The 72089-nt window shown below is 38.1% G+C and overlaps 1 protein-coding gene and 1 long non-coding RNA gene across 2 annotated transcripts in view; one reads left to right on the top strand and one right to left on the bottom strand.

Moving 5' to 3' along the window:
• EIF3E (eukaryotic translation initiation factor 3 subunit E) overlaps nucleotides 1-18464 on the bottom strand; it is a 26994-nt gene extending 8530 nt beyond the window's left edge. Inside the window, exons 1-8 of the mRNA XM_033000146.2 lie at nucleotides 18328-18464; nucleotides 16448-16562; nucleotides 11268-11385; nucleotides 7547-7589; nucleotides 6980-7084; nucleotides 4792-4917; nucleotides 3183-3307; nucleotides 2081-2207 (exon numbers count right to left, since the gene is read on the bottom strand). Coding sequence (XP_032856037.2) covers nucleotides 2081-2207; nucleotides 3183-3307; nucleotides 4792-4917; nucleotides 6980-7084; nucleotides 7547-7589; nucleotides 11268-11385; nucleotides 16448-16562; nucleotides 18328-18417 — 849 coding nt within the window. The 5' untranslated portion in view covers nucleotides 18418-18464. The remainder of the gene's footprint in view (nucleotides 1-2080; nucleotides 2208-3182; nucleotides 3308-4791; nucleotides 4918-6979; nucleotides 7085-7546; nucleotides 7590-11267; nucleotides 11386-16447; nucleotides 16563-18327) is intronic.
• A 28950-nt stretch (nucleotides 18465-47414) lies between these two features.
• Nucleotides 47415-54644, top strand: LOC122152671. Its single transcript, XR_006164718.1, has 3 exons — nucleotides 47415-47478; nucleotides 54275-54402; nucleotides 54630-54644. It is a non-coding gene; the product is annotated as an uncharacterized LOC122152671 (long non-coding RNA).
• The last annotated feature ends 17445 nt before the right edge of the window (nucleotides 54645-72089 follow it).

Below are 72089 nucleotides of genomic sequence, written 5' to 3'. Positions count from 1 at the left end.
CAAGATCACTCTAGAATTCCAGTATTAAATTTTGTTTGAAGAATATAAGGAAACAAGTCCAGAGATCATCTTAAATAAAATATTACGTTAAACTTCCCAATTCGTGTTATAAAAACTGAGTAAATGTTTAACCATACTATTAGGGGAAAAAAGAACACAACCAGAAGTACAGTTTCACCTTCAGCATTTAGTGCTGCAATCTCTGGGTTAGAAAAATGCCAGAGACTAGAGCTGGTTCTGTACCAAACCTTCAAATTTCTTAAAATATGGTAGAACAGGTGTTCTTCCTAAATTCCGATTTTCAAGACTAGTCCAACACCAAATCCTTTATGCTTCAAACCGAATGATCATTTGATTTACACTGACAACATAGTTAACACAAATAATGCTATTTTCTATATACAAAATACTTGAATTTGTTTTGACATTACAGAAATTACTCAACTTACTTAACTACAAGGCATGAACGACACTAGATCTATATACATCTGTGTAAATGAAGACATAATTAAACATCCTCTGATATGTCTACAGCACATTTTACAACAGCTTAATTCACTACCTGTCAATATCTGCTTTAGTATATGAAAAGATCAGCAGATTAAGGGAACTACCAAGAGTTTCTTTTTCCCCGTGGATCAAAGCTATTTTTCCTTCCCCAAAGAACTGTATTTACAGTGTTATTATTTAGGTTTAAAATTGTTTTATATGTAATTTTTTTTTTTTTTTTTTTTTACGTCAGAATTGAACTTGTTAACCACATAATTAACATACACTGTGTAAAACAGTCTTGCATCGATTGCCTTTTAAATTTAATAGGTATGAACAACTGCTTACCTATCAGTTCAATACCTGCAAAAGTACTAGAAGTATTAGCAATCTCTAACTGCTAATAGGGCAATCAGCCTACCATATGACATTTGACAAATCACTTTGTTCAAGGCTTTATTCTTCCTATGTAGACAAGCTGCTAGTTATCCAGTCTGAACTGCTTTCAAATCTATAAAACCTCTGCCACTTCATGATTTCTTATAATGAATTATACAGAGTAGAAGACTACCAAGAAGTAAATCTCTTATCAGATATTTCAAAACCAAAGTCAGCAGAGTTGGTATTTTCAAAAGGAACATCCCAGTGATCCTTTTTATATTCACACCAATTGCACAAGATAAAACAAAACCAAAAGTTGTAAAACGATACTTAACTTCAAATATTAGAAGTTCACATTACATTAGAAGTTCAATGCTAAAAATCAAGTTTTAGTTTAAGATAAAAAACGAGTCTTAACACTTCAACTGGTTTATAGCTTCTTATGCTACCTCTTTTGTGAGCACTAATGCTTAAAAACAAATTAATATATGCTTAAAGTTTCATTTTTGTATTGACTGTGCTTTGCATAGGTAGTTACATCAATGCTCGAAGTGGATATAATCGATTACTAGCCTGCAACAACTGCACTGTCACATACATATCATGGTTTACTATTCACAATATATGCTATTACCATTAGAAGTGTTTGAGGCATGATGGCTTGTATACAGGTTCTATGCTGACTTCAGCTAAAAATCTTTGCCACAACTCCCTTGATTTCAATGAAGCAAAATTATTTTATTGCTCTTTTCCATGTCTATATTCTCTTATAGCTATGCCAACAGAAGCACTTTCAAGGAACTGCACATGGATACACAACAATGCACACAGTTCAGTGGTTCTGAAATGCAAACAAGAACCCCTATTCATGGAACAATTCATGGACAGCTGAAAAAGAAGAATCAGATCCAAAGCCATTTCACATAGCTCACTGAATTTTCTGCATTTACTCATAAAGAAAGAAAATCAAAATTAAGTGCATATTCTATTTTACTCATTGCTTGTTGACATGAAAGGAGGAAAAAAATTTTTCTGTCCTCCCACTGATCGACACGTATTTTGCATCACAGTGAAAAATTAGCTCAGTGAGAGAAAGTGAGCACCAATATGTAAGTAGAAGTCCTAGGCCAGTCGTGTCGTGCTATTGAAGAAAGTTATTATGAAGTCTTAGTAAAAAAGGACAGAAAAGATCAGATATTTTAGTCCTTACCTGCTGAATAACCTTGACTAGGTCTTTCAGCACTTGCCTACGCTTTCGAACATCCTTGTTTGTTATGACTGCAGTAGTCAGATATCTAAGGATATGCGGGCACATTGTCTGGATTGCATTGAGATATCTAGAAAGAAAAAAATATAGATAAAGCTCAGATCAAAACAGTGTTCATAAAAAATAGCTTAGGCATCTTTTATGCAATACAATACCAGGGTTTATGACTGACCACTTATTCAAATATAGAAGAATGATTTATTTTTGTTAACCTTATGATCACCTTTTTCAGCAGTGTGCGGGGAAGGGGGCACTGCAAAAGAACAGTCCATATGCTAAGATCAGGTCAACACAGATATTTTACAAGAGGGGCTTGCATGGGCACACAAAACCACTGGAAGCCCTTTTTCATATTGTAATCTGAGCCTGCAACTTTCCTGTTCAACTCTCCAATAAATTAACCTCATTTACAAGAGACAAGTATAAACAAATCAACACATACACTATGAAACAAAAAAGCAAAAGTGTGTACTACAAGTTACCAGTCTGAGTTCATCATGCTAAAAATTCAACTGATTTTCTTTAGTATTATTCTATTTTAAGACATTACCTCCAAACAGGTACTAGGAGAGCAAAACTTGTAACCAATTTCTCAGTGTTAAGCTGTTATAGACTCCTAGATCCACATGAGATGCCAGTCATCTCACAAATGGCTATAGTGTTTCAATTTTGATTTTTATTCTCAGATTTGCCTCAAGAACCCTTCTTAAATAGGTTTTGTAAAAATCAATAGAACAATACCTTCCCCTCCAGCCCTAAAAATGTGGTAAGAATTGGTGATCTAGCAAAACCAGTTATTCTGTTCCCCACAAAGCATCAGGAAAAAAAAGAGACAGATCCTCCTACTTCACCACTCCTTCTCCATGAAGAAAAGCAGATTATATACAAAAATTCAAAAGAAGGCTTGGAAAAAAAATAATATTCAAAGTGTCAATATTAGAACTTCTGAAACAGCCTCAGGCTCTGGGCTGAAAAATGTTTAACAAGCTTGTATATTCATCACCTGCCACATTTAAAGACCCCAACATAACACAGCACAACTTACTGTGGCTGATAGAGAAAAAGGTCAATGATATTGTCTCTCCCTTTAGGATGATTAAAAAACACAAACAGAGACCAGTGGATGAGCCATGTTCTTTGCTGTAGAGACTGCAGCGGAGAGCTGACAGACTAAAAGAAAACATAACATTGGTTTAAGTCATATAAAACACAGAATGTTTACATGAATACTAATGCATGGAAACCTGTAATTGTTCAAAAATTTATGATTTTCTACTGGCTCCTTTTACCTGTTATCACTCTCAGGCTGAGTTTGACCTCCAGCTCTTTAACCTGTCATCTGTTAAAGATGAATCTGCTGAAAGTTACAACCAATAAAAATTTTCCAATATTATATTCCAATTTGTTTGCCAGAATTTGTATTCTGTTATGGTAAGAGCATAGATTTTAGTTCTCCAAAGACCACCATACTAACATAAATTATTATTACCCTTTCTAGTCCTGAATTTTGTTTCTTGTATTCCCTCTTCAGATGTGATCTGAGGAACTACTTGGCTTCTCTATCTTTTCAGCTTTTCTTCCTCTCTAAAACCTCACAGGACCTTTTTTGCCATATAGTCTCAATGATGAAACACCATAATCACTTTCAGCCAAGAAATAAGAATGTAACTGTCTTCATTTAAACCAGCTGATAATGCACAAATAAGGATTCAGCTCTAAATATCTGTATTAGCTCCAAATTTCAGCAGTACTTCAAATAGATTACAAAGCAACATACTGAGAATGAACTGACGTAGCAAGTAATAATCATGCCAAAGAGCATGACAACTACTATGATTCTATCCTAAAAAAAAATAAATAAATCTCAGAGTCTAATGAATAAGTCAAATTTAATAATCTATTACCTACCATATAGGCTCAAAGATGGGAAAACTGGAGAAAATTTGTTAACATTACTTATCTACCACACAGATAAAGAATATATTGGGGAGGGGGGACCAATCCAAAAAATGACCAAACACCTATTCAAGATTCTGGCTCAGAAGAGTAAAACTCTCACATTTCAGATGTGGCCATTAAATCCCCATGAGTAGAAAGAAGTCTTTAATCACTGCAGTTGCTCTGAACTAGTACTGCAGCTCCACTCTTTCTCTTCAAGTTTTTGGTGTTCATCTGAATTCAGGAGCTGGTGAGGAAGCTGAATACTATTTACAGAAACAAGCTGTCTTGCATTTCCTGCTAAAAGTGTTATTTTCATGCGATAAGAGTATAGTTTAGTTTCATGCCTTTTATTCTTTACAGAATATGAGTAGAACAACTATCTGAAATTTAAGCAGCAAACAATTCCATGCAGTGATACCCTGTCCTCAAATTTAACCTTGAGACTAGTTTGGTTTTTTTGTTTATTGGTAATACTTTAAAAGTTCTCAGTTATATTTTCAAATGTGATGAGGGAAGCAAGTAATCTGAAAAAAGAAGCCTCAGTATTTCTTCATGGGCACCCTCTGACTCTCCCACTATTATTAAGAAAGTATCTAGTGAAAAAGTGGTTAACTACTCCTAAACAAGCCTGCAAGTGATTCATAATTAAACCTGAATACAAACAGCTTCAACATTTCACCTTACTCACGTCACACGATCAAGATTTTACTTACGTTATTATCTATTGTCTCCTTTAGTCTTGTGAGATCTTCCATGGCTGCATCCCAATTCTGCATCAGAATTTCAGATGCCAGTTTTCCCCACAGAGAACTCAAAGCATTTCTGTCTGTTGCTGGAACCTATTTTCAACAAAAGTAACAAAGTCATACTCCTAGGATTTTTTTTTTTATTATTATTACTTACTTCAAAAAATACTAAAAATATTTTCTGGCAGTATTTTTAATTTACAATATAAAAATTTGTACTGTCCTATCTTTCCAAATGAAGTATTTCTTTTTTAAATGCAATTTAGGTGCCAAAGAAAATACAGCAGCAAGGCTGCTGAAGTAGAAACTAGAAAATCTTGTCAAAGTAAGACAAAGCTCCATGCTGCTATGGTTTAAGAAGTAAAAAAAAAAAAAAAAAGAAAAAAAATGAAATGGCTAAGCACCAGATGACACACTAGTTCCAAATTTTTTTACACCATATAAAAATGCTTCTGAACTACTAAACCAAGGTTACTACAAAGCAGGTTCCCAAAGAACTCATGACAGTAGGTAACAGCCTTAAAAAAAGCTAGTATTTAAGGTTCTTTCTGCTAATGCTGTGCCAAAAAGCATACTTCTTACAGAAACATCCAGTAAAACTGCAACTTTGCAGTAGTGAATTTGTTTCCTGGAAGGGTAGTCCTGAGGTCAAGCTGTGTTGGTTTTATACAGGAGTGAATCACACTAGGTCATTCACAGTGTCAAATTCTGTTCTCAGATCAGTTACAATAGTTCTTTCATAGGTTATGTTTCATCATACAGAACTTTAAACAAATCTTCTCCCATCAGAATTAGTAACAAAAGTCTTATACCAAGCTGTTACCAACACAAAAAAACAGTACTTCACTTTTTGAAATTAGTTATTTGACATGTAAGAACATAATGCTAAGCCCAGAAATAAAGCATGAAGAATTAAGGACAGCTGCTCACAAACCTACATAAGTAACTTTTATTTCCCCTCAGCACATGGAATGTACTTAACACAGAGTCATACAGAAGTACTCAGCATTATCTTCAACATTTAAACTAAGAATTCACCTTATTCCTACTTTAAACCCTATTCTGATTAAAGATATATTTCCCAATTTTGCATCTTTAATTATAGTCAATACAGAACTACTGTTATTTCCTCTAGCAGTATTTCAGAAAGTTTAGGATCTTTTTAGATAGGACTAGAAACTAGACAACAAGAAACCAACCTCAACATACAAACCACTACACAGTTTCAGCAATCACTCCACATATCCACGATACACAGTTTAGAAGTCAAGATCTTCCAGGCAACCCAGGTACCAATTTAGTAGATATTTTTAGTTGAGGAAGTTCACATGCACTGTGCTGGTTCCAAGTCACATAATTACAGTTAGCTATTCACAATAACTGCTTTTAGATACTGCAGCTGTTCTAGCTACAGTATCTGGATTTTCAAGCAGTTACCTTAAATTTCCCTTTGTTAGTAAAATGGCACATTCACTGACCACCAACAATAAATTTACTGTGCTGAGATTCTTACAAGACACTAAATCTTCATTCTCAAAATTCACTCCTACCATTAACAAATGATATGAATTACAACAACATGAAAAAGAGTTGCTTCAGAGATGATGGATCTGGTTCTACAATTCTCATTTAAAGCTGTTTACATTTCCTAGGCAGATGACTTATACTCTTAAATCCAACACAAATGCAAGGGAAGACAGATGAGAGTTCAGATAAGAAGCTGGCAGTTCACTGTTACCACCAATTATGTTCAATCCACCTGCAAGATTTTCACTACTGTTGATAACATCTGTGCACAAAAACAAGAAAACAAGTATTCTTTTTTTTTTTTTTTTTAATATTTTTTCCAGGATACATTTACAGGGAGTAAAGTAGTATTCAGTAATTAAATATTACCATGAGACCTACAAATTTAAAAGACAGTTCTGAATTCAGCAATGACAACAATGGAATTACTGGAAAATAGTCGGTGATGTTTATTAACAATTATTTTCAGCTTTTCTTTGGTGCACAGTAATTGCCTCAAAAAAGCTCAAAAGTAGCATATTTCAAGAATTAACATAAAAAACTTACTGGCCTAAGTATTTAACTGAAAAACAAAACAAAAACAGAAAATCCACAAAATAAAACCCCAAATCAAACACCCCAAACTTACCAGAACCCTAAAGAAGTAAAGATATTCTGCAGCTCCTGAGTAATTACCACATTCGTACTGGAATTTTGCATACCTGTAGAGTGTATCTAGGTACTCCTGCCTAAACTGAAAAAGAACACAAAAAAAGCTCTTCTTCACTAGGAAAAATGCTGTTACACGCCAATTTTAATAGTAAAGTAACCTTTGAAGTTTTTAGCTTCTTTGAAAGACACTGTACACAGATAAGACAATAGAAAACTAATATACTCTTAATCCATGCCACTGAATTAAAGATTATACTAATACCGGAAAAAAGGTGAAATGTTGTGTTACAAAGTAAACCACACCTTAGTTGCAAGGATGCAGCTAACATTAAGCTCCAGTTTTATTTTTGTCTGGATAAAAATTAAAAGTTTCAAGTCAATCAAATAAAATACATTAGCATTAGAAATTCTGTCTATTAGCTACATTGGCATGAGACAGGACAAAACGCTAGTCCATTATTGCTCAGAGCTGTTGGCTGTGGGGAAAATTGGATGGAGATACTCAGAACTGAATTCAAACAGATATAAGAATTAAAACACTTACACCATGCTTCTCAGCTAAATAGTCAAACAGCATCCGACCATCCCTATAATAAAAAAAGATAAAAACTGCTGGTTTTGCAAAACAGACTGTCACCACACAACATGCTACATAACACAACCTTTAGCTATTAAAATACCCAACTAGAGTATAAATTTTAAAATTATACTCCTCTACTTGTTATAGAAAAGCAACTGCAGAAATAGTGAGCCAAGTATTCCTAAAGTGCCATGAGTAAGTTTCAAGATCTTAAAATGAATAGAATTTTAAATAAAGAATTGCAACAATAACTAGAGTTAAGAAGGGATTTGATGGCATCCTTAGCTTTCAGTATGAAAGTTGAATTCTGACTTAGAGCTCTTCCCACTCATATTCTAATTCCACAGCAGTTACTTCAGCCAAGCAGTATGAATTTAACAGGAGACAGGAAAAAAAAAATGCCAAAGACTGAAGTAAGATCAAATTAGAAAGGAAACTTATCCCACTGTTAGTACTGGGACACAGTGGTTAGCAAGAACACCTCTACCATTGCAAATGCCTGCAGAATGCACAACTATAAACAGTAATCACACTTAGTAAATTCTAAACATCTAATTCACACATGAACATATTTCTGAAGTTTTGGGGTTTTTTTAGTCAACAGGGATAATAAAAAGACAAGCAATATTATCTAGATCAAAGGAAAGTTCAAGGCTCCAGTAGGCAAGCATGAAATTATCTACTACCAGTCAGTCTCATATTAATGACCACAGGACTTCAGATAACTACTGTTTAAAGATACCACAGGTAAGTTAGTGAATAATTTTTTTTATCCAGTATCTGCAATGGATCTTGATCAGCTCTTAGAGCAAAATTTTAACACATCAGCTTTTCAACGCAATAAAAATTCCATTCAAAAACTCTGCTGCAATCACCTGGCAACAAGAACCACAGTTGTTCATCTAGATAGTTGAACTTATATTCATAAGTAAAAAGTATTTTCAATTTGGCACTTCAATTGTATGGACTACCTTTTTACAATAAAGAAAGAATTAACGATATTTTTCTATTTTCCATCCCCCCACCACCCTGCAGCTTCACTACCTGCAGCAACCCTCCACTTCATCTCCTCTGTGCATTCACAATCAATCATGTGGCTAAGATGACTTGGACAATTCATGAAATTATTATGTTTGATAGAACACATACTTGGGATTTAACTGAAGAGGAGAGCACCAAGCTATAAATTCCTCTTGGGACAAAGATACAGTACAAGTTTATGAAGGGGAAAATTTCCCAATTTACTGTGAAATCAACTGACTGCAAAGCTGTGAGTTTAACTGGAACTTATAGTATAAGATTATACAGTGAAATAGCACATTGCCAAGGTGGCCAGGAATGACAACACCCAGTAATACTTGTGGATTTCACGGGTTTCTTCCAGTGGAACATACTTCAAGGATGAGGAATATTGACTATTCCTCTATAAAGTCAATGTCCTCCAGATTGAAACCTTTGAGCCTGATTATCTCTATTACTGTATAACCCCAACAATCTGGGTTAGAACTTCTGTCAAACCAATAACCAAAATCAGTATTTCTGAGCTGCAAAGCTTTCAGATATTTTAACAGAAAAACCAAAATACTAGTTCTGAAACAAAACTTGCTACATAGGAGCAGTAGGACTAATATTTTATAGCATTAGGCAAATTATATTTAATGCATTTTTTGATTTATCTCTTGCTTCCAAACAGGGTGTTTCTGATTTGGAATAAGTACTATTGACCAACTTCTGTGGATCAAAGGTCAAGTAACAGAACACATTTCTCAAGGAACGGTAGTACACAGAATTGCAACTTGGTAAGTATTTTTCTAGGCCAAATATTATTATAAAAACTGGCTAAAGGTGAAGCAAGAACTGAACAAGATCTCTGTATATGGATCAGAAGTTCAATTAGATTTTAATAATTATGATAGTATCTCAAAGTCTTTTCTTTAAAGTTAAGATAGACCCAGTTAATAACGTCAAGGCAGTTAATTAAGAGCAATTGAGCCTTTCACTTTCAAAGCTATACTTCCAAAAGCTGTCAAGTGACTCCTGGCTTTGCATAACCACCCATGTCATAAGCATATGTAAATATCCATGCTGAAATCAGATATAAAGGTGGCTTACTTATCCTTACAATGCTTTTTGCAGCAGAAGCTAGAGTGCATTCTGGTGATATCAGAACAGAAAATAGAAACTTTTTCTGAAGTGCTGGAAAGCTGACAGATTTATGATTTCTACAGACATCTTGTTTCATGTGCACATTTGAGATCCAATGCATTGCACCTCGTCACTTCTGCACCAGGTTCTAAAGTAGACTATAGCAAATTGTGAAAACAACATGCCAAGTAAAGGAAGCAAGAACCAAATGGGTCCATTTGGTTTCTCAGAAGTTGGACAAAGATGGGAAAGGAAAAAAAGGATGATAATCTGCATTTGAAACAAGGACTAAATTCTAATGAAATTTCTTCCCCTTCAGGGACCCATTTTCTTCAGGGGGATTGCTTCCAAACAAAGGTACACCTCACCAAGATTTCTGCACACTAGAAAAAAGAGTTTGTGCATTCAGTGTTTTTCTACGAAAATTCCAGAAGCAGTGTTACAGTCTTCCATATCAGTAGATGCATAAAGCTTGCCAACAATAAATCCAAGTACAGGTTTCACCTTCAAATTCAAGTCACAGGTGCTCCATCTGATGTGGTATGCTCTATTTTAAATCTCAGAGCAGGAAAGGTTGAAGGGATCTAATTAATTTTCCAAAGTTAGACACATTTACAATAGCAATAACAGTGCTCCCTATGTAAAGGCAAGCAGTAACTTACACTAAATGAATATCTAGTCACCTCTCTAAGTTGCACAGTTTAAAATTTAAAGGAATAATTTTCCTCTAACTGATCAGGTTCTGAGAGAAAACTGACAGGAAGAATTTAAAGCAGCTCCACATGCATTACTTCCTCAATGGCTGCAGCTGAGCCCTTTCCTACCGATCCCAATTCAGGCTTAACCACAAGAACTTCCATAGTTCTTAGATAAAAAGTGCACACAAACTCATTCTACTTTAATTACTCCCATGAGTAAAGTGAGAAGAAATTAGATATATCCTAAAAAGATTATTATGAGCACTATCTCACTGGCCAGTAAGGTGGCCAATTTGGAGGGTGAGGGAGGGTAGTAAGGGTTGGGGGGTGGGGAAAGAGAAGATTCCTGAAGGAAATATATGCTACGAGGCTGAAAGGATGCTTATCTACCAGGCCCCTCTGAATAAGAAAGATAGCACTCCATAATCCTCTGTGGAAGGTAGAAGAGGGAGAGGGAGCAGATGGTCTCCTAGAAAAGAAAACTTGTTTCAGCCCACATTTCCCCTCAAAAACCCCCAAACAACACCTTTCAGAAAACAAAAGCAGCTCCCCAACCCCTGCAAAACCAATCTTGGCTGTGATTTGACTGCACTGAATGATGACTGTCACTTGTCCCAAGTTGATTCATGAAGAACAACAGAGATATCTTAGGCACAGCAGGTAAAAGCACTGAAAAAAAGAGCAAATTGTGTCCAGCAATTTCAATTATCTGGCCACAAGCACTACTTAATTATTGGCTAGAAATAAAAATGTCTGTCTCTGCAGCTGCTACATGGAGAGCTCTCCTATCATCAACTAAGAGGTACCAGCAAGCCATCCTGAGAAATTATGTTAGAAGTTACCTAGTGGACTGCATTTGCCTTGTAGTCTCTGGATCCTCAAACATCTTGACAATAGGTTCAGTCTCAGCTTGAAGCTGCTTCAGCTGTGCAACAACAGTGGTTCTCTTCTCACGCAAAGCTAAACACACAAAAAAGATTTTAATGTAATACTTTAAGTTTTTACAGAAACCAACCTACAATTGCATGGTGCTGACAGCACAGTTGAACATATCTCACAATTCATTAACTTAATAAAAAACTTCTAACATTTGGTTCCTTTCCTGCCATGTGAAGTTCTAATCAAACCAGGACAGGCATAGATGGATCAGTCTGTATTAGAGAGGTATCTTCAGGCTTCCACTAAAGCAGAAACAATCTTTTAAGTAAGTTCTCTTATTCCAAGTAAACTTAGAAAAAAGTCAACAGTGGTATCATACTAGTAAGATGAATTTTCCTCTAACTGACCAGGTTCTGAAAGCACATTTTTACAATACTTAACTGAAAACTGACAGGAAGAATTTAAAGCAGCTCCATATGCAAAATTATGATTTGAAACACTATGCATGTTTAATTAGAACATTAAACCTTTAATGACAAATAGTTAGGAAATAGAACTAAAAGCTTTACGGTGATTATTTTACACAGACCCAAACTTCTTCACCAACTGCTACCAGTGCAAGAAAATGAACGCTTAAATAAAATTGAGAAAAGCCTATATACTTAAAAAAAAAACAACCCCCCCCCCAAAACCTAAGAAAACCCAGTAGCATCCTGAGACTGACTATATGAGCCAGAAACATGAGATAAGAGAAACCAAGATCAAATCCCAGGAGAGAACAGTATGCAAGAAGCCGTGAAAAGTGAGCCACACACCAGGACACTCAATGCCATGGTGAACCTATTGGACATTTACCTCATGATTTGGTTACAGATATATTTGTAAAGGAGGTCCAAAGTGGGTAACACCATAGTGATGACCAAGCCTATATCTAAGAATGACTTGCCATATAGGAAGTGTTCCAATAAGGAGAAATTATCTCCAACTTCAGATGACTCTTGAGATTATAGAAGAGGAAAGCAAAACAGATGAAAGAAAAAACATTCAGTTGACTTCCTAAGAGTACAAAAATGTTTTCCTGTGACATCTCCTGGCTGTGTAATTGCAAACCGATCTCATGGAAGACAAGACAAAAGCAACTATACATTGTACAGACATTTCTAAGTATAGTGGAATAAGCGAACTTAGCTTTGAGTACTGTGCTGGGTTTGTGTGTATGGCAGTGCTTCTGGTAGCAGGGGAGGGGGCTACAGCTCTGGCCCCTTCTGAGAAGCTTCTCGAAGTTCCCCCAGCTCCAAGTTGGACCCATCTTTGCGCTAAGGCCAAGCCAGTTAGCTGCGCCTCTGCGATAACGTATTTAAGAAGGGGAACCTGGGAGGAGGAGTTCGAGTTGCGAGGAAGAATTGCAACATCTATGTGAACCCTAAGGTCTGTGGAAGACCAGAGGAGGAATGGCAGGGAGATGAGACAGTGCAGAGCCCTCTGTGTCCCATGGTGTGATGGCAGGGGCTGTGCCCCCCCTGCCACCCATGGAGGTCCACAGTGGAGAAGATGCCCACCTACATCTTGTGGAGGACCCCATTCGGAGCAGGGGTCTGTGCCTGAAGGAGGCTGGGACTCTGTGTGAAGAAGCAGCCTCCACTGTTGTAGTGTGGCACTGGGAGGATTGTAACACATGAGGGTGACCCTTGCCAGAGGAGCTCAGGAAGGGCTGTATCCCATGGGAGGGATTCATGTCATATAAAGTTTGTGGAGGACTGTCTCCTGTGAGAGGGGAACCATGAGAGAACAGGGGAAGATTGTGAGGAGTTCCACTCACCCTGAGGAAGAAGTGGCTAGACTGACTGAACCCCATGTCACTTTGGAGGAGGAGGCAGAGATATCGGAAGCAAAGCTGAGTCTGGGAAGGAGGGAGGGGTGGGGGGAAGGTATTTTTAAGGTGTGGTAATGCTCCTTACTGTCCTACTCTGTCTGTTAAGTGTTGTTGTTGTTGTTAGTGTCCGAATTCAATTTATGTACTTTTTTTCGTTCCCTAAGGAGTCTGCCTTTTTCCTGTGACCGTAATGGGTAAGCCATCCCCCTCTGTCCTTATCTCTATTCCTGAGCCTTTTGTTTTACTTCCTTTCTCAGCACTGGGGTTGGGGGGAGAAGGGGAGAGCCAGCAGCTGTGTGGTGCTCGGTTGCCCTCTAAGCTCAAGACATGACAAGTACTTAAAAACAGTGAGGTTTTCACAAAAAAAAAAAAAAAAAAAAAAATCAAACCCAAACAAAACAGTGTAAAAATCTAATAAAACCAGCAATTCCACAAATAAAAATAACTTGCTTGTACATACCTTTTGATAAGTGTTGATGCATGAATATGACATATAGCATATATATCTCAGATTAAGACCTTTTCATAGAAAGCTGTACAAGCAAGCACCCTGAACATCTGACTCTACATGAAAGTATCACCTGTACTTAAGTTAATTTTGTACTGTTGAATAAAAGCCACAGATCAAACAACAGTAAATCATAATATAAAAAAAAAATCCTGCCAAACTGGTAACAAAAATCTTTGAGGCATGTTTGAAAAAAGTATAAAAACACTGAAAGTGTGGAAATCGCTGGACTATATGAAGGCAGAGCTTTCCCAGTGACTAAATTAATTCAGCTTACTTGAAGCTATGACCTTATGAAATTATGCACTTAGCAACCTGCTTAAATAAGTGACTGTAATCAGAATATTAAAAACATTAAACTAAGCACACTTCTGCGAAGTACCAAGATTGCTATTTCTTGTGCTGTCTACTATGTTAACATTTTACTACTTATTTACTACTGACTCAGTAATATTCTTCTTCAACAGATTAGAAAGGCTGGAACAAAGAAAAAAAATAAGAAAACCTATTCAGCTTTGAGATTTTTACAGCCCTGAGATGCTCTGATATTTTTTAATCAGTAGAACAGATAAGTAACCTAAAGTTAAAGCTATCATTACAACTGTTTCTCAGATTACAAAAGTGAAAACCTCTGGTTCCCATTATTATCAGGCCAATGCATCATTGCATATGCACCCACAGACAACAACATCTAATGCTAGCGTATCAAAGATTTGGTCAAAACTGTCTTGGGTTTGAGTGAATGGTGGGGCTTCTTGGTAGCAGGGGAGGGGGCTGTAGGGGTTGCCCCCTGTGAGAAGCTTCTCAAAGCTCCCCCAGCTCCACCTCTGCTCAAAAACTGAGCCAATCAGCTGCACCTCTGCAATAATGTATTTAAGAAGGGACGTGGTGATGAGCAGTGGGACTTGTGAGGAGTTGTGGCAGCTGCGTGAACACCAAGGTCAGTGGAGGAACAGAGGAAGAAAGGAGGGGGGAGGTGTGCCGGAGCAGAGACCCCCCTGTATCCCGTGGTGAGACGTCAGGGTGGCCCCCCACTGCCACACATGAAGATCTACGGTGGAGCGAGCAGACATTGATTTATGGCCTGTGTTTTTTGCCTGGATGATCAAGTTGCTGTGCCCAAAGAAGGACAGGGTCTAGTGGGAAAAGGTAGCCCCCGCTGGTGTAATTCAGCACTGGGAGGATTGCAGCATGTGGGGGGTGTCCCATGCTGGAGCAGTGTGGGGAACGCTGTGGCCCGTGGGAGGGACTCACATTGGAGAAAGTTTGTGGAGGACTGTCTGCTGTGAGAGGGGGACCACGATGGAACAGGAGGAACAAGTTCCAGAAGCTCCCCCCCACCAAAGATGGAAGAAGCAGCAGCATTGACTGCACACCCCATTCCCTGCTCCTGCGCTGCTGGGGGGAGGTGGTAGAAATATTGGGAGCAGAGCTGAGCCCAGGAAGAAGGGAGGGGTAGGGGGAAGGTGTTCTCAAGCGGCAATGCTTCTCACTGTCCTACTCTGTTACATGTTGTTAGTGTCTATAATAAATGTATGTTCTTTTTTCTTCCCCTAACGAGTTTGCCTTTTGCTCATGACCATAAAGGGTGATTTTTTTCCCCATTCCAGTCCTATCTCGAACCCCAAGCCTGGCTCTCTGTCCCTTCTTATTGCTGGAAGAGAAGGGAGAGTGGCTACGTGATGATTGCCTGCCAACCAGGCTCAAACCACAACAAAAACGTTGAATCCAGCATCCATAAGTCTACCAGTTCTCATCATATATTTCCAAAGATGCTAACTGTGAAATCTGCCATTTAAGGAGCAAGACCCAGAGACAGAAAAAGAGTTGGATGTTGTGTTTGACTATGCAAAAGCACAGAAGACTCTTCCTCCTAAACTGAAGGCAAGACAGACTGAAGTTCCACTAGTTTAGAAAAAGGTGAGGATATTCCACAAAATTAAAAAATATGAAGAAATAAGAAGAAAGCATATATTCAAAGACTACAGTCAGGAAGGAAAAAAACACAACCACAAACCAACAAACAAAAAACCAACCCAAAAAAAAAGAAACAATAGGGAAACAAAAAACAACAGCAACAAAAAACATGAAAGACAAAAATTAGAGAAAACAAGATATTCTAATTTTCTCCCCCCTCCCCAAATGCTCCTCAAGAAGATAGAAAGTAAGTAGTAAACAGGAAAATTTTCAAAATCATGAAGAAGACTGTAAGAGATTAAATTTCATATTAATTACGGTATTAATTATTATTGAATTTCTTCTAGAGAAACAGCAATTTATATGCTGACTGAAGTGAGGGAAGCACGCATTTTCAAAAACATCTGTATCTCCTCAAAGTCTAGAAATCAGCCATGGACAGAGAGATTAACGGAATTACTTACGATGTAAAACTAGCCTTAATATACTGAATGTTTTAAAGAAAAAGTTTAGCGACCCCAAATCATGGAGCAGTAGTGTTTAATTTGACAGATGAAAAATAAGTGCAACTCTAATTGGCTATAACTTTAAAATGCTTGAAATGACCAAATCAGCGTTGAAATACTTCAGACTTCACTCAAAGACTAAATTTGTGATAGACAGACCAACAAACCTAAACTTCCCAGGATTAGGGGATTCTATTTGTTTCAGTATTGCACATCTTTTCTTTAAGGCCAGATAAACAGTATTCTAGTTTGAATGCAACAAGCAAATTACCACTAGCTACTTATTATTTTAGATACAAAGGTTGTAAAACAAATTTTATTTCTAAATGAGCAGCTTACCATGTGGAATTTCATCAGAATAAAGATTTTTGTACACATCCATAGCAAAATCCACCATGTTGGTATCACTAAGGAGATCCAGTTTTCCTTGGAGTAGCTCTTTTTCATTGTATATCTGAAACAGGAATTATTAACAGATTTATTTGAATACTATTAAATACTTTCCAATTCATATTATGTAGTTACTTTTATGGAATGGTTTATTTATGGATTTTTGTCTAATTAAATCATTTTAAACATCAAATCTCACAGCTTGGCATGATCTCACAGCTCTATCATTTAGTGTTCTTACTATATAGAATCTCCACATTTCCAGTCTTGGCAAGATACTGGCAACTTTCTACTGTTTATGAATGCAGGAACTCCAAAGGCTAGTTAGAAAACAAGTAACACTTTAGATTACTGTTACTTTAACAGGAATAGTAATTCCTATTACTATTCATGGGGGGAAAAAAAAATCTCACCTGAAATATCTCTGAAAACAATATATATATTTAAAAGTAAATAAAACCTTGGTCAGATTTTTCTTTCATAGTGAATACTTTTCACAAAATAACATGCTGAACAACGCAGGCTAGTCAGATAATTTAAAATGGATGTCAGAAGAGATGCTCAAGATCCAACTTACAATTATAGCACAGATTAATCTAGAATTCGTTGTTAGGTCTACAGCATAGCAAATTTGGTTTAGCTTGTGTAACTGGATGTTGTTCTTTTAAGCTCGCCAAATTGGCTTTTAAAGTTCCTACCCCATAATTTAGCTATGAGCTGTAAACTGCTATTAGATCTTTAAGATGCTGGTGAGGGCCTGAACTAGAGTTTAGGCTCAAAAATAGAATTGTGTGAAGACTGTATTACAATTCACCACACCACATCTATGGACATCTTGGATACAGAACCTGGAAAAGTTTAATTTGTCTCTGACTGTCCTGTTGTTTAAGATTAATGCTACAAAAATAACTCTGTTGAATTAACTTGAGCTGATTTACAAACACCAAATTAGTAAAAATGTCACCAAGATGACAGACATCAAGCACAGACCATACACAAGATACGAAAACTGGTTAGGACAAGTTGTCTCAAAGTCTAAAAATAATATGTCTAAAATTATATATATTTTAAAATTCAAAGCTTGTATAATGTTACAAGTTTTGTTTCCATGTCAAAATGGACCAGAGGAGTACCTCACGTAGTTTAAATTGATGAGTTTAGTCTAAAGTATCTCTAGCATTACTGAGTTCTTTGTAGTAATGTAATTAAAACATATATATAAAAAGACCAAAAAGGCACAGCATTAAAAGGACTTACACTGAGTTTAAACGCAAATTCATGATGATAATGGTTTAAAATTAAAGCTGATTAGCAACACTATCTACACTGACACAACCCCACAGACAGCCCTGCAACCCCAAGGGCTACAAGAGTGACAAGGGCCGCAGATGGGGCAGAGGCCCAACGAGCCCTCATGCTGTCGGAAAACAGGCAGGAAACGAACTACGGCTGCGAGGCAGAACTTTTGCTTTCCCCCGCCGCATAAGGAGAAAAGAAAGGAAAGAAATGCGAGGGAGGGGAGAGAGGAGTTCCCCTCCGCCTCGCAAGTGAGCGGCCCGCGCAGCGGAGCTGCGGCTGCCCCAGGCCTCCTCTCGGCCCACGGCGCTGCTCTCCCTCCCCTCGCGAAAAAAACCCCACGCACTCCTTCCTCGCTCTCTCCCCCCTCGGCGCTGCGGCCCGCGGCTCCTCCCTCAGGAAGCGAGCTCCGAGCCGCCGCGCAGGCCGGGCCCAAGCCGCGCAGCGCCGGAGGAAGGAGACGGCGGGAGGCACCAGCAGCCGGCGGTGCCGCCCGCCACCTCGCCGTTCCCCCAGCTCCCGGGGCCGCCCACCTCCTTGACGGAGAGGAACTCCAGCAGCGGGAAGACCAAGTGCCGGTCCAAGAAGTGCGCGATCTTGGTGGTCAGGTCGTACTCCGCCATCTTGGCGACGCGAGAGGACGGGGAGGGGCGGGGCCTGGTGGCGCGCGGGGCAGCGGCGGGCGGCCGCGGCTCTTACGGGCTGTGCGCCTGCGCGGCGGCGGCTGCGCGTGCGTCGCGCCGCCCCGCCCCTGGGCAGGCGGCCGGCGCCTGCGCACTGGGCTGCGGGGTCGCCGCTGTGGGGGAGCGGGCGGTTCCTCCGCCGGGTCTGGCGGAGAGGGGCTTCTCTCGGCAGGGAGCCGGGGCAGTTTGCTGTGCCGGTGCGGGGGGAGAGGCTGGGCTGGATGCCGGGCTGGTTCCGTTCCTTCACGTGGGGTGGGGCCCTGCCTCTGCCGCGGGTTGGGTGGGGGAGCTCGTGTAGCGCGTTAGTCGGTGTTCAGAGAGGGTTTGAGCCTTGTGGCGGGGTCAGCTTAATGGAGCTTAATGTCTGAAGTGGTGGATTTCTCCTAAAAGCATTATAGAGTCGCTTTGAGGTGTGAATCCGGTCCCACCACTTTGTGCGTGAGCTTGACTTGATTTGCTGTGGTAAAGGGGAACTGGGGGGGGGGGGGGGGGGGGGGCGGGGGCGGCGGAGAGCGGCTGAAACTTCAGCACTAAGTGAAATACTTCCTAAGTGTTGTTCTATGTTGGCCATGGTTCTGAGCTCTTAATGGTGAGGGCATAACATCACATGCAGTAAGGAGGCCGGGGAGGTGTTGAACAATGGCTTACACAGCGAAATCCATACAAATGTAGTGTTGAATTCAGCAACAGAACTGAGAATCGCTAATGTTGATGATAACTTTGTTGTAGCCAGAGTGAAGAAAATAGCAAGTTCACCATGATGTAAACTCACCAGAATGTGGAAAGATATAAAGGATACTTTTTGTTTCTATAGTTTGTAAGTTTTCTGCTGATTTTTGTGAAGGCGTACGGTTGATTCCAGTGAGTCAAGTCTCATGTCTTTACACAAAACGTGACTCAAGCCTCTGTCACAAGGAAGCTTTTCCTTCCCTGAGCAGAGGCATAAATCATTTGCTTAGTGAATCATGTTACTACAGACTATATCTGTGCAGCTACAGTAGCTGTTTATGTTGAGTAGTGAGTTAATATAGTGTGGAAGAGATTAGTTTTAGAGTCGGTTAGTTTGTTTTAAATATAAATGGGAATTGAGAAATAAAGAGGTAGTACATATACTAAGCCATTCTTCAGGCTGATAGTGACATTGCCTGAACAGAAAGATATAAAGTCTACAGAATTAAAGATGTGACGGGCTGGCTTTTAGAGCTACAATGGTAGGTGTCCTGTAATGGAAAAAAGTATTGTGCAGGATGAATGAAGTCTGTTCTTCACATGACCTTGAGTTACTAACGCTTTTATATAACTCAATGGTGTGTGTAGTTCAGTAACACTCTCCTCAGAACATAAGCAGTGGGAAAGGATTTCTTTTTAGCTGCAAGACAACCTTATATTTTTCATAGTAATTGTAGATATAATTTGCTTTAAATGCCACATGTATGTTACCTACGTGTGGCTGATAGCGTACGTCATCTCTAATGGTGAAAGCTCTGCCCCTATAATACTTTTCCCATTGTAACTATGTGGGTTTCAACAGGATCTGTTCCAACTCCGTGTTGGTTGTTCCTCCTTCTGGCAGTTAGGTTACAGAGCTGCCAGTGGAAATCGGGCTGTGGAGTTGCCAGTGGAAGGCCCTCAGTGGTACGAAAGGCTGAAGCATCCAAGGCACTGTGCAGTACTCGATTCTATTTGATGAGTGATTATCTGCAATAAACAAGTACAGTAATGAGTGAAAAGGTGTAAAGAACTCGCTGGGGATAGCCTTTTAGCCAAAAGACTGTTAAAACAGTATGTTGCCAAGAGGAACTGTCAGGACAGCTGTTGTAAATTCCCGAAGTGGACTATACCCTATACTGAGGGCTAGTGTTCTGAGAAAAGAAAAGCATGTCTAACTGCTTTAGCCATATCATTTAGTGAAATAGCTATAGCCCCCTTGGTGAAAATTGCTCTAAAATACGTTTAAGTTCTCATGGTAAAACAGTCTTAGCCAGTCTTAACTGAGTAGCTGGAAATTTTAGTTTATTTTGAACTCTTGCACAAACACCTAACTGAGGAGTTAGACGTAGTAACTTCTAGGCCAAATTTAATTTTTGACATAGACCAGACATGAAGCTGAAGTGCTTTAACCTGGTGGAGCACTTCCCTTCTGGAAATCCAGTCCACTGTACTTAAGATTCTTAAGTACCAGTGCATTTAAGATTGCTAGTTTCGTTCATGAAAGAAAAGCCATTTGGCTAGAATTGCCTAGAAAAATATCTTGAGAAAATCACCAGGAATGTATCTTGCTTGGGCTGGGTCTTTTGATTTCATAGTTCTTAAATAGTGAGGAAATTTTGTCTAAAGGATTCCATTTACATAATTGGTTGTCATTTATCTTACTGTTAACACAGCAGTGGAATCCAACATTCTTTGAATTGCTAGAATTAAGTAATCACTAGGAAATCTTAGTAAAATATTTTTCCGTCTCACATTATCAAAGGGAAATTGAACCTATTAACTTCTTCCACATCCTTTGACACGGAAGATATGATTTAAATCTTACGTAACTTGTTTATTTTTTAAATTTTGGTATTTGTAATTCAGAAATTATATTTCTTTTTTCTTTCGGCTTTGTTTATATCTGAAAAAAAGATTTTAATTCCTGCATTCCTTAAGTATTTTTACACTTGTTAAAACAAAAATATTCCTAAAATCAAGAATGTGACATCTAGAAGAATTCACTGCTGTCAGCTATTTCTGGATATCAGTGAAATTTACACTAAGTGTATCTCATAATTCAGCTGAATCATCATGAAATAGAAGACTTATGTTGATGTGCTATTTAAAGTATTTGGAAAAAAAACATGAGGAAACACAAAATATCCAAAATGGAAGAACCACATTAAAACTTCATAATCATTTGATACACTTTTTCTGGTGTAAGGATGTTAGTAAAGAACTTGTGTAATTAAATGATAATTAAATTAATGGTGTTACTCTGCATTTATACTGGTCAAACTTGTATAAGCAGGTTTTCCTCACTTGAAAGGATGGCCATATTAAAAAGCTGAGGGCAGCAGTGCTTTTCTGATTGTACTTTACCAATGAGTGGTGTTAGGCTCTATCCTCACTTTTCAGTGTGACATTGTATTTTTGGAAGTATTTCTCTTACAAAAAAACCCAGACAGTTTATGGAACTGTTGTGTTGCAAGGTTCACTGATAATTTGAATCAAGTGAACATTTGAATAGAAGTCAGTCAGTTCTAATACATTCTCTCGCAAGGTTTCAACCGACCATGGGTTTTTTTAAACAGGTAAACAGAGTACTTTTTTTTTTTTTTTCCCCCTGCCCCTTTCATATAGGTGATGAAGAACAAAGGAAGCGACAAGATCATTATTTCATAAGGAAAGGGGGTTTATGTGTATATTGCACTTGTGGGGAAAAATACTCCCTTTCTCATAGCTTACAAATACAGGATACCCGTCAGAATAAATGCTGGATATGAATCTCTTATACACATGCGTGTCTCTGCTGACTGACATCCTTTTAAAGGATATAGCATGTATCATAATATACCAGCATGATCGGGTTAAAATTATTATTGCAGGGAAAACTTGTGGCTTTGAACCTGTTCTTAGTCTATTGCTTTGCTTTATTTAGAGAATGCAGTATATCAAAGGAATGGAGAGGGGAACCTTTTGCACAGAAATAGGCTTTATCTTTCCACCCTGTGGTACAATTTTGATTTTGTTTGTCAGAGTAACAAGAAAAGGTAGGAGAAAATAGAGTTTGATTTGAAAATAACAAATGCATCTTCAGTGTTACCAGCTTGTCCAATTCTGTGCTTTCAAGAGAGATTTGAAAGGCCTGTTAGAAGGCAGAGCTAGATCTGGGAATTACAGAAGACTTTAGTGAGATTAGTTGGATTGCTTAGGAATAAATGAATTCGTCTCTGTAAGTATGACATATTGTACTTGAAATATACAGAACAAGGCAAAGGAAATTGTAAGTAAAGCTTTTTATCCCAGAGTATTGGAATCAGTGAGGAAGGGCATAATTTAATCTCAAGTCTTTATTATTGGTGATGATGGATGAGCATGAAAGAAACCAGCTTTGCTTTCCAATCCCAAGTTGTTCGCAAGAGAATTTGGAGAAAAACCATTGGAGTTCAAGTATGCTTGAACTGGAGATCAGAGAAACGAATGAGGCTTTACAAAATAAGCATGTTCTAAAGTTATTTTTCAAAATAGTATTATATATTAAGAGGTATAATAAATCATGTGTTAAGTAACTTGAAATTGTTACTCCTTTGATTTATAAAAAAATAAGGGAAATAAGGGGGTTGGGGGGGTAGGAAGGAACTCTTCCCAGCAGGAAATATATTTTAATGTTATATCCCCATGAAGTATTTGGGGAAACATAATAGGTTATTATGAAAAAGTTCCAATATAATCAGTGTACAATAATTTGTAGTGAATATTATTTTATAAGTTTACATACGGAAAGAACTCTACATGGTGATGAACAGTAAGCAGTTCTTACTGTATATTCTTTCTCTGTCCTTGACCATTGGTTCAGTTTAGGTTCAGTTATGAAAAAAATTAAACATTTGTGGAATGATTGTATGTGAAAATCTGAGTTGAAGGTGATGCAGATATATGTATCGGGGCTTTTTGAAACAACCATTTGAAAACCATCTGAATTTGATAGAGACCTGGTTGTAGCCGTGAGTTTCATGATCTCTTCCTTGTTTTGGTCTTGGATACATTTTCTGACTGGCTTTAAAAATTTGCTCCCCTCGTCGTTCAGGCAACAGCTCTTGAAGCTATATTAGCTTAAGCTGTTTACCTCCAAGTTTTAGTATTTCTAAGTGGTTTTAATATGTAGAAAATTGAGAGGGTGTTTGTTTCACAAGGACTTTAGTGTAAGGGTTGCAAACTGCAAGAATTATTTAGCAAGTGGGTGCATTTCTTGAAATGGAAGATTTTTTTAAGCTTCTTCCAAGTAAAGGAGGGTAAAATAATTTTTTGTCACATTCAAGTACATTAGATAGTACCTGCAGGAGTTTAGTAGCTTGCAATTAATTATTTTCTTGCTGTGATTTCTTCTTCTATAATGCTGTAAGTGTTTCGTTACTGCTTTATTCAGTACTGCATTAGTTTCTTTATTTAGTTACTGCACTATTTAAATCTAACTTTGATGAAACTGGTAGTCTTCCTTCCAGTAATTACAGCACATTATGAATACCATATTGCTCTAATAAGGGCTGCAAAAGTGTAACATTCACAACCCTAAATTTGACTCCTAAATACAGGATTTTAAAGTACCTGAGCAAAAGTAGTACCCAAATGTAAACAGTGTGCATGCCCTGCTTGCTCTCTGGATTCATTAGGAACCAGTCAGTTCTGATCCAAAAGTCTACAGCTTTTAACGTAAACACTGCACAACCTGGTTGAAAGCCCTGCTAAGTAGAGCACAAGTAGATAAATCAATCCCACAATAAATTAATGCTCAAGTAAGCTTCCCCAAGAGTTTAAGGGGAAAAACAGGGAAAAAGAGATATATACACTTGATACAAGTTCTATCTTTTTTAGGTTCAAAATCCATACTTTTGTGTGTGGTGGTGGACCTGGCCCAAAACTTAAACACATCAGGAAACAGTTCAGAATCAGAACCAAGCAGAAGAGAGCTGTATCTCCTCCACTTCTCAGTATTCTTCCACCTACAATTACTTTTTTTTTTTTTTTCATAAACCAGCCCACCATACACCCTGTCTTGGGTTGCCAAATAGCTCATGTAATTTCCTAGAAGCATGGGGTATTATTCTCTTGGAGAAAGTCAAAATTTAAAGAGAAGAGAGACTCTAGGGTTGTCATCTGGGCAAGTGAACAAGGCAGGCGTGTCAAATAAGCTGAGAATTCCTCTAGCCAAGCTATAAATGTTGCTGTGAGCAAATGGTTTGGCCATTGGCTTCAGGTATCTTAGGAAGAGCTTACATACCCATTCTCCTGCCCCATTCTGTTATGGGACAGGACTGGGGCTGGCAAGCCTACTCCTGCCTGCTTGCTTCACAGAAGTGAGTAGCTTGGCCAAGGGTAGTGGTGAATATTCGCAGGTAGTGCTTGATACCTTTGCTGTGGGAGCCCTCTGGGGTGTATAGCATGGATTTAAGGGCTATCTGGAGATAATATATCAGCATGCTGTATAAATACAGGCAGGATATTGCACCTTCAAATGCCTTTATTGTACCTGTCTTCAGGAGGTCATGATAATGGTCACAGTCACCATAGCAAATCCTGCAAGAAATCTGTATTCAAATTAGTCTAATATATGCATGGCCTTGTGCATCAGTGTCAACAGATGACATTTCTTCAGAAAGGATGGAGCTTTGCTACAGGCTGCAGGATGATAGCTTTTAATGTTCATGGGCAAGGCAGAGTAACCAACAGCCCATAGTGGATCTGGGTACTAACAAGATTAGAGCTTTAACCCTACTAGATTATCTCACATGCACTTACTCCCCTCCAGCATTATGTTCAGTAGGTTTTGGCTTCCCTTCCCAGCAGGGAGGTCACTGGTGGCCCCGGGAACACCGGGGACAAAGTCGTGTTGGATTGTGGTGTGCTGCTGCTCACAGTTACTGTCCTCGGGTGTTACAGACCAAGGTCCCTGAGCACCCCCTGGCAGTCGTTTCCTCACATACTCCCTGATCTCCAAGATCTTTCCTCCAGCTGGGATTTTCGCTGCCTTCTTTCCAGGCCCTTTCTCTCCAAAGCCATGTCCTTTTTTCAGGGAACCCTTCTTTGAGGCCCCTAGCCTTCCATTTTCTCAAGTAGTCTATGTGTAAAACACAATGCATGATCAGCCTCCTAATTGGGAGTTCTGTCTCCATTAATTGGAGGATTTGAGATGTTCCACTCTCCAGTCATGGTTTTGTCAAAATTTATAGCCAGACCTCACTGGTTGCCAATAGGAAGCAGCAGCCTTCCTGACAGTTCAGAAGTTCAGTTTCAGACATTCACACAGGTACAGACCCGGTTATCACCTGCCTGCCAGTGTTTAAATTATTTTTTTTCCTACAACAGTAATGCACCGAAGATGCCTGAAAATACAAGAAGAAACCATTGTTGTTCTCGAGCTTTGTCCATGGGAAGTGGACTGAGTCACCATGCTAACTAACTACAAGAAAAACATTCCAGTCTTACAGTGTTCCCTGTACTCATCTCAAATTAACTTCTCCAGGAGGGATAACATTTTAGGCGCATTTGTTGAGGAGGATAATTGAAGCAGGGAGATGATAAAGACTTACTCATAGCTAGCACAATAGATTGGTGGCAGGACCAGGGAAAGAGGAAGGGATCTGACCTCACTCTGGTCTCTTGCAGTATTTAATTGTTGTAGGGGCCTCCAGTCGGTAATGAGTCTAAGACAGTGGAAAGCAGAATTTCTCACGGGGGTGGGGGTTGTGGTGTAGATGTTAATTTCTTTTCTTTTGTTCAAGAGCTGTCTTTGAAGCATTGTTCTTCCACAGCTGCAGTAGCTTACATTCACTGTGATAATTATTGGACAATATGTAGAATGGATGATTGATACATGAGATAAAGTTGTGTAAGAATATTACTAGAAGATATGGAGATAATACATTTAGCAAAGACAGCTCAAAGAGTAAGCTAAGGACGATTTTTGTGGGGTACAGTGTGGGAGATGGTACAGCAGATTGAAATAGGGATAAAAATGTGTAAGAGAAACAGCAACTAAAACATTTGCTGGAACAAGTCACATAACAGGACATGAGTTGAAGTGTTACAGATAGGTAAGGCAGAAGAAATACAGTAAGTAGCTATTAAATTCTCTATGCTCGTGAAGAGCTCTGTACTCCCTGTGCACCCTGTCATCTTTTTTCCGTATCAGAAGGAGTTCTAAGTGCACTTTTTTTACCTTTGGTACGAAATCCACATGTACAGTCAGGGTCTGGATATTTGGAAGGCTTGGACAGAGAGACAGCACAGAGCTTGCAGAGCAGTTCAGACATATCTGAAGAGGCAGGTAGCAAGATTTCTGCCTTGCAAAATGTGAGATGAGCTCAGTGCATTTGAAGCAGAGCACTTGTGGGTAGGAGGTACTCTCCCACACTCCTGAAGTGTAGGACGTAGAGAGCAGTGAGCAGGCAAAGTTTGGTTTGGGTTGGATTTTTTTTTTTTTTTGAGACACCCTTTATAAATTTGTTACCAGCTCTGTGCTAAGGTTTTTGAGAGCCAGCTGTTTTTGCATTTTCTACTCTATTCTGGCTGTTAATCAATTGTCCTGTATGGCTTAGTTTGAACTCTCAGTGGATTTAGTTTTAAGAACATCTTGAAAGACTTCATAACAAGAAAGTTAAAGTGGATAAAAAAAAGGGAAGAGGCAGCCTGCAGCGAGGAGAAATGGTTACTACCAAAGAAGTATCTGAAGTGAAGTTACTAATTTGTGGTTACTACCAAAGGAGTATCTGAAGTGAAGTTACTGATTTGTTACTAACATCTGTCTACTGAGTCCACCACTTAAGGTTTTTAGCAGATACTGTAATAAATATGGCTGCTCTAGGAGCAAGCAGTGGAGGGAGGAATGGTATAGGCACTCCTGTCAAATTATCAAAATCATGCTGTGGTCATGAGCTTCTCTCCCCTTTGACAGTAAAAGGAGATCAGCTACTGACTAAGGTGCTGTGGTTGCCTCTCGTGGTACAAACTGGCTGAGAATCCCCATTCTAAATGCAGCCTCAGCCAGGAAAGTGAAGGGAAGGCTGACTTTCCTTTGCCACTGTTGTATGCATAATACAGTATTGATTTGCACAATTTGAATTGATGTTTTCAGTCAACAGAATATGATGACTTAGATCTCAATAATTATTCCCTCCTTGCCTAACAAGACTGGTATTTGTAAATGTCTGGTATTCTATCCTTGTGGACTAGTCTCTTGTGGCATGATATAATCTTAGGGAGTTTGATTCTGTAGCAACACAGCATTTTCCCCGCTATACTAAATCACCTTAGGATATTTAAAGAGAACCAATTTTCCTTTCCCCTCCCAAAATATTGAAAACATTTCAGTTGACTGTGTTAATCTTTTACAGTATTGTTATTTCAGAAGTACAGGCATCATGACATACATAAAGGCACAGAATCTTACAAAACTGTGATACGTTTTAAGCTGTTGAGGCAACGTTCATTCATGATGTTATATGTTAAGTTTTATCCCGCAGGGTAGGTGTATGTGGGTTTTCTGTTTTGTTTTGGTTTTGGTTGGTTATTTTTTTCAAGCTGAGTTATTAAACCCTGAAAAATGGAAGTGCTGATATAATCTGAAATAGTATTTCCTGAAGGGCTGTGTTAGAGCAATATTCTAAGAGTCTAATAAGCCCCATTGTGAGAGTCATTTGTCATTTTATCCCTACAGGCAAATTTGTAAAGGTTAGTGAAGGCTTTTTGTCAAAGTTAAACTCTGCTTAAAATTTTATTTCCAAAATACAAGTAGTTTGTAAATATTACTAGTTGTCCTCTTCAGACTATTTTGGTAAAAATAGTTTTGAATAGGACAGATGGGGTATAAAGTGTCTGAAATGAAATTGTTTATACATTTGCTTAAATATGAGAAATTAATTTTCTGTATAGTTTCAAGCTGAGCATGCACAGTTTTAGTCAGAAAATTAGGATGGTCCATGTGTAGAAACTTCCTCTGCCAATAGCCATACTCAGAAAAATGCAGGTATTTTAAGTAGGATTGGTTTAAAAGGGAAAACGAGTGTACTGTTATCTAGAACTGTATCAGTTGTATATCCTCCTGTTTGTTCTTCTCTAAATGTGAATGATGTCTTACAATTCCAAAATGTCCTTGTCAGTATATATTTCAAATGGTTGTACTTGTAGATGGAAATTAAGCTTCCAGTCTAGTGAATTCCCCTTACTTAACTCTGATATGGTTTAATGAAGTTTCCATATCAAGTATTTGCAATACTAGGAAGAAGGCTGATACAAGAGCCCTGCTTTTACAGTAGCAAAATTATTTGTGGTTATTGCTTTTTAACATGTTTTTTGAAGCATGGTTGTATGAAAACACTTCCAGTAGAAAAACGTATTCTACTGAAGTACTGCATTAACATTTTGCAGGGAGCTGGGTAAGAACCTTTCTTTGAAGTTAGAGGAATTTATGGTTTTCTTTGTATTTTTCATCAAGTTACTAGTTATTTTCTGACAGTGCAGAAATGGAGAGTTTAGATAGCTGAACTCACAGTAAACTTGTAGGCTTATAGTGTCTGATTTAAAGTAGTCCTTAGATAAGTGATAGTCCTTTCATGTGGCTTGATAGCCAGTCACCCCAATTCATAAAACAAATACTGAAACAAAAAAGGGAGTGCTTGTTTTCCTGAACTTTTTAATCACCAAGCGCTTCCCCAAAGATGGATCAAATCCTCTTTTTTAATTTATTCTGCATAAATGAATTAAATTGAAACCTGATTAGTGCACAGTTGGGAGGATCTCTCTACAATGAATTGGAACACTTACTAGGGATTAATCCCAAATCCCAAGCCCTGTATTCTTTTGCACTGCCTTTTCTAGTAGCATCATTTGTTCACTATAAGAGACTTTAAAGCCCTTCTTTTAGAAGTTACTGAAGGACTTACATGCCTTTCACCTGTGTTTTAAAATGCTTACATGTTAATATTAGACTCAACAATTCTCCAGTAAGAATTTTCTGAGAATCAGTTAGTGAATCAGTATTTATGAAGTTGAGTGTATGAGTTACACAAAAGTGTTATTATTTTACTCTAAACAGTAGAGGAATTGCCACGGTTGTAAAGTAGTAATTCTATTAGCTTGATGTCAAAGCTATGCCTGCATCTTTTCCGTTGAAGACAGAAGCCCTTGTGAAAGTGCTTACTCATTGTCAAGAAACAATAGGATAATACTATGCAGTTCAGTATGAGAAGTTTTATCCTTACATCAGCAGTATGTTAATGATAAATACAACATTTAGCCTGTTGACTTATTTAGGGTAATCATTATATGTCAAATATTTTTAGAAGTTTTACAGAGAATTCTCATTTTTAAGTCCAGATCATAGCCAAAAGGTGGCAGTATTCTATTCAATATTCATTTGCAAAACAGTATAAAAATGCATTTATTTATTGACACTTTGCTTCTAATATCAGATGAAACTGAATGTTTGTATCGTGAAAATAATGTCGGCTTATGAAAAGGACTTACTAAGAATTAAATAAGAAATGAAATTTCTTGCTTATACCTGAAAGCTTGCAAAAAATAATGGTACATAAATTTTAAATACTAGGTGTGTAGTGTTTCAAATGATAGCTACAATGTCACTAAAAGGGAACTTCGGGGTCTGTGTGTTTTTTTTATGAAGTACTTGAGAGCATTGGAACTTTTTCTCTAAGTGTTGGCAAAGTTAACTCATTTTACCTTCAAAAAGAGAGAAATTAATCTCCACGTGCTTTTAATATGAGCCGAAACTGCTGCATTAAAAGCAATTTATTTTATACACCCTAGAGATGTAAGATTTTTTCATAAAGTATGGACTTTTTTCTGCTGAGACAACAATAAATTGAAGAATTGTTGAAATATTGCTTTTCCTGCCTGCCAAGTTGTTTAGCTATACATCAATGGTTTGTTTCAGAATACTCTGAGATAAATGTTTAGATATTAGTGGGGGAGAATGCTTACAAGTGCAATTATGTTCAAGCAAATGTTTCCATGTAAATTTTGATGCATAATTATGTGAGATGTAAATATGAAATTACTGTAGTTACAGAATAAGTTTAAGTCCAATGCAATAAATAAATATTTGATGTTAATAAGAAATACTTCTAAAAATCATTTCTTGTTACAGCCTTTTAGAAATATTTAAGAGTCATTGGCCAGTCTATTTTTCAGTCAATATATTTCGTCCTTTTCAGTGTTAAAAAGTTTTGATAAGCATTATATGTGGGATAGAAGAAAACTTGATTTTCAGAGGGCAGGACCAGGGAAGCCCAGTTGAAATGGTACTGCTTTTTAATACGTTTCCATATTCACCTCCAGTAGAGTATAATTCACACCTATGTATCTTTTGTAATGTTAAGAAAAACACAGTACAGTTCCCAAGGGAACTGGTATTAATAGGCTTTGAGATTCATCACTGACTTTTCTCTCTTTTGCCACTTTATTTTCTGGAATAGCCCACTCACTACCTCCCTAAGGGCTGTTCCTTCAAAAAAGCACAAGAGGCACATTTTTGTTCAAGAATCGTTTTGGTGTTCTCACTTCGATAAGAAAGTGCTGTGAAATTTAATTATTTCTTTAATCAAGTGAAGCAGAGCATTGTATCGCTAGCACAAATTCAGGAAACATTATGAAGGTAGACAGAATGAAGATACCAGGCAAATGTAGTTGGATGCCACAGATGTAACTGAGAGACTGTTCAGAAGACCAAATTGGATGATGTTAGTTTTCCACCAATAACTCATCACTTTCAGACAAAACGTCCTAAGGAAGTATAAGTGTGTAAATGCTGACTTTGCTAATAATCTCTTTCCTGCTGAGCTCCAATGTTTATGATTCATCTGCTTCTAGAGTCTATTCCCAAAGAGTATTTTAGAAAAGCTTACTTATACAGAGAGTCCTAGAAATTTCCCAAAATTATTCTGGGAACAAGTCCAGAGGATAGTGAAAACTCTGGGACACATTCTTATATATGGATATGGAAAAGAACCATGGCTTGGGGCAGTGTGTTCCCAAGATATTTAATATATCCCTGGAGGAGGGGGCGAAGTTTTCTCAGTGTATGCATCACATTTTAAGGAAATTTAGTCAGGAAGCACAGCCCTACTAGAGCAATAATATATTTACATTACATTTCACATACTGTGTGCACAACTAAATCTAAAAGCACTGGCATACACTTTAAATAAAATGTAATTGTCATAGCTGTCGTTGTGTAGGTTAAACATACTTTATGCATATGCAGTTACATCAGAGAGAGCAAATGATGCTCAGTTTTCTTCCTGTAATTAAACTAGGGGGATTGTATGCATTCAGGTATTACTCTTAACAGTAATCATCTTTGTGATCCCATGTAAGTAGAGCTTTAGGCTGAAGTTTTGTCTGCTGAGGGAAAGATGAGCTCCCTGAACAAAACAAGTGAGGCAAGGATTTGGAAGGTTTTTGCATTCGTGTGTGAGAGGAGGTTTGCATCTGCTGGGTGCATGTGTGCTCTATACCATCTGCTTGCTGCTGTCGATGGCCTGTGCCTATGCACTTGTTTCTAGGGACTGCTATCTCTGCTGTTTAGAGAGGCTGTGGTTTCCTCTTGAACTTCTGCCTCTGCCAACACCCTCTGTTTTATCTGGATGCCAAATGCAGCAGTAGGCAGAACGGGGGAGGCTGTGCACATGTACGGCCAAGGCTGAAGTGCATGTGCTGCATCACATATCATCGAGTGAGACTACACTCCCGAGGCTTTAGTGATTTATCCCTATGTCTTGCTGATACTTTAATAAAAATATAACTGTCTTGCAAATTTTGTCCTCTGTGTTCCTCCAAGAAAAGCTTGTGATGTGCAGTAAATCAGCAGTTGTTGCATACATGCTACAGGGTTGGTTTTGACCTGTCCATATTGTGGAAATTAATGGAACATTTGCTCTCTCCCACTTGATATTAATTCCATTTTTTTTTTTTTGGTGGTCTTTCTGTAGTAGACCTTTTAGTAACTGGCTTCCCAGCAGTGTTTTCAAGTGTCAGTTTTCATCAAGCATACTGGTTTTACTTTTTAAAAAAAAAACCATAATAAAGATTTAGCTGATAGGCAAAACTTGCCAAAAACTAGTTCATTACATTTATATGCCTCTACTCAGGATTGCTTTTGGGGAATAAAGGCAGGGCAAAAGGTAGGTTCTAGGAAGTTTTTTGTCTCTTAAGGGTTTTGGTGTTATTTAACTTGGGCATAAAATGCAAATCAGTCTGCAAGGGAAATAAAATTCATACAAAGCTCTGCCTAGCTTCTTAAAGTCATAGGGAGACTTTTCAGGGACTGAAATTACGTTGGGTAGGCCAGAATCCCCTTTGAAGGTACTGTTAATGATGACTTTGCTAGAAAACAGAAAGGCAGTGGGACTGATCCTGTGCTGTTGGTGTGCTCTGAAGTTTCTGTGAAATAATAGAAACCAGGTTTTTCCTAACATTTTTTTGTGGCGTTCATAGTTACTGTGCATGTATCTTACATGGCACACAAACATGAGCACAGCTTTGGTCTCACAAGAAACTGCCGTTTCTTTCACAGATTATTGGGAGATAATATTCTAGGTTCTATAGCACTGGTATCTTCCTCTCCCACTTTTTGACGATCCTAAACTGACATATTTTGAAGAATTAAATTTGATGAATGTCATCATGCATTTTATATAATTTTTATCTAAAAGCTTTGGGAGCTTTGTTTTAAGGACTTCTTACCGTTATATGGTATACATTATTGCATATATAAAGAACTTTCCATTTTTCTGCCTAAAATTTAGAACATTTTTCAGGGCAATTTTCTATTTTAGGAGAAATTCCCAGTTAGAAATTTCAGTAACAGTGTACAAGGGATAAACATCTTGTTCTGTTCATCCCGTTCTTCCTTCAAGTATGGATAGGGAGAACTTGATGGATGATTTTCAAACATAGAAGGTTATTCCTTGCCAGAGCTTTGAACTGATACACTGTTCTGGAGGCCTTTGCAGTGGGCTTCATTGGCTTGAAAAAGTGGAAATTGTGATGTAGTAAGAGATGGATTATTAAAGCTTAGAGCCGCCTCCTTTTGCTTTCTGTGAGTGTGATCTGATAAAACCTTGGCTTATCTGCTGAGATGAATAGTTATCCTTGCAATCAACAACCATTTCTTCACGTGTAGTAATGTCCGAGATCGTGCAAGTTACTTTTTAGCCCAGTTCACCGAGGAAGTAAGGCTTCTGTAACAGTTGTTTAACCTGTGGGTCAGTTCAGTCCAGTTTAGAAGTAGGGTAGAGATCACAGAAGGGAAAATCAGCAGTTCCAGGGAGTGAAAACAGCCCCTGAACCTGTTTGTTCATCTGCCAGAGGATGAGAGACTTCGTTTTCAGCTGGATTTCCTGGTGGCTAAGTAGATTAACACGTTAGTCAGCCGGTCAGGGACGTATCTAGCTGCAAGATGTAGAGCATTATGTCTCTTCTCCAAGAGAAAACAAATACAAGCAGGTAAGGAGAACCTGAAGGTACAGTTGTAAAACATGAGTGTGTTTTGAAGAGCGGGAAGGGGGTGTTGGTGTTACAGTTCAGCCATGAGACAGGAAGACAAAACCAGTTTTTTCAAGAAATACTTGATTGCAGCTAATCAAGTGTGCAACAAACCTTAAACATTTTTTATTAATAATTGCTATCTAATGTATCTACAGGTGAAAATCTGATCACACAAGTTAAAGAAATTTAACATCAAAGAACTTAGCAGTTTTGGACAATTGCTGTCAGTTTTGTGGACTTCTGTGCTGAGTCTCACAGTCATCCTAGATTTATGTGAAATTATTATAAATTATATTTAATATAGAGGAACTTTAAAATACTGGCAATCCTTAGGGAAAAATACGTCCTCTAAAAAGCCAAGGCACGTCCATATGGTTGATGAAGCTTAAAATATCTTATTTGATCTTTCTGGCAGCCAGCCTATAATCGGTCTCTAACAAGACCTTTCTATACATCAGACTTTAGGAACTGCTGAAATCATGAGAAATGTAAAAGCAGAAATGAACTTGTTCATACTTCTTTTTCCCATAGTAGTGAAGTAAAGATCTAATACACGACTGAGGGGAAAGGTGTGGGTAGTGCTGCTTGAATCACGACCTTACGGGCCTTGCACTTCTGGGCTGAGGTCAAGATTGTAACAAACATGGTTTCTTTACTCCCTTAAAATGACGTGTATGTTGCTAATGCAGCCCCTTGGAAGGCATGATAGTTACTCAGAGGAAAATGCTTGTCCTCCTATTGGCAAAATACGTGTAGGAATCACAGCTGTTACTCCAAATACTGAAAATGTCTTCAATAACTTTATAATCTGAGATCAAATAAAAACTGACTGGCTCTAGCTATTGCTGTTGTAGAAGTTAAGATTTCTTTTTATTTTACCTTTGTGTTGCTCTGCCAGGATGTAGATTTTGAAACATGCAAGTGTGTATGTAGGTACAAAATGTAATGATATCCCTTAATGAAAATGTTCAAGCTGATTTACACAATGTTGACATAAATAGAGAGAATATCTATTTTTCATAGAAAAAAAAAGTAAAATGACTGGGTGCCTGTCTTGGTACCGGAAGCTCATATGAAACAGCGCAAAGCAGAACATTCTGCAGATAGTAGGGTTCCAAAGTTTACAAAAAACCTTAGTTTGCAAACTGCAAAACACCAATAGGCTGTCTTACAAGGTGTCATCATATTAGCATGTGTATTACTATCTATTCAATCCCTTCATAATTTAGTATACTTTTAAGGTTTGCAAGTACAACTGTAATTAAATACTGCTTGGACCGATCCTAAAACTGAAAATGTGGATGTAAGGCATTATTCAACATGCTGCCCTATAAACAACAATATAGCACCTCACTTTACTAAAATGAAATTCACTTTTCCAGTTTTCAGTCATAAGAAGTTCAAATTAGCTTGGAATATAGTTCAATGTATTTGTATTTCAGATTTCGCTGTTCATAGCACAGTATATTTTTCTATTTACATTAGCTAGAATGAGACATTAGGCTCTGGATCAAGAGATTGCTGAAACAGTAGCTGGGTCATTCATTTTAATGGAACTACTCACTGAACAAGTGTGAACAAGATTGATTAATGCACACTTAAATCCATGAGCTCAAGTGTGATAGTTTTCACTGACCAAAAAAAAAAAGAAATGATAACAAGGAAAATCCTTCTCTTTTTGAAGATATGGTATGTTAATTTAGGATTAAAATGTTCCTGATGTATTTCAAATTATGTAATAAAAGGAAATAATTTCAGATTGATAAAAGAGAGCACACACCAAAAAATTTCCTCCTAGTAATACTTTTTTTTCACTAGTATTTTATATTTTTTGTGCTAGCTGCATGTAAGCATAAGGAACTCTGATCACACTAGAAGGTATAACTCTGACCAAATCTGAATTTTTCATCTTCTATGTGACTGATTACCTTTGCTTTAATGTTCCTTCTTTTGTGATTTTGCCATTGAAAGCAAACATACTACATAGAAGTGCAGTATAACAAATACAGATTATTTCAGCAATCCAAACTGTTGATTTAGAAATCCACGGTTCTTCTTGTAGAAAAGCAGAAATATTTGCATAGGAATCACTTGCCAGTGTTTCAGAAAGCCTTTCAGAGCTCAGAAATAATGCAGTAGATCTAACACCCTGTAAAACATTGCATCTTATGATCATCTCATCTCCTGGAGGATACCAGCTGTTTAGTGCAGGGCTTAGAGCAGGGATCTACAGAGTCTACCCAAAGTGAAATAGTAGAAAGAGTCATTTTGCAGATTCATTTTCACTGTAGTTTTGGAAGCTCTTTGTCTTTGCTTGTCACACATGTTTAGAGGTGGCATATTTCTTGTTTTCAGGCCAGTGCATATCCTGGCATAGGTTAACCTTTTCCAAAGCAGCATTAATACCTGCCCTCTTCTCAGTGATTGTGGAAATGTGATTTGATTTTGAATTTAGGGAAAATTGCAAAATAGCTCTTACATGCTTCAAGTACAACTTAGATGCAATTTACATGCAGAATTGCAGGAGAGTAATCCCGGATCAGGTTTCATCTTGCCCATCCTTTCTGAGTAATTGTGTTAGCCATTATCAGGGTTGTTGGCACTATTGCCGTGGTGGGTTTTAGCAGCAAAAGAGCACTGAATGACTGAATTCCTGCAAGGCCTCAGGACCTGAACTTGAGAAGTAGTGGTCAGCTCTGAAACCCAATTTAATGTGCCACAGCATCCTGAGTTTCCCACCTTAAGTCTAACTTCTCTCAAAAGAGAGATATTTAGACACACTTCTTCTGATGTTACAACTGAGCCAGGAGGAGAAAAATTTTGGTCCAAGCGTATATGAGTTAAACCAACTTTCACTGTAGCTTTGCTAATTGTTTCGGTAGGACTGTTTCCATTCACTAGTCCTTCAGATCTTTCTGGATATCAGTAAGAATTTTGTCTTTAAACTGAAGGATCTAGTTCTTAGCGGCTTATGTTCAGAGTAATTTGTGATACAGAATGATAAAACTTCTGTAAATAAATAGGCTGAGTAATTTAATTCACTGAAGTGCAGAGAATGCAGGTGAAAATTGTTTTAACCATTACTGGGTATCTGAAGACAAAGGCAGCACGCAGGATAGCTGGCTCAAATGTCAGCTTTCAATTCACTTTGCAAGTAAAGTGACCTCATTTTCCCCTTTTTTTTAATCTATGTTTCATTTCATGTTGTATTGTTCCGAGGAGACATCATTAATCTTTCCAGTTATTCTGCTATCATCCCTGTGTCCCCTGTGGTTTGGGGATGCAGATCTTAATTCTTTTCAAAGTTCCTGGTGTCAGTACATCTGTGCAGGATTGTGATTGGAAAGAGAAAAATCCGTGATGATGCCATGAGCTGTCCCTAAGAGAAGAGTTGGCAAAACCAAGCCGTCCTCTGGGGTTTTAGGCTGCAAGTCCTATAAAACAAGTTGCCAAATGCATGTAGCAAAACTGAAAACTTTGGTGAATTTTAATTAGCTGCACTGAAAAAAAAAAATCTTTTTAATGGTCCTATAGGCAACATGGACAGGAAGATTCATTGCAGTGTATTGTAACTAAGTCTCCGTATCCCCTAAACTTTTCTTTGCACGGGTAGTTAAACACTGTTGTCAGAAGTCTGGCATGGTTCACGAGCAGGATTCCTTCTGTCGTCCACTCATCAGTTGCTAGCTCTTACGAGGTGCTGCCAGGAGAGAAGGAAATTACTTGTAGTCTGTTCAAAAGCACGTTGGCCCTGGCGCCTGGCCCACGCAGGCAGCCGTGGGAGAAGTACGCCTGCACGGGGGATGGAGTTGCTCGGGTAGAGCTTCTCTGTCTTCCTCTCAATGACAGCTCTGTGTTTTTACACACCTTTCTGTCAGGGTTTGAAATTGAACCAACTTTCGGAGTTGAGAGCTCACTCAACCAAGAAGGATATGGCTCCAGTAACTTCTGAAGCCTCTTTTAAAATCTGCTGGTGAAATCTTGACCGTGTTGCAATTGATGGGAAGGTTTGAAGGCAGGAGGTTACCACTGACCTGAGTAGAATTAGATTTTCACCTTGTAGGCCTATATCTGGCTTCTAATGAAAAGTTTTCAATTATTTTTAAAGATGCTGAAGACATGCGGTGCCCATCGACTTCTGTAGGACCTTGACTGGATATTCACATTTTGAAAGATAAACTTTTTTATCTGCTAACCAACATAAGAATTTATGAGCAATTTTAGACTTTTAAACTTGATGTTTCCGCTACTCCATTAATTTAAGGAAAGCAGTACCTGTCCTACCTGTAGCTAGTACTAAGGTGAGCACATAGAAAACCCGCAGCATTGTATAGTCATCTAAAAATTTCTTAGAAGTGCAAATATTCTCTCTTGCTAACCAGTGAGCAGTCACCTGGGATTTCCTTTTGTGTGTGTCATATTATTCCCTGCTTTCTGTCTTTACTTTTGCTGTTAATAAAAAGCTGAATATAAAAATAAAACTTAGTGAAAATCAGAGCTGATGTATGAATATGGCATTCAGGAGTTTTTTGCCTTTTTTTAAAGAGAGGTAATACTTGTTTAATATAACCCGTATGTATTACGGCTCTGTGGGTGTACATACCAGTGAATGTTGCTGAGTCTTTTTGCAATAAACTACATGATCATACTTTTAGCTTTTGTGATCCCAGAATCTTAACACCACCTCCCAGCCAGTGACCCTGTAATGAATGTTGCATTTACATTACCAAATCTCATCACCATATGTCCCTGCACGCTGTGGGGTTCAGAGCGGTTGAAGACTGCTGTAGTTAGGTCTGTGAAATAAAATGAAACACAACTCCAAATGTTAGATGAGGAATTTCTGCAAAGATTATGTTTAACAATAAAGATGCTGAGGAGAAACTAATTTGAACTGGGCTCTTCATAAGGAAATTAGTTTGCTCAATACTGACAGAGAGACTGAATAAAGGGTATTTTCTTATTTTTGTAAATGTACACAAAATGAACACTAGCAGATAGCTGTACAAGTAAAGAGATTTTTTTATTAACTGCCAGGGTGCATTCTTTTCAATAAAGCTATCCATATGTGCTTTGAGGAGATAGTTAAGATTGTTTTTCCTTAGAATGATTAATGACAAAGGACATATAACCAGACACTCAGGTTGACTTTGAGGATGAGTCGTTCAGATACAAATATTAAGTAAAAATAATTATTTTCGTTGTATTTCTCTGAAATTGTGTTTTAATATACTGCCCAACAGCAACAGATTTTTGTTCTAGCACCTATAGTGTCCTCTTTAAGCCTTACGAGTTTTCATTCTGATATAGTGGCATTTTTTCATAACTTAAGAAGATTTACTACAGGAGATTTTAATTTAGAAATTGTTTCATACCTTTATAAAATTCTGTATGTTATGTATGCATTTATATTTGCTCACATGAAGAGAGATATGGTCAGGAACCATCTCTGTAATATAATTACCAATTCTACTGAAAATAATTATTAATTATTTTCTATATTGAATTTCTACAGTGAATTAATTATTCATTATAAAAATGCTTTGACTACAGGGTAATTTATTATCATATATTCATAGATGCTTTGTCAAGTGAAGTTTGAAAGGTTTCAAGGGATGATATTTCTACCACCTTCTTTGGAAGACTCTTGATAATCAAACAGGAACAATAGTAGGAACTTTTTCCTTAATTCACGGCCTACTTTCAGTGTGCTCCTTTTCTTTTAAACTGTTTTTATAAGGAAAGACAAATTACTTGATTATACTGCTCTTCTGTTCCTCAATCCATTCATCTGCTTGTCTAACAGTCCTCTAGTAATTTCTGAACCTGGTAGCCAATTTCAACCAAATTTGACTGAGGATTAGAGGTCTCAGAACTATTACGTTCTTACACATTTCATGAAAATTGATACTAAAGGGGAGAGACTCAAGTCAGTGCCCCGCTGAGTAAAGCTCAGTCACAGCTTGCCACAGGGAATCTGCTTAACTGATTGCAAGTTCATGCTAGTGAAGTTAAACAAATGTAAGTAGTGGCTAGTTCAAGCCTTAATTTTGTAGTGAACAACAATGTTGGGTTTTAAATTTATTGCAAAAAAAGTTTTTCTTGTTCTCTTTACATTTGACTTCTCGGCAACCAAATTTTTGTTTCTTCAGCAAGAAGCTGCAAAAGATTTTTTTAAAACTGCACTGGAATAGGTGTCTACTGAATTTCAGACACTTTCAAAGTAGCAACCTGTATGTTAAGCTTACAGGTCAGGGGTAACTGGCAGATCATATTCTGTGAACAGTTATGAGGAATCTGGAGAAGTTATGGCTTGGTTTTCTTTCATTTTAGATTGATCATTAAAACTTTTATTGGATGACTGATACGATTTGTTTCAGATTGAGTTAATGAAATCCCTCCTGGTAATGTGATAGATTAATTAAGGCTTGTTGTAATGGTAATATGTATTGCTTTAAATATTTTCAATGTGGTTTAATTTCATTTCTTGCCAAGGAACGCTCTTATCACAGCAGCTGCCATTTCTATCTGTAAAAGTGCATGATAGTGTAGCGTGGAGTCCATCCTTGCTCAGGCAAAAGTCCCACCCATTTCAGGATTAAAATTTTATTGTTAATTATAATGGTTTTAATTTCAGTAGTCCTCAGTGGAAATACAGACATAAATATTTGAATAAATCTCTTTATTAAGCCATTTTTTCTGTTGGAGTTGAAACCTTTAACACATTGTCACCCAGAAGGTGCCAGTGAACCTGACGGATGCACAGTTCCCACCTGCCGTGGGAAGGTGGTGTTCCTCACTCTGCGTTCACAGGCTTACGGGCTGGTACCCTGGTGCCCGAGATGACAGTTTATATCGCTGCCCTGCCGTGTAGCTTAGCTTGCTAGAGTTTGGCACATCACCGTGTGGCTGATGTTCCTCTCCATAGGAGACCTCTCTACAGGAGACGTCTACAGGCGTTCCTCTCTACAGTAGCTCAGGCTCAAGGGGTTATATAAGTGGTCCGCTGACAATCATCTATTGCTTCTCTAGGAAGCTGTACTAACTTTTCTGTGAGTGGTTCTGCTGTCTCTCCTTCACATTGCTGTGCCTGACATAACCATCGAATACCTTTCACTTCCTTCCACTGAGATTACAGATCCAAGAAGGGGTTTAATCCGTCTAGCTCTCCTCAGATAACTTCTCAGGTATCCCAGGGGTTTCCTGTGAAGAAACTAAGAAACTCTTAGAATGTTTATGCTGTTAAATGTGTCTGCTGTAGACCACAGTGTCTGGCCCATAGACTATCAGGTGTAGGATGGTCACATCCACGTTTTTCAGGGGTACTGCACTCTGAAACAGACTGGTCACATCCATAGTGTTTTGAGTTTTCTGAGGCTCACATGGTGGCCCTACAAGTTGCTATTTTTCATGCGTTCTTCCAATCAAAGTATAATGCATGGGTTTTACTTCAGTTTCCTAGGGTGGCGATTTCATTATATGAATCTTAAGGTATGTGCTGCAGGCTCTGGGGTATGACAGAGAGGAGTATATGGTTTTTTGCAGTAGTCTTGGAGGACTACACTAAGCAAGACCCAAACAGAGTGCAGGCTAGCCCATGCTGTCTTTTGGGAACAGTTGCTAGTGAACAATCCATAGAGCTGCCCTCATGTTTTAATCTGAAGGGAGCTAGCTGATTTTCCCCAAAGGAAAGCTGCCGAGTAAGGTAGCCAGATGACCAATACCTGGGAGTTTGTCAAGGAGCTAAGCACAGTGTAGACATGTTCACTGAGGTCCCCATGTGATGTAGTTCATCTGCTGGAAGGTACGATGTCATACTGGGGTATTGCATGATATGAAGCGGAATACCCAGCTCCTGGGGCAGTTTTCTGGAATGGTTAGTGCTTCCACTATAAATTACCAGATTTTACCAGTAATTCTGGAAGTTACAGCCTTTGCTGTTTCATGGCCTTGATTATGAGCCTACCCATCAGGAAAATACTGCATGGCTTAAGACAGCACAAGGAAGTCAAAGAACATTTTCTTTAGCTTGATAAAACTTTTTATAACATCTCTTTGCTTATAATCATCACTTTTGGTCATTTTCACACTTTTTCCACTTCTGTGATTTGTAATATTGTATAGAATCGTCTTCATTATTGATTTTAAACAAAACAGTTCATTTTTCTCACCATTGTTGAATGAAGCTATTGTTTCAAATTGTAAAAATAAGATCCATTTGGTATTTGGATGCTTCTGGATATTAAGATATTTTCTGTTGTCACTCCCTAAGCACTGGACTCACGGCTAAGCATCATACCAGGGTCTGAGTCGTAAAGGACTATAAGTAATGTCTGAATTCATATGTGCTTCCTTGGAAGCATTTCCACAATTATATCTTGAAGCTTTCCCAGCTGTAGGTGCATTAATCTGTCCACACCATGGGAGAAGTGAGAACTGGGTGCTTTTTCTAAGGTTTATTCTTTTACTTTGGGAAAACCGCAGAAAGCATAGTTTATCAGCTTAAGTCATCTTTCCTCTCCTTGACAGTGTGTGCCTATGTTAACATTTTAGTGCAAATTAGGAGTGCATTTCTGAAACAAAACTCCTGATTGTTTCTACTGACTATGCTTTGCTTCTCGTTTTGGGGTAGTTTTGGAGCATATGGGCTAAATTCCTTTGGATGAAACTAAATTGGAGTGTAGACTCCCAGAGCACACTTAATCCACTCCAGCCAAAACAGGGCACTTAGTCTATGGGACCAGTCTAGAGTTAACTATAAGTCTCTAAAAAAAACCCAAGATAAAAGCAAAAAAACCCTTAAAATGTGTGTACTGTGGATGTCAGGTCTTCGACACTGAGTGTTCTGCTCTACCAATTCTGTCCTCTTGGTCTTCTGTTAATTTAGAAACCACAGCACACAATGCTGATGTTACATACTTTTGAAGAAGAGAGTATCTTGGAGTTGTGAGAACAGTAGAACCACTTGTCCACGTTTCTTCTTTATCTCTTTGGAAATTGTTTTAGCTTCCTGATCTCCTTACAGAGCAAGAATGTGTGGGCACTATACCATCTTGTGTTATATAACTGGTTACTACTACAGCAGTGAACTTCATCTAGACACATACTTGTAATGTATGTTGACCTTCACAACAAATTAAAATCAGCAGCTTTATTTTTTGTGTAGAGTGAGGATGGGGAAAGCAGAGAGGTTTTCAGATGTATATTAGTTTGTTCTTACACTGATTTTACATTTGTTTCAGAAAAGTTACTCTAGAGTTGCACTCTTTTAAACAATGAGAAAATTGAGGGCCATGTCTTGCTGTCCCCATTTTATTTATGTGCCCCAAAATAACTTGGAGGTTATTCAAATAAATGCACTCCATTCCATTTGCTTGACTGTCTGATGGCTTAATCATGCAAATAAATGTGTGGGTGATATTTATTTGACTGTCCGTCATGTGGTCTCTTTGACTGTATGGTAAAGCATACTTTCTTTTTCCCCAAAGAAAAAAATTAAATTAAATGCAAAAAAAACACCCATGTTGTAATGCTACAGTTGAGATTTTAAACACACAAAAGTCAGAACATTCAGAGTTATGACTCCCTAGAGCTTGTAGCTCATCTGTGTTGTACATGTGGTGTAGATTAAAGCAGTGATTTCCTCTCCTTTCTGTACTCTTTTCTCTTCTGGGTCTTTTCCCCATTTTTCTTTTAGCTCTTTTATACTGTCTTTGCTGGAGCTCCTCTGTGGGATGGGTGATCCTGTAATGGCCCTGGTTGACAGGCACAGGAGCAGATCCCATGCACGTGAGGCTTTGGTACTGCTCACGGTGGCAGGGGAGCATAGCAAGAAGAAGAGGGAACCCAGGGACTGCTTCTGGGGAGCCCAGCAGCCCCTTGTGTGGCACATGTGGGGCTGGTCCTGTCTCCAATTCGTACTCATCTCACGCTAGCTCTTCTGTGATGTCCATATTGCAGCATTTTCCAAATAGCACTTCTGTTTGTTTTTTTTTTTTTTTTTTTTTCACGTATGTGCACTTGTCATGAATCTCTTCCTTGATGTACTCTAGTCATGTTGGTCTGTGTTATAGAGAGGGTAGTAACTTAACAACAAACCCGTAAATCCTCATTCATGGATATTCCATGAATATCGCAGATACTCTGTGAATGAGATAAGCAGACAGTGTGATAATGTTTCTCAAGAGCCAGATGTAGTAGCCTAAGTTGACTGACAATGCTTCTCGGAATTCATGTTGATAAAAATTATCTGAAAATAGTATGTCATTTCTCACAACACTTTTATTTCCTGGGTCTTACCCTTTTTCCTTATTACTTTTTATATTCTGTATTCCTACATAACCTGAATAAAATATTATATACTCTTTTATGTGGTTGCTGTTTCTTTGCTGGCCTTGTAAATACCTTGCAGTGTTTTCTGACTTGGCATAGTAAAACTCCCAAAGTTCTTCAACAGTATAAATTTCTGGAGGCCAATAGGTGTAAATTGGCCTGAAGAAAATGCTAGTTTGTTTACACTCCTCCAGACCAAATCCTGTAATGGAAGAACTCCTCTGTCCAACTGGTTTCTTTTTTACAAGTGCATATCATTACACCAGTCTCTGGATTTTCCAAAGAAAAAAGAGAAGTATTTGAGACTGTCATTATTAGTAGCTAAAAGTTCCTGCTTCTTCAATTCTATAAACTCTGGGATAATTAAACGATTATTCTAAATCCTTTTGAAATAATAATGTTGGTTTAGTTCTTGCGTGTTAAGCACTTATTGTAGTAAAAATAAACACCTTTCTAGTTCAGCTTATACAAGCAGGATATTATTTCAAAGCTCCTCAGGGCAAGGATTGTATTTGTCCTTGTATCTGCAAATTATTTATTGGAAGAGGGGCCTTATCCTCCATACTGCTTCAGCATTAATATTGATGATCTTCATATGGAAAATATTGAATCTGAATATACAGAATTTTGTAAATACCACCAACCTATTGTACAGTCATGACAGCACTTTTCTTTTTCAACTGCTCATATTTCCTGCTGTGGTTCTTCTACATATCATTGTTTAATTGACTAGAGGAGAACAAAGCAGAAAAGCAAGGCTGTAAGTTAATATCTGAAATGCAGTTGCTCTGAAAAATCATTTTCTGTTTTTCTATGAGATGGCTAAAGGATTTATGTCCAGTTATGTTGTGTGTGATGAGTACATGCATTACTGGTTTAAGGAGGAATTCTGTCTTGGGTCTAAATCTTCCCCCTCCTTCATGGACTGCTCTTTGCTATGTGCCAGCCATGGTCACCCATCTTCCCTTGGGAACAGTGTTTCTGGTGCTGTGAGACTGCTGTGCTTGTAAACTCAGAGCTATCATTCAGCTGCCTCTCTCCAGCCAGTCACGGTCAGCTCTGAAGTTGTTGCACCACTTTCTGATGGGTCCAGGTTATTGGGTTCAATTTTGCCTCCTTTCTAAAGAGATCTCTTTCCTCAGACACATAAGAAAAGTTCATCTAGACATTAAGCCTATAATATTTTACTGTGATATTGTGACAGCATTAGTTATAGACTAGCTATAGTTAGCAATACTACTAAAATAGTAACTGTGGAAGTAAACTATCTATAATTAGTACACCGTAGCTGTCTTTACACAGTGGCTTCATGTACCTGTTGTGCTAGGATGCCTTGCATGACAGCATGCTCAGGGACAACCTCATCGTGCCCATGTTGACCCCTCAGACAGTATCTTTGGTGTCTTCCTGATGAACTCTGCCTATTCCTGCAGGTTGATAGCTTTATCCCTTGAAAAACTCTTGTTTACTTGGTACATGGAGCTGAAATCTGAGCAAGGTTGATGAAGTCCAAGAAATAAAAGCAGATGTAAAGGAATTGGTTTGGATATGTGGTTTTACTCAGTGTTGCCAGTTCAGTTTCTATTTTACAACAAGCTTTAACAATGGATAAATGTATTTTTAGAAAAAGAAAATACTTGATAGTACAAAAGAAAGTGTACTCCAAGGTTTAGTGGGAATTATACTACCTTTTCTTCCTTGGTCTGGAGAAAGAAATAAACCAAACTGATTCAGGCCTGGTTTTGATAAAATAAGAGGAGAAATTCAGGGCAGTCACAAAATGGGAGAAAGTAACAGACATTATGAGAAAATATTGGATGGAGCAGCAATCATTGCCAGCATTATACTATAATTGAATGTACTAGGTTATTGGTTTTGTTTTTAATGAAATGCTGTATATAGGTCTGTAAAAGACAGTACCTTTTGTCCTTGCTTAAATATTTACAGATTATATTTGGAAGGTATTATCAGAGTTAAATTAAAAGATCCTACTATTTTGTTTCTCATATGTTTGCATAAACCCTATCAGTTCATATTTAATAAGATTTGCTATCAAGAGAACCACAAACTGTTTAACTTCATAACATCTGCAGCTTTTTCAGGTTTTTAAGACTTACATGTCTGAGTAGATTTATTTAACCGAAATAAGAAATTATGGAAACAATTAAATTTCTTCCATATTTTCGTGTCACTGACAGGCTTCCAGTTCAGTTTTACAATATGGTGTTTCTTTGCATACAGCTAAAATGAGATATTCCACAGCAACAGAAAATTTGCTGTTTTTGTTATCACCACAAGCATATGATATCTGCCATGAACAGTTGGGAAAGTTTCCATTTAAATAAATATTAGGGAAAGAAATATTTCAAAACACTTTTAAACTAAGTCCCAGTAGGTGTATATTGCAAGAGCACACTCCAGTTTAACTCAGGATTATATTGATTTTCATTTTTGTCATTCACTGCGGTAAGCCTCCCTTAGATTATTTGTTTAAATATATTCACATATTTACAAGGAACTGCTTCAGTTATGCACAATGTGCCTGCCATTAAAGGTTACAGTTTGGATTTGTACTTGCTTATGAAAGATAAAAGAAAAAGCAACACGTTCAAGCCTGCAAAGTGTTGTCAAAGATGCATACAAAGGGTTCCCCATTGACTCATTCTTTGTGGACTATTATTATAAATGTAAGGCTCTTCTGTCCCTCAGCAATGATCTGTCTGGCAAGCGAGGTTATTTTCAAAAGCAATAAAAGACATGCATAATAAGAAAAATTACTTGATAGTTCACTGTGTCCTTCCTGCTCCTAATGAAAGATTGCTCAATACAGTGTATTTTGCATTACTTTGCCCAGTCCACTTTTTAATAACTGATGCGATACAATTCTCTATACTTTCCTGATGCAGTCCACTCCTGTGTACATCCAGATTTTACAATTTGTTGTGTGGATTATTTCCGCCCCTCTAAGAGAATTCCTCTCTTCTCTGTTACCTGCTGTTGTATAGCCCTCCACAACTTTTCCCATTGGTAGGGGCTTTGAGTGCTTGTCACTGTCATGACATAAGAAGAATTTACATTCCTGTAATAGCCTAAGATGAACTGGTCCTTCATAGGCTCTGTAGGATCCAGCTGGAACCAGTTAGACTGTTTGGAGCCTCATTTTTGCACCCAGCGCAGATCAACTGGGGAAGGGAGAAAGCCTGTCCCCTTTTTCCCTCTCATTAGCACAGGGTAGCATATTGGAAATGTAACAGACAAAGAATATTTGGAATTTATGCATGAATCCTTCGATATAAGGTAGTAAGTGCTCAATTTCTCCTAAGCAGTTATAAAATGCATGTTCTCCTTTGTTTCACAGCTCATGGTTTGCTACTAACCTGAGGATTCTGGAGGTGACCGAAAGCAGAAGCTGTGAGTGAGATTAGTACCTAAATGTGATACTACTTAAGATCCCCCTGTATATCTCAGTCTAGAATATATACTATAAGGACACAGGTTATTTTGCATCAGTGTGAGTGATCTAGCTAGACAAGTCTTCTCTCTGCAGCGGTGGAGCATGCCAGACTCCAAAAGGAAGTCTAACAACCACAATATTGCTAACTTCTCTTTCCTTAAATCTTTTCTTTTTATGGTTTCTTCTACATTATTGATGAGATCTATGAGATGATCAGAAATATCTGCATGAATTCATTGCTCTCCTTATGAGTTACTGTTCATTAATTGGTATTCATTATTAAGCTGCTTGAGGAAAAAAAAAATAATCTGTAAAATTGTTCAATCAGAAGCTTAATAAATGTCAAAAAATAGGTGTGAAACAGAGGAACTCTTACATCTATTATAGCTTCATGCTATAATATTGTCCTTCTATCTGTCAGCCTCTATGGAAAAAAATGCACTATCCATTATGTCAATCCATCTGGGAGAACTACACTGTCTCAGCTATGGTGAAGAGAGAAAACCAGAAAAGAAAATAGTTTTGATTTTGGGCAACTTGTCAATATTTGTAATACTGGCATGTCATTACTCTGTGTTGTAAATGTGCACATTTCCAGAGTCAGTCAGCTGTCAGAGATGTCATTTACAGCAATAAGGTGTGGAACAGCAAAAATGTGTTCCTGTACACATCTGTGTTGTACACTGCATGGCTGACTTGGACATCCATGGTGGCGTGAATTCCTTATATTTCTCCAGCCATCTTTGTCCGATAGAGCTGGACTGTAAGATAGACTATAAGACTATTGACAATAAAATAATGCCTATGACTAGGCTTTAAGATAGTGCAGTTCAGAGGAGGTAAGTGATTTCAAGACTAGAATAGGAGCCACCATGGGTGGTAAGACTCCAAATCTATCCAATCTATTTATTCATTGTCTTCAACACCATTGACCTCGAATTAATGTGAATGTCCATCTCAGCCTTGTGGGCGGCATGAATATTTAAGGACAGCCAAAGTACAAGGGCAGCTATCTCTCTCATTTTTCACTGGCTTGACTGCTACTGGTTATCCTAAAATAAGTTAAGGTCTGCTCAGTGCTCTGGGACAGTAAGAGGTTACTATTCTCTATGTCTGAGAATGTGCCAGTTTGAGCATTTTTTGGAAGCTGGAGAAACTCAGGTTTGGTCCCTCTATCCCCGCTGTTACACCCGAAAGAACGTGCTCCAGCACTGGGAAACTGCTGGAGTTCTGTCGGGTCGGGTCACTCCCCTTCTTCAGCCTGGAAAAGCGCAGTCACATCCCGCTCGGGAGGGAAACATCTCTGAATTCAAACATACTTGTTCCTACCTGTATGAAATTATCTTTTTTTTATAATGGAGCTTGTTCTAACCCCCTGTGTAATCCTCTGACAGTCCCTCTTTGTGCTGAGGGGGGACGGCAGAGATGAAAGATGGTCTGCTGTAGGCAGAGCTGAAGAAAATTGCCTGTGTAGCTGAAACTAACTGTGGTCTCAGCTCTGGAAATCCTGGTTCAAAACTGCTATCATGACAGTGACTATTGCATATCCTCATGTGAGGAGTTTACCACCATCGAGTGAGGTTGCGGAGGAGCTGCCACAGCCGGTGGGAAGCGCCAGGACCCTCCCTGCAGCCTGAGCAGCAGGAGGGTGAGATGCTGTCGGGGCATTAGGGCTTCTCCAAGCCCTCAGCAGCAAGCGAGATCAGGTTAAAAGAGCTTTATATCCTGTTTTTAGCCTAGAAGATTTTCCTACTAGTTTTCCTCAGAGTTTCTACCAAAAAACAGCAGTTTTGGGTGTTTCTGAAATGCCTCCTTCCAGCCACGGAGCCGCCGTGAGTGGAGCTGTACCTCAGGCTAATCTGTCTGCTCAAGCAATTAAGAGCTGTCATTTTGCTTTGGCACGATGGAGTGGGGTTTTGTAATGAAAGCAGTTCTGATGGTTTCTAAGTTTTCCATCCCTTCTGTCCACAATTAAGATGCGATCAAAATCAAAGCTAATTTAGTAATGTTTAAAATAAGTTGTTCCAAACCCAATTAAGGGGAGTTTTCTATTGATTTTGGTAATTCATATTGTGGAGGAATGCTTTGCCAGCAGCTCAGATCAAAGTGGAAGATAGGAGAATATAAATTTGCTATTTTTCTGGAGTCTTGGAGGAGGCCAGTATGTCAGGCAGAGTATTTGAGCTTCTCGCAGCACACAGTCCCCTCCTGTCTCTTCAAATTAAGCATGCTTTCAGTCAAGCTTGTGTTAGGTTTTCAGGTGTGCCTGGGCTTGGGACTCAAAGCGACAGTGGAAGGGCCAAACCTTAGCATGATAGGTATGTCCTTTGCAAACAGAAAGTGGACTTCCCGTCCTTTTTTAAAACCATCAGGCTGAGTACTCTCTTGAAACAAAAATCAGATGACGTTTCAATCAATATGCATAATTACTAATTAGGAAGACTAATTTATAGAAATATAGTTTGACTGTGGTTCTTAAGCAAATAATCCCTTGTATCAGTACATTTCCCAGACTAATTACCAGATGTGTGAAGGAGTTGTTCTCTTTCTTTATGCAAATTTAACTCATGAACATTTAATGGAGATGAGAAGAAAGATGCAGAAGAGCGGAGAGTTTCTGTCCTCCTACAGACCCAAAGGGGGATGACACTGTAGCAGTAGGAGTCCGAGAAATCTGTAGTAGTTTTTAAACTATTCAGGAGAAATGAAAGTTTCCAAAAAATTTATTTTTTTGCAGAACAGAAGTTTTGAGTAGGAAAAGTATCATCAGTAGTTGCTTACATATTGAAAGGGACATTTATTATAGAATAACGAGTAATAGATTGAAATTTGTTTAGCACATATAGTACAACTATAGTTACAAAATAAGTTGTTATACATTTGTAAGGCAAATTTACTTTTTTTCAACTGTTATAGCTGACTTCCCTTAGTTATGTTTTAAACTTTCTTCTCCTTCATCTCTATTCCTGTCTGGTATATTTTTTAGCCAATAGGATTTCCAATTCTGTTCAGGGTTCTGAAGTTATCAAGAGTTGCTATTAGAATTAATACATCAATGGCAACATTTTTTAATTTTTTAGAAGACATAAAGAAATTAGAAAAAACTACTAAGAAAATTGTTGGGCTTTTTGCTGATTATTCAACAAATATGACCTGAAGAAACAGAAGTGATGTATTTCTGCAAATGAGGACTTTGTATTTTAGAATGTGATGGACTTCAAAATGAGAGAAGGCTTTCAGTTTGCCAACTGCTTTGAGTTATTCCTATCAATCGATTTACCTAATCCATTAAAATCTCTTCCTTGAATTTAAAGGACTGGAAATTGGATTTAACTTGCTGTGGCAAGCCTCTTCATGTTACTAAAGTAGTGGTCTAGAAGCAAAAATGTTACTTTGGTATGTAGCTCTTCAGGATCCAGATCAGGACAGCATGGCTCATCTCTGCTCAGGAGGGATTCAGACCTGTCTTTTTGATTTTCTTCATAATATAACAGTGAAGTGGGGACTAGAGTCTGCAGTGAAGCCATAGTTCAGCCCTGGATCCTAGCACACACACACCATGGTCTTGTTTTGACAGTTTGTTTTCAAGGATTGAGAGATGGCAGCACAGTGTGTGTATTGCTCTGAAGAAAGCTCTGATGGTCTTACTATCAGGAGTTGGGGGTTTTATGGAATATTTCCTGACCCTAAAAAGTTAACTTTTTCCTTCTTTTTTTTTTTTTCTTTTTTGGGGGGATATTTTTCCCCCAGGTATCTGAAGAAAAAGTGATGATTACAATAAGAGAACTTGCAAGACGTTTTCCATATCTAGGGACAGTGGTGACATACCCATAAATCATGGGTAACCCTAACACAGACAGTCTTAAAGAGGCTTAGTTGTCATACATAGGTAGGACCATTCCCATCATATTTATCTTTCACTCCACAGCTTATAGAAACCAAATTTCTGTCATCAACAATTATTAATCATCCATTTACCCTGCTGAGACATCTAATAAAGCACCAAGTACAGAGTTTGAACACGAGAGAGGAGAGAAAATGTAATCCAAATTTTCAAAAGTAAAGGGAAGAAAAATCTCATGTAACATCTGTGGACCACATGTTCATAAATTACAGTGGGCCTGTGAACATTTCTTCTCTCATCTCTGTGTCACGCAGATTTAATAGTTCATAATTTCACGAAAAACCACATTATTATGCACCATGCTTAAAAGGAGGTGTGATAGCTCTTCAGCAGCACTGCTGCAAGCTGCTCTCCACTGAGGGCAAGCTGGTGGTGGCTTAGCATCTTGCAGTGTTTCAGTCTTTGCATGCAAAGCTGCTTCTCCATGGCAAGACTCAGGGAAGCACCGCTGAACTGCACTTCATGAGCCTGGGCCCAAATGTGATGACCTTTGACTGTCCAAGGAAATGAAAGTTTTGTACTTAGACCACCAAAAATGTTGTTGGAATGTGAGGGCTACCTGAGAAATACAATGTCACACTGAAAACACAGCCTTTCCACCAGCAGTGTGTTATAGAACAGGGGAGTTTTAGCTTGAATTGAAAAAGGAACAGATTAAAAGTTACACAGCACATTTTACAAAATTTTTACCCACCACTAAAGTGCAAGTGTTACTTTAAATATGTGCGTTTCTACCTGCTGAACTGAGACAAGCCAATGGTGTACAAAGGAATACACAGAGAGCCAGCTTTGCTCTTGCCTTTTATTTCTGGTGAAGTTTATCTACCTCTGCATGAAATCTATGTGCATCATTAAATCCCAGGTCTTGGGCTGACTCTGGATGCCCATAAGGAAAATCCAAGTGTTCTGTCTTGTAAATATTTATTCCAAGATGTGGAGAAAAGCAATGATTTAGATGCAGAGCTAGGAACAGAAGAGTGAAGGAGAGAGACAAGTCAGATGAAAGGAAATTGTGCTTTTATATTATCTCCCATTCTTAAAATAACCTTCTTTCCCACCAAAATTATGACATCTTAAAGAAGAGAGAGAGTTTATTAACATACATATCCCACATAGTTACAGTTAATAATACAAAAATTAAAAAAAAAAAGAAAAAAAAGAAGCCATAGATTCCAATATATAAGAAGAAAAAGCAAAATCTTCAGGAAACACACTTGCAATAAACAAATTGGAGACTACAAGCATTCCAGTGCTAAACACTGTCAACATTTAGACTCCTTACAGCCTAAAACATTTAAATTTAACTTTAGTTGTAATATACAACTTCAGAATCTTGTTCAAGAAAAATACAGCTTCCAGCATGAGAAATTTCCATTGTTTCTCTTTTTCTACAGATTATAGTTCTGATTTAGGGAATGGTATAAAAGATGTAAGGGGCTGCAAACCCAATTTAAAGCATTTCAGATTGTTATCCTAAAGAAGAGCGCACAGACACTGTCTTCCTCTGCTTAAGTCTTCATTTAACAAAGTGCTTAAGTACAACCTTATAGATTGATTTAAGTAGAAGTTCTGTCAAATTTGGTAGGAAATGTTGTTGCAGTTATCAAATCCTGGCAAGGGATTGATTTCTAAGTAATCAAATTACTTTGTTAAATGAAAGCCTCATATTTCTCTTCTGAACTCTTGAGACAGCTACTGAATTTTGCAAAAGGCCATTAAATGCAGCACAGAGCAGGCAGTGCTTGGCCGGCAGGAAAGCTGACTTTCCCCGGCTGACTTCTCCAAAGGAGGTCTGATCCTGCCAGGGAATTTAACTGGGTTCTGCACGCAACAAACTATCAAAGCAAGCAAAACCCATGGACATATGTTAGGGCCACCAGCTGATGGGCTAACGCCCCCAAACCAGGTAAAAATAAGAGTCAGACATTGGAACCAGCTTGTTGCCTTTGCCTGCAGCTGCACAGTGGAATAATTCCAGTGACTCCAAGCACAGGCACATAATTAATTTTTGCATAGGTATTAAGAAAAATTGTGAAGCCAGAATGCCTTAGCAGCTCAAATTTCAGGTTTAAATATTATTATAACTACCAGAACAAATAATAGCATTTTTGATTCATCTTTGTATTTTTCAAAGATAGAAAAGACAGTGGCCATGTTTCCATAATGAGCAAAATGAGACTGTAGCGTTCCTGTTTTCATAGCAGGAGCAGTTTTCATTCCTCTCCCTTTTCCCTGTACTGTTGATGGGTGCACTGGGATGCTGTTGTCTTGGAGACCTTCTGTCTCCTCATCCTCTGAAGGCTCGATTCCAGTAGATGTCCTGTGAGTCTGCAAACATAAAGCAATTTTTTTATGCTGGGAAAATGGAGAGTAGAAATCAGCTCTGCAGTGAGCATGAAGGACTTCTGACTCATACCTAATTTAATCTAATCTAAATCTTATTGAGTTTAGGAGAATCCTACTGGGTTCCTTTTGGCTTTACTTCAGGATGATGGTTTGGAAAGTGAAGTTACATTGCATCCATAAGCACTTCATATATTTTCGGTTTTCATTCGTTTTCATTGAATCCTTTGTTTATCAACTTGGGGTGATATGTTCCTAAAACAGTGAACCACTTATCTTCATTGAAATTATTCTTTCAGATTTGAAATGTAAGACATTTCAGGAAATTTGTTTAAAAATAGCATTACTGCTAAGTAGAAACATTTCCCAAGGAAAAAAAAAATTCTCTGAAAACTTTGCAAAACTTTAATTAAAATTGGATCATGGTATGAACGGACAACTAGAAAATGCAATCTGCAAAATTCATTGCAAAATTCAGTTTATTTCTTTTTGTTATTTAATTCCAGAGGATACTTTAAGTTGTCAAACAGGAGATGAACATACTTTTCCTCATGAGGAGACTGCTTGCCATAGTCAATACCCATGACTACAGACAGCAGTTGCAAAGGAGGCTCAGAGAATGTGGAAGCTCCTGGTATAGATACATTATTTTCTCAGGGAGGGAAAGCAGAGTGTACAGGAGCAGACCGATAGGATAGGAACTGTGTCTTCAGGGAACTGATTTCAAATAGGAAACAGAAACTCATTGATACAAGCACACCGGAGATAGAGTGGAAAAATATATGTGTTCCTGGATGTAGCTTTGTTCCCACTTTAACTCTGGGTGTGAGAAGAAATTTGGTTTTTGCTTGGTTTTCGCAGTCTGTGACTGACTGCAGCCCAGACAGTTCCTGCTGCTGCTGGACAACCCAGCCTGCTTGTCAGCATCGTGAGAAGGATGTGACCAGAACGGATTTACCCCAGGGGAGACAATATGTATGGGGAAAACCAGCAGCAGCTCAGCTGCGTTTGTGCTTTTGTTGGTAGGGAAGTGTGACGATGCATCTTGCGTGGGTAATACGGCTGAAGGTACTTTCCGTGGAAAATCATGAGCAGAGCCTGTGTGAAGAATGTACCCATTGTAACTGTGTGAGCTGCCTATACAACAGAGTTCTGAATGTCATTTCAAATATTGCCTGCATTATAACTTCAGAGAGATTCATACCTATTGCTCTTCATGTCTCACAAGGTGGCTTTTGCTGAAAAGAATTTTGAAGGGCTTTGTGGGCTGCAGCTGCCTAGCCCAGCAAGGAGAACATGTCATCTCCTGGATTGTAATGTGCTGGGAAGACAGTGTGGGACATTAAAAGATTACAGATGTAATCACAAGTGGCCAGGTAAAAAAAAAAAAAAAAATAGGATGAGAGAAGCATTTAATCCACTCCTTTAAAAACATAAAATGTTTCTCTGCAGCCATGGAAATGAAAATGAAGATCAGATTAATACCTGAACCCTAGCATCCTAAGTTAAGACGCATAAAGAAATCAATATTTCATTGCACCTCTGTAAAATGAGACAGGGAGATGAGTGATTGGCATTGAGGTCTTGGATCCTCACTGGGGCAGAAACCAAAGATCCATTGAATGAAATTTAGACATTTAATTTTCCAGCACTGGAAACCAACATTTTGGCATCTCAATGGAATTTTGAGTTTGTCATTGTACCCTAAACAGGTAAAAGGTGTTTCCAATAAAAAATATAACAAAAGGTATCAACATTTATTTTTCTCTCACAAATCCCAGAAATTCCAGATTGTAAGGTTTAGGAAAACAGTTGTATTAAGTTGAGATATTTCCCTCAGCTTGATCTTATATTTTTCATTTTTATATAATTTATAATTTTATACTATTTTCCAGGAAGTAGAAGTGAATAACATCAATTTACAGGAATTCATATTTCCAGATAAATGGCAAAAGAGAAATGGATGTTTGTATTTCCTAATTCTGGGATTAATAGTTAAACTTATTTTCTGATTACTCCCTACAGAAGTGAGTAGAACTTTTTCATAAAATATTTTTTATGAAAATGTTGCTTTGGATCATATTGAAACATTTTCTTTAAATTTTATTTTGATGAGAAGTATATTGAAGTTATAGTAAAATTTAAAGTAAATTTTAAAAATAATTTTTGAATTATATTATATTAATTTTCATTTTTCTATAATTTTTACCTTTTCTTTATTCAGGTATAGTATTGGTAATGTATATTATGCACATGCAATATCCATGTGTCCAGCTGTTCCATTATCAAACACAAGGTCTTTTGGCCTAGGAAGGAAATAAAAGATGTTTCAGTGAAAGTTGTATGTGAGTTTAATGACAATATCTTTTAAGGATTCTGAAAACGTGAAGTAACTCTTCTGCTTTTAACAAGGCCTAATAAAATAATGTAAAATAGAATGCCAAAAATGTCACAAAATACCATCCTGAAACTGCCTAAATGACATTTTTCTAGCATGAAAACAATTGATTTTGCAATATTGGGTTTTGGATTTTTTGTCCAATTGAGTTTTTCCCAGATATGCAACTTTTAATGAAACAGCATTTAGCTGTGCATGGGTTTTAATAGACAGACTTAGTTTTGAAATTCTAAATAGAAATTGAAAAAAAAATCACTTTTTCCTCAATCTTTTTAGGTAGTTAAGAAAATCTTAGTTTATGTCGACCTCCTGTGAATTAACTGCTTGATCTTCCCACCAAAGCAAAATGGCACTACCAAATTTGACAGTGCTGCAGATCCAGTGAGGATTTGGGTTTCAGGAGAATCGCCATGGGGCGCTGGGCTGCTTGGCCTGGCAGGACTCTGCACGCAACAGTAGGACAAATGCATTTTCCCAGAACATAAAACCTTTACCTGGGAAAGCTAAAACACCCAAAGAAAACAAAACTGAGATTTTGAAGATGTTTCACCTAGGACTTTAGTTCGTCCTGCATTTTTTTACTTTTTTTTTTAGATCTTCCATTGATTTTAACAAAATGCATTTTATATCATATAAACATATCTACCTGTGGGTTTCAGCAGTGTCTCAATTAATGTAATTATGTGTTTTTGAGAGCTCTATGTGATTGGGGTGTGTGAAGAGGGCTCAAGGGTAATGACAGAGGTGCCTGGAGTCTAGAATCTTGCAATTCAGCGACCGTGTGTTAAATACAGTAATGGAAGAAAATTAAACCGATTCACACATAGGTCATGTGCCGTGTTAGTTTCGAATGTTTGTGTCCATGCTTGCCAGGTAGTGCTTTGGGAGCAGGGCTGTGGAAGGTGCGCAGTAGCAGCAGACACGAGCCAAAGCCTGCAGCCATCAGGTTTTAGCTGGTGCTTTTTGCTGGTGATACATCCCATGCATGGTTGGCTGCTTCCCCTCCCAGGGGTGCTCGCCAAATGGGATGAGTTTCCTCATCTGTATTTTGTGTGCAAGCACATGCTGAAAGTGAGAGGAGGGGTTTGCTGAGACAACAGACGCCTAGATAATTTCTATTCTTGTATCTAACTTTCCTGCAAAATAACAGTGGTGAGTGGTTGTAACTGAAGAAGACCATAATTAGAAACCAACATCATAGAAACAGCAAGGGTGATAGATAAACTCAGTTTTGTATGAGAATGGTTATTTTCAAGTTACTGTCACACGATAGTTTTGCCTTGTAAAAATGCTGTTCATATCAACTCTCTTTTTGTCCGGTTGTCTTTCAGGCCAAGAAAATACTGGAGCTTGCAATGAATGGATTGTTACGTTTATGGACTTGAGAAAAAGGGATACAAATGTAGGTAAAATGATAAAAAAGTTGAGAAGGGGAGTGAGCAAAGACTTGCTTCCAAGCCCTCACCTTGAAGGCACGGGCACGCAGGTCAGAGGAGTGAAAGGAATCCCATGGAGAAGGCAGTCATGGCAAGAGGCTCCCTTGAACCTCTGGATATTCAGCACACGAATCCCTGAAAAGGCCAGGCTTTCCCCAAGAGAATACTTCTATTACTTTTAGCAGCAAATAAAGGAGCTGAAGAACATGGAAATACTTGGTAGAAGACACATGGCTATGGTGCCAGGTACAGAATTCAAGCTGGAAGTTTGTTATGAATTTCCCTTACTTTTTAGGTTTGCCCTGAGGATTAGTTAGCTACTGAACAGAAAATAGGTGTAATAGAAAGAAAAGCAGGAAGAGGCCACACCTAACATCACAAGGTAAGACTTTTTTCTCATTGATATTTAAAGTTGGATCCTCAAATCTTTGTCCCAGACTTTGTTTCTATGGAAAATAAATTTACCGAGGAAAGAAAAATATATGTGACTATATCACGCAGACAAAGCTGTGCATATCTGATGCATAAAAAGGATTCTGGATTTTGAGGTCTACTAAATCAGTTAGGTTTTATTGCAATACGTTTTTTTGGTTCACTTGTTCAGGAAGAGAGCATATATTAAATATGAAGACCATATATATAGGAAAATAATGATTTTATTAGTTGAGAAAGCAAGAAAAATATGTAATGCCCTAGTATTCCTTTACTTTGCTTACCCAGCATTAGTGTAATACATCTTCCTTCTTTAACCAGACTTCTAAATGAATGAAACTCACATTAAATTAATGAGGCCCTTCTGCCAACTTTATAAAGGTGAAGTTATCCAAGAAAGACTAAAAATAATGATAGGTGACTCAGGTGGACAATGAAATTCTAAATCTCAAGTACTAAATTACTACCCCCATTCATGTAAGTTGTACCATAAACAGACTTTTTAATCTTAAAACTAAAATGAACTCAAAACAAATTTGTAGCACTTGATCTGTAGAAAATTTGGAGTCAAGCAAAGGGCTGAGTTAATTGAATAAGTAATATACCCATACCCCTTAATATATAATAGATTAAAGCAAGATATCTTCATATTGATCTGCTGCAAAAATATCATGGTGCCTTACTTACTTTTGTGTAAAGACTAGGATTTTAAACCATCAGCCGACACTATTTTTCTTCACGGAAGGGTTGGGTTGGACTGTGCTCACTTACTATGTGCAGACATTAAACATACAGTTTAAATCCGCTGAAAAGAGCTGTAAAAGCTTTCAGATTTCCCAACTTTCAAAGATTCCCATCTCTCATTAAAGTTGTGCTAAAGCACACTTTTAATGAATAGCCCTGAGTGTCACATCAAGATTTTAATAGAAAAATGGATTAGTAGAAGATTTGGACAAACTTTTCAGTAATTTATATTTTTTACATTTAACGTTTAATGTAAAGTTGATGTTGAACAGCAGTTCCATACCTTACTGCCTGTATGCTTTCAGTTGCATCTTGCTTCCTGCTGTAGTGTATCTACCTGGCACTAAACCGTGGAGCTACCAGAGGCTGTGTAATCTGTTTAGGAGAGGTGCATTGACGGCCGCGGTTTCACCGTTTCCTCAAAAACGCATTTGAAGAGGCTTTCCGTCACTGACACCAACAGAGGCAGGCTTGCCAAGGTCTTTCTCGTGGCTGGAGAAATGACCCAGAGATTTTCCCATGCAGGAATCCGTGGTGGTGTTAGCGGTCGCAATCGCGAATAGAACTTATCTACACACAGCAGATAAGCAGACACTTCTTTATTCCAGCGCTGGGGAACACGGGGGATAACTCCGCCAAAGACGTGTTCATTGATAGGTACAAAGCACAACATATTTATACACTTTTTCAGCAGAGTCATAGTTACATAAGATCAATAATTCCATAACGTTTAAGATGACCTTTATAATGATTGGCTTTTAGTTACCTCACCTTCCCTATATTCCTATTCTGCAGAAATCATTGGTCATCCTCACTAATTGATTTAAATAGAATGGGGGGAGGGCAAGGATTAGCATATTCATGTTATTTCATGTTATATTCATGAAATTATTATCATATGCAAATGTCTCCGATGCATGCGTTGTTATACTGGACGGGGGTCCTCTGGTGGTCGTTGATAGTCTTCATCACTGTGTCTGCTGATTGAACTCCATCCTTGCGCATGCTCATTCCACCTTTGGTTAATGTTCACCTCTCCCTTGCCCAATCTTTCCAACCAAACCAGTTTTCCTCAGGTACCTATTGTTTCAAGTCAAGATCCATAACCAGTACCCATTGCGTTAATTCAGAGTCCATGACGATTCTTATAATGTTCAAAGCACACAGCACACTAGTTGCTTAATCCTAAGGGCCTTAGTGTACTTTACATTTTCAGAGCTACTGTAGCTTCATGTTAAGTCAAAATCATACTTTTCAACTAAAATCAAAATAATACTCTAGGATTCAAACTATTTCATTAAGGTAATTGCAACAGTGGGGGGGCAGAGATTGGAGAGTTTCAGGGGAAGAAGTTGCCAGCCTGGCTCCTGAGCTCGGGCCTGCTGCAGGCGGCAGGTGAGGCGCGGAGGTTTGCTCCCAGTGGGGCTGGGCAGCGGCACGTCCGTGTCCCGCAGAGCGTGACCGGGCGCGGAGGAGGGCTGTGGGAGGAAACACCTCCTCACCCCTTTGAGCTGTGCCTCGTGCCAAGCCGCGTGGGGCTGTCAGTGGCTTCGCAATGCATTTGGTCGATGCTGCACGCTCACAAATATTGCTGCTGTCTGTGCTGGGTTTAATTTTGGGGGGGGGATTGAAATAAAGTACCTTGGGAAGGACTGTATGAGGAGAAGAGACGTAAACCTTTCTGCCTGACTCAACTTTGCTATTTTCGCAAATGTGGAACACATTTGGTCTGGCATCCCATTTGATTTGTTTACTGCTTTTGTGTCCCACATTTGCAGAGGCTTTCCAAACGTAGATATTCCTCTCATCTGCCCTGGCTCTGTCTTCTGCACAGAAACCCCAGTATAGGTGGGTGAGTACATGTCCAGGGAGTTTGGGTGGGCTATGAAGGGGAACATGGTGAACTTTTGGAATAATCTGGGCTGTACTTTCAGGCTTGCCCACAGTTCAAGTGTAGAAATTATGGGATTTGTTCAGGAAATTATGTTAGACAATATCAGCTATCAGTCCTTACCTTGGTTGCACGCAGCTCGCTCTTTACGTGATCTGCCCCTGGATGTGGAATATTACAGCACTGTTATGAATTATTCTGTCTGTGTGCTCTGGAAAGTATGCAGTATGGCTTGTTTTCAAACATCACTTTTGTTATAAAAATCAGTGGCTCCTACAGTGACCTGAAACTAGTCAGGTAGGATTTAAAAGAGCAAAGAATTTCACAGATGGCTGATTGTTACTTCATTGTGGTATGTGTAAATGGTTCTGTGTTTCAAAAAATATTTTCACCTTGCATTCTAGATAAAACTATTCCTAGCTTTTCATACAACCATAATTCCCAGTTTAGGTGGGATGTATTTCAGTCAAATCAAACCGAAAGAAGAAAAAAACCCACTCTCTCATCCCAGCCTTTTTCCAGCCAGAGCCCCCTCCCTGGCGTCTTCCTTATAACCACCATCTCGAGTGGCCTTGCCCTTTTCAAATATGCTGAGGAATTAAGCAAGTACTAATTAAGTAACTACAAGCTCCACTGCCCTTCCCACCTGGCATATCTGCCAGAAGGGCTGGGAGATCTAAAAGGGGTATTTTTTTTTGTGCATATACTCTGAGGCTCAGTGTATAGACCCTATCATACTGTAGTCTTTCAGAAATGCATTGACTTCACTTAAACGTCTCTGTAACGGCCCAGACGAAGACACTTTTCCCCAGAAGCAGTTGCCTAGCATGCATCATTCTTGGCAGTATCAACAAATAAACTTCTTGTAATTGATTTAATAATTTTCAAATAAAAAAATTATGATAGCTGTGGACAGCTATAAATAACAGAAATGAAACACATTATTTGCACAGCGCCTTCACATGCACTTGTTTAGCCCTTTTTGCTGTTAAGTTAAAACATCTGTTTCTATGGAAGTGGAGCATTCCATGCTACAAACACAGCACTGGAAGTGACCCACATATTAAATGACAACATTTGACAAATTCTAGCAGTTGATTACTGGGGAGGAGTAGACTGTGGTTATAATCAGAGTAAACCAAAAAAATGTGTACCTTTATAAACCTAGAGTTTAAATGAAACATCTGTACTAAATCATGTTTGTAGAAGAGCACTGTAGCCAACTACCAGACCATATGATAATGGGGTGTTTTTAACAATCCCTATTTCCATTGCCATCCTCCAAATCAGATCCAGACTGTGCCCACTGGCACGAATTCTGCTGGAAACCAATTGGGATAGTGTCAGGCTACAGTAGATGCTGTCAGTTTAGATACAGTTACCCGTAAAAAGTTAGTGATTCCAATACCTCGTGGAGCTTATAAGCACAGGTAGAAACTCAGGTGAATATTAGGGTGCTTTGTAGGCTACAGTCTTTTCTAGTCATATTTTAACTGAGGCTTGCACCCTGAAAAAGGTGGATATGCTGCAATCGTTGTGGAATCTTATTCTTAAGGAAATGTGAGTGTAGAGCAAGGAGGTGGGTATTAGAATTGCAGCAGCAGGTCAGCTGGCGATAAACTGAGAGTGCTCAGGCTGGCACCAAACCCAGGTTTGGGAGTTCACTTAAATATAATTCTTTGGGTTTGTGAACTGTTATGCAAAAGTCAAGTAAGTACAATTTTCTCTGAGTGCTTTCTGTTGCTGTTAATTGGATACAAAGCAAAAGAAAACTAGTTTACTCCATCCCTTTATGTAGATTCTTAAACTGATATTCATTAGTAGCATCTGAACATACAAATTTTCTTATTACTGCAGAATATTCCCTGAATTAATTAAAAAAAAAAAAAAACAAATGCCCAAATTTTGTATTAGCTTTACATAGTCACTACAATCTTTCAAAAACAGAAAAAAAGGCAAACCTACCCTGCAACTACATTGTTAGTTTTAGATGGCCTATACTAAAAAAGTTGCCATCACATTAGGAAAACCTGTTCAGAATTCCTTGACCAACATGAGTGATACTCAGTAAAAACTGAAATATTTGAAAGAGTGAAATACTACTTGAGTGACGCTCAAGAAATAGTAGTTAACTGACACATGGAAAGTTCTCACTGTGAACAAGTAGATGAGTGCTGTTTGGCAGGAATAAAAGGACAGGCTACATTAACAGGGAACAAATAATAATGAGCAGTGGTATCTAAATTTAGATTATTGGTTAGCGGAACATACCTAAAATACTATAATAGTAGAGCTAACCTCGCAGGGCATTATATTCATGAGGAGTTAATGGGATTCTTATTTAAGAAGAAGGGACAAGCTTTTAAGATAATACTCAAGCTGTACCATGAGGAAGTAAAGAAAAATCTATACAGTATGAATTTAAAATATAATTTTGATGGATTTTTGGTAATCCAATACTTTGTTTTAAATGTTCTATTTAAGTTTGCAAATAGTGTAGAAGAAGCTTAAATACTTAGACTACTGTCATAGTACAAATTGTGACTGGTAGGTTACTGAATTCAAGACTAACAATAGGAAAGTGGACAACCTGTGCAACCAGTGTGCTTAAATATACAACAATATCTGAAGTAAAAAGCTGAATTACTTTGAAATAAACACAAAATGAGGGGGAATGTTAAATCTCAAAAAACTCAGAAATACAACATAATTTTTGGTCTTATATTTTATTAAAACTTTTTATTTGATTTATAAATGTTATTGTCACAAGGGACTATCAGATCATCTGGCCTGACTTGACCTGGTACAAAAGCAATGTCTAGAGAGTCCTCTGAGAGGGCTCTTCCTCAATTTAATTGATACCGTATAACTAATAACATACAATGCTATTACATAAAATGAACATTTTGTCATATAGGTCTTTAATGAAATAATTCTTACAATATATTTCTTAAATACCCATTTTTATGATAGCTTTTATTTCAAGATCGAATGCAAAACTCAATTCCTACTATTTACCTGAGTTTCAGTTCAAGTTGTTTGCTTCTGGTGTCATAGTATCTGATCGGGACCATCTAAATTTTCCTTATTCTTTGGCCTCTTCCAGTGTCAGGCCATCAGTATATGTTTCAGTATATTACTTTCTGAGTCATTTGTAATGGCACAGATGAACTGTTGTATGAAGCTGAAAAAATATCTCTGAACTTGCCAACATCAGTGTCTAGTTTCTTAAGACTAACCTTTTGGTTTGGAAGATTTTTACAATGGTCGTATGTCTAACTAATGAAAGTTGTCAGCTTAATCTGCCTCATCAAATACACTACTAACTAAAATTCTACTTATATTTAGGAAGAGTGTTAGTAATTGATGGAATAATTCCAAATTCTATATAAAGACAGTTTCAGAGGGTTTTTTTACACCACAATGTGAAGGCCCCAAGTTACATGCTATGCCTCATCACTCATGAACAGAAGAGCTTTATATGCACAATAAATAACAGCTAAATTAAATGGAATGGGTACTTGAGACAAGTTAACAGTCCAGATAAATTTTGGGATGCTTTCTTAAAATATGTTAGGCAGGTGGAGTTACTCTTCTTCTCTCAGCAAATGCAGCTACATCTAACCTCTTGATTTTTATAACTGCCTGGTATTAAACTCACTCCAGCAGAGAAATTTTGAATTTTGTAAAGTCAGTGAGCATGACCACTACCATTTTGTAACTCTTGCATTTTTCTTCCTATATTATATACCGTTATTTAATTCTATTTTGCCATTTGTATGTCATGTGGGATCTTGCCTGTATGGCATGACAGTTGAAAGTCTGGCACACTTTCTTGACAGCTGTTTTGAAGTGAAGGCTGTGATGCGTGCTACATCTGGAGGTGCTGAGGTTTGAGTGCAGACAGTGGAAAAGTCCAATTTCTCTTTAGGGATGACTGGGATAGATTTACAATATCTAAGCTCTCATTCAGGAAGGGGACTCCATAAGGATCTACTCAGGCAGATGCTGTTGCAAAATCAAAGCCAAAGACTCCATGGCACATTTTGTGATACTACAAAATAAGTTAAATAAAAACAAGTTAAATATTCGGTTAGAGGACTCATGAATGTTGCCTATACTATCCTGAAATGTCAGCCAAAAGGTATACGTTACTGTCTGATTTTCTTCTAATTTTTAAGATATGGTTTTGTTTACTTACTGTATATGAATGTAAAGTTGGATCTAGACTTCATGGCGGACTTTATGGATGACTGGAGAATTGCTAAAATGGTAATACTATCAATCTGAAGAAATTCAAACCTATATAATTAAGAGGCAGTGTATCTTAAGGAAGTGGAGTGGAAGGGAAAGGGGTTGGCAAGTTATTTTTTTAAACTTGATCTGCTGACATTTTTGTTCTGGGAAAAGGATGATCCTTTATTAATGATTTCATGTCTCGTCCAGTCAAAAACTCTTAATTCACACATTTGTGTCACATAAAACCAGTACATTCTTATAGCTACAAGAAATCTTCAATTTTTAGTGCCATATAAAAGTACGATCAGTTTTGCTTCATTTCAGAGCAAAATAGCAATTCACTTGGTACACTTGCATATTTAAAAAATAAAGCTGGCCAAGTTCTTCTACAAACTGTAGCATTCAAGGAGTGATGCATTTTTGGAACTGTAGGCCTTCCTCCTGAAACACTTATTCCTGAGAGTAGTAATTTCCAAATATTTCAGGTTTCTATTTATCCATCCATATAATACATACGGAGGTGACGGGATTGGCTGTGAAGGTGACTGGTTTGGTTATTAGTATTTTACTGATTTTTTTTTTTATATATATATATTTTTGTCCTTACGGTTTTTGGAGCCATGGTGCTTCCAATGAACTGGGTGCCAGCTGTGAATACTGGATATGCTTCTGAAGCAAAGGTATGGTTAGTGGGGAGCTGAGGATCTCGTGTCCACACTGTATCCCTCTTCAAAGCTGTACTGTGCCACATAACAACAGTTTGACCTCACTGTACCACACTTTTTGAGGCCTGGATGGAGCGTCCCCCACCTCTGCCCAGTTCCACAAATCCCCTCTGCAGCAGAGGAGCTGGCAAGATGTAGGGACACCTACAGCATCAGTACATCAGTGCCTGGGACAGTGAAGCCTCACAGGGTCTGGAAGGAAGAACAGAGCATTTGATAAAGCCAATTGGGAATACACTTGGGATGTGCCTGGATGCTTTGGTGATGGTCATTACAGAAAATCCAGACTTGTCTTCACCCTTATGATTAAAATGGTGATTCTTACCGAGTGCTTCATTCTGTGGCTGCACCAGAGCATATTCTTGTTCAACCAAGATATTGTACTTGTTCTTCACTTCCAATTTCAAGGCTGTATTTTAATTTGAAGCCAATGGCATTGTTTCATGGAAATGCAGGAATCCTTGCCAAAATCATCCAACTAAGAATAAGGCGGTCATCAAAATAAACTTCCACTCTGGTCATATTTCAAAAAATTCAGTAGAGCCTAGGACAGCCTGACAGCACTACAACTCCTTGTTGAAGGCCCTGTAGCACATAGAAGTACAAAATGCAAACATTCAGATTTTTGGGGTGAAATTCTATCCGAATCATTCCAGTACACAGACGTGTGCAACCTCAACAGAAAGACTTTCTCCAACTGAAATAAAATATTAGCATTGCTGTTGATGTATTCACTTTCCCCAAGCAAGCTCCATCATCAGATGGTCTTAATTGAGTTCTGACACTTAGTCTAATCAATCCATATTAAAGAAATAGCAGAAGAACTTGACTTTAGTTTGGGGAAAATTACATATTTAAAGGATTTGAGTATCAGCCACAGTGTGATTTTACATTAAGTGAAAGCTGCTGTTCAGAAAAGAAAATTGAGAAGATCACAAAGCTACTCAGTCAGATCCATTCACTGCACATTTTAATAAGAAAAACGTTGTTGACCACAGATAAGTTACTGTTTGTTAAATGAGAGACCTGTATATACCTGATTGATATGTTATTTTTAAGAAACCTTGTTTCATGTCCATATAAATATCAGGGAAAGTTTAAATTACTATTTTAGCTCTATGCAATGTTCATTTTCTGTTTCCCTCTGTCCAGAATAGTTTTGAAAGACTATGTAGCACTTCAGACTTCTAAAAGCTAGTGAAGTTTCACTTGCAGAACCGATGGCCAAATGATGGTTGGGTGGTCTAAAGTTTACTTAGCACCCAGATGTTAGATGGGTTCCAGAACTTCTGTGGTTGAATTTGGATATTTAACTCTTTTATTCTATGTACAAAATCATTATTACATATTATTCAGGGAGTAATGGAAAACTGTTAGCTTCAGCATCTCACAATCATATAATGAAAGCCTGAATTATAATTTGACATTTAATATGTCATTGTGTACATGTTTATTTATTTATACATTATGCACTCATAAATATATACATTCATTTGTGGCAACCAGATGATTTCAGAATCGTTGGTTATTCATCATAGATGTACACATGAACCTCCCTACAGAAAAGTGAGTCTTTTGTCCTTTACTATTACCATCAATGGACTCTTTCAGTGGTTTTTATTTGGTTTTAAGCATTTCTTTACAGTTGTATTTTTGATGCATCTTAGCTTTGTGTTGCCTAAATTTATCTATCTACATGAAAATTAAAATTATGAAAGGCAGATTGCAAAGAAAAAAATAAATTCTTACATTTATATTACTCCTGAACTAAACTTCCAGTTATCTTTGGTTGGAAATATGCAGTTCCAGGAGGCCTCAAGGGCCCCAATGGTAGAAGCCATCTGCTGCAGAGGCTTTAGTGTCTTAAGGACTCAAAGTTTCAAAAATGTCCAAGGATTTCTTTCTGCATGGTATTGTTATGTTTTAAGTTGTTGTTCCTTCTTTTCCTATATAGAAACAACAATGCCAAAGAAAGAGCATTCTAGTCAGTTTTAGTTTTAATTATCTGGTAGCAAAAATTTAAAAATTGCAGTGGAATTTTCTGTAGTTAGTGAATCTGGCCAAGACATGTTTCACTCAGTATCTCACCTAGCCATTTTTCTAAGGTTAGACATTGGTGTTGGCCATTTTAAAAAATCACGTTGACGGCAGTGTTGCCAATCCTAATCAAGCCATCTCTATTACCTCAGTATAATATGCAGAAGCATTAGGAGCCTACGGAAGGATTCATTGCAGTCAGAAAACTGAACGGAAAAGCTAATGAGAAACTCCAGTGACAAGATGCAGCTGAAGTTTTCCCCATCATCCCAGATTGTTGTCTAACTCACTGCTCTGAGAAGGAGAGTCACAGTCCAAACACACCTAGTAAGGCAAGCCTTGGGTTCTGACAAACAGCTTGCTTTGTCAAAGTGGAACGAAAAAATGCTATTTTTACATAAAATAGTCAGGCAGTTCAGATACCTGTCATGAAAGTGGGATAACTAAGTGCAGGTCCAGCCCTGTCTATTGATGTCAAGTCTACATCTCACACCTCTAGGGATTCACTGGGTTAGGTTGGAAGGGGCTAAGCATTTCTTCTCCTGGTAAAGATGGACTATTGTGCAGCAAAGTGCAAAAATAAAGACACTGTGAACTTGATAGGCAAAGGGTAAATTGAAACAGAAAGAGGCAGCTGTTTTCTAAGGATTACACGCTTCTGGGTCAGGGATGGGTTTGAATCATACCGCTCAAAGTAGGTGCTGTTACTGTCTTCTACAGGCATTCCTTGGTTTTGCTTTGATACTTATTTTCTAGAGGGTGGAAAACCAAATAAATTTTTTTTTTTTTTTCAATGTGGATTTGCTCATTTGCTTACTCATGAAACCAAATGACTGGAGTAAAACTGAAAAAACTTCCTTGGTTCTCACCTGAAGTATTTTCAGCTCTTTCAGTTGCTCTTGTGATCCTATGTGTGCCAAAATTAAGTCTTGAGAAAAGTTTGCCATTTTAACTTTAATTTGAAAGGAAAATTTGTGTCTCAAATAATAGATGACCTTGTGATTTCTTCAGCTCCTCATCATATTCCCTTATGTACTGAGGGTACTATCTTCTGATTGCTGAGTACCCACCTATATTGAAGTTCTCAGATTTGAATGGTCATTCCAAATCAGTTCAGGGACCCAGAGTACCTTCACTATGTCTGACACTCCTATTCCACAGTCTGACATCTCTGTCTCTGTTTAGAAAAGGGAAAAAGGAAACGTATCCTTTCGTAGACCCCCATGTCAGTCTCTTCTGTTGCTAGTTTACCTTTTCTGTCTAGGGGTGACTTTTCTCTTTGTAAAACAACAGGAATAGGAGAAGAGCAGATCAATGCAGACATCCAGGTCACACACATTTACACACATATACACATAAAAATCAGCTGTGAAGAACAGTCAGATCTGAAGCTAGTGGAGATAACACTGCTCACCTAGCTGTTATGCTCCAAACTTTCTAAAGCACAGTATTTTTGGTTTCACTCTCATTTACTTGGTAGTGCCTACAATGTTAGCCCAACACCAACAAACCCTTGATTATTCATTGCACCTTCCAGGAGGCCAGCTGCCACTTCTGCCACTGAGTCATAGATATTAGACTTTATTAGGCTTTAGTACACATGATGCCTTGCTTGGCATACTCACATCTGTGTCATGAAAATTAATGAAAAACATTTTTAGATCATTTATTGGTTCACTGATTTAACTCATTCACTCATTTAAGCATCTTTCTTCTTTCATGTTCTTTCATTTTCCCTAGTTACAAAGAATGAACCAGCTTTGCAGAAATACTTGAATCAATCTTTGGTTCTGATTTTACAAGACTATCTGTATGGGTAGGTCATTATAATGTCCTTTTACTGAATAAGTGACTTAGATGCAGTGAACCTTTCCCACCAGTCCCAAGAGAAATTGTACTTTTCCACTGTACTTTTCCACTCCAACCTCACCAGATGTAGCACACATCATATTAGTAGTTTCAAAACAGCTGTCAACAGTGTGTGACAGAATCTATCTCAGCTGCCCTGGTATTCAAGTGGTATTTCACATGATGTACAAGTGGCGACATCAATTTAAAGAAATAATGGCACACAGTACTACAGAAATATCTAATGGATTGATGGAAGAGTAAACCAGATTGCAGGCATCTTCAGTGGCACTCTTTTCCATTTACCAACTCAACTGAAGTACTTATGTCTAGGAGTATTTTTCCAACAAATGTCTTTCTCCTCTCTTTTTATAATTTTACCATTGTTATATATTCCTTTTCTCTTGGTTCTGGTATCAGATTATTTTTACTCCTTCAACTCCTATTGCAGAAATAGTATCCAAAGTAGGATTATTTCTTCAGTCATCTACTAAAATCAGCTTCTTCTTTCCTTCCTTCCCAGAAACTTCTCACATTCCTTCAAAACATTAACATTGAGATAACCTAGCTTGTTTGTTACACATCTGGAGGAAGACATTTACCAAAGTATATGAAGTTCCAAAACAGCCTCCCAGCAGGAGTGGAAACAAACAACTGAATTAGGTCTAATGTAGGTTTTGCTACTGAACAGGAGTCACTTCCAATGCAAAGAGTCAAGAGGCTTCTTTGAAGTTTGTTTGATATTTTTCTGTGTTATTCCTACATGCATAGGAGTAGAATCTATCTTCATGGAAGAGTTTATTTCTGTTAAGCATCTGGGTATGGACTAGCTCATCTTGTGCAGAGCTGATCAGCCAAACTTATCAGGAAGAGTCTATATTGAAGAGCTGCACTTAAGTCATATCTATACAGATACTGTAGGGTGGGCCCTGGGATGTCTTGCAGAATATCCTGAAAATTCTGCATTATGTAAATTGAAAATTGTTTGGTTGCTTCAAGTCATGGAAATATGAGACAAAAATCTGGTGGTGATCATGCTAGTGTTTAAAGTCTTCTAGAGAGCAGCCACTCATAATACCACTTGCTTTGGTCCTCCTGCTTCATGTTTCTTATGTGTTGTGGGTAGTCTGCTTTCAGTCTGCTGTCACTCTCCCCCTCATCACTCTCTCAGTGTCAACCAGAAGCCAGCTGGCTGGTCCATCCTCCTTCAGTTCAAAGTTACTTTGGCGAGTACCAGAATAACACGGTACTCCCTCCAAGAGATCCAGTGGCTGCCTTTCTCCAGTCAGGATTAAAGACCTGGCCAAAGAATTCAAAGAATATCTTGTTTTACAACCACAGAAAGAAATACAAAAAATTCTTCCTCTTCACATGCCAGAGTTGATACTTTTTATCTAAAAAGCCTGTAAGACATGGCACAGCCATCTACCGTTTGCCTTCCCCTGTTGGCTCTTTGCCATGTGCACACCATGCAGGGTGAAGTTTGTACAGATCTGTGCAATAACATTTTCATGTACTTCAGTTTTGTTGAAGGCTCCATGAGGCAGAGACTGAGGCCAGGAATTGAGATTTGGAAAAGTGAGCCCTGGGATCATCATTTGGACAGCCAGGCCCTAAAGCAGAACTGCAGGAGCTGCTCATGGTTGTGAGCAGTACACCGTGGTCCTAATGGGCAGAGGTGGGTTGAGGGATGGTTTCCAAGGGAAATTCTTAGGAACAAAGTAAATGCTATTCTCAACAGAAGAACCAAGTATCTCCTTATCAGGGAATTCAAGACAAGTCTAAGAGCAGATGAAAAAATATATTCATAAGGAAGGAATGAGATGTCTTGTATGATGAATTTCAGCTTTTCTGCTAGATGTTCTTTTCTCCAGCAATATTCTTATGACTGAAGCAGCAACAGGTTCAGAATAACCCATGACCAGTTTCCAATATTGCTTCATATGATCTATAAATTGGACAGGCTAGTTTATGGCCCAGTACAGCCCACTGTGTCTGCGGTACCCAGGAAGGTCTGGTCCTTTCCCACCAAATACTTAGTTCCAGTACCCAATATAGAGTATAACACTGTTCTGTTACAGCTGCAAATGGGGGGGTTGTTATTTTATGATTGCTGGTTGTACTTACTTTGAAAAAAGTATTTTAAGAAGGCAAATGTCTAAGACAGATAGCTGTGCTGCAGCTTATGGACTTTTGATGTGGTTTGTGAGAAGAGAGGGCTATCTATTCTCAGCCAAGAGCCATGGGCCAGAAAACTCCTCATTCCAAAAAATTCAGGACAAGGATGAACAGCAGCAGCTGATTAAATGAGCATACACTCAGAAAAGTGCTTTGAAGCAACTTCTGCATTTAATTGCTTTCTCAGTTAGGCCTACTGTGAAAAATTTAGCCTTCTTTCTCCTTTTCCTCCCTCCCCCGAGAAAAGCTCTATATAGGTTTTAAGCAGTGATAAATAGTGCAGGTGCCATAATGTCTTAGTCTTAATTGATTGCTATGTGTATTGTATGTGGTATGTTATATGCTTTTTTTTCCTGACACTGGTTTCCTGTCATTAGTCAAACGTCATTTCAT

This window comes from Tyto alba, unplaced genomic scaffold (genome assembly GCF_018691265.1).
Source record: "Tyto alba isolate M040663 unplaced genomic scaffold, T.alba_DEE_v4.0 Super-Scaffold_9, whole genome shotgun sequence".
Taxonomy (NCBI): Eukaryota; Metazoa; Chordata; class Aves; order Strigiformes; family Tytonidae; genus Tyto; species Tyto alba.
This window is presented reverse-complemented; position numbering and strand designations above follow the sequence as displayed.